Source organism: Panthera tigris, chromosome A1, assembly GCF_018350195.1.
Source record: "Panthera tigris isolate Pti1 chromosome A1, P.tigris_Pti1_mat1.1, whole genome shotgun sequence".
Lineage (NCBI taxonomy): Eukaryota > Metazoa > Chordata > Mammalia > Carnivora > Felidae > Panthera > Panthera tigris.
The window spans coordinates 2,787,702-2,859,790 of record NC_056660.1 but is presented as its reverse complement, the minus strand read 5'-3'; the positions used below and the strand labels follow the sequence as shown (position 1 = coordinate 2,859,790).

At 44.5% G+C, this 72,089-nt stretch overlaps 1 long non-coding RNA gene and 1 other non-coding gene across 2 annotated transcripts; one reads left to right on the top strand and one right to left on the bottom strand.

The window, feature by feature from the left end:
* Window positions 1–28,320: 28,320 nt before the first annotated feature.
* LOC122237287 lies at window positions 28,321–67,185 on the bottom strand. Its single transcript, XR_006215657.1, has 3 exons — window positions 66,932–67,185; window positions 65,538–65,642; window positions 28,321–29,367 (listed from the first exon to the last, which is right to left on the bottom strand). It is a non-coding gene; the product is annotated as an uncharacterized LOC122237287 (long non-coding RNA).
* LOC122232061 lies at window positions 30,794–30,900 on the top strand. Its single transcript, XR_006209391.1, has one exon. It is a non-coding gene; the product is annotated as a U6 spliceosomal RNA (small nuclear RNA).
* Window positions 67,186–72,089: the final 4,904 nt, after the last annotated feature.

Sequence of the window (72,089 nt, the reverse complement as noted above, 5' to 3'; positions counted from 1 at the left end):
CCATGACATCTTCATATTTTTCTCTTTTTTTTTACATGTTTGTTTATATTTGAGAGAGAAAGACAGAATGCAAGCGGGGGAGGAACAGAGAGAGAGGGAGACACAAAATCCGAAGCAGGCTCCAGGCTCTGAGCTGCCAGCACAGAGCCTGACACGGGGCTCGAACTCAGGAGCTGTGAGATCATGAGCTGAGCCCAAGTCGGACGCTTAACAGACTGAGCAACCCAGGCGCCCCTCATATTTTTCTTAATCCTGTTTGCACATCTCCTTAAATAATTATTTTATAAAATGTCTATAGTTGGTAAGTTTCATAAGGCTTTTATGACTTAACATCATTTTTTAAAATTTTTTTAATGTTTATTTATTTTTGAAGGAGAGAGAGACAGAGCACAAGTGAGGGAGGGGCAGAGAGAGAGGAAGACACAGAATGCGAAGCAGGCTCCAGGCTCCGAGCTGTCAGCATAGAGCCTGACGCAGGGCTCGAACCCACAAACCGTGAGATCATGACCTGAGCCGAAGTCGGAGGCTCAACCGACTGAGCCACCCGGGGGCCCCAACGTCCTTTTTATTTAGCCTTCACAGTCAGATGAACAAGTAAGTAGGCATGGGGTCATTGTGTATTCTGAGTTGTTTTAGCAAATGACTTTGAAGGTATTGCCTCACTGTTAGCTTCATTGTTTGCTGGTATCCGCGATGAGAAGCTTGATGCTCATCTGATTCTCTTTGATTTTCAGTTGTCTGACCTTCCTTGGTGGAGAATTTAAACCTTTCTCTTTGATAGTTGCGATGTCACTAAACCATGTCTAGGTGTGTTATCTTGCTTGCTCATCTTATTCTGGGTCCCCTCCAGTCTCAAGAGCCACGACCTTCTTTAGCTTCTGGAAATTTTCTACTCTTCATTCTGCTCCTTCTCTTCTGGAACCCGCAGCTGGAGGTTTCATTTCCAGATCATCTTCCATATCTTTTAGCCTTTTGCCCCTCATCCGTGGCAACTCTCCAACATCTTGTGGTAGATAATTCATCGCCTCAACTGCCCACTTTGATAATTGAACCTCAGCTGTATTACTCTGCATTCAACATAACGAGTTGTGTTCTTTGTTTCTGATGATCATATTTAGCATTTTTAAGACACCCAATGTTTTTTTCATATTGCATGTTAGTTTAATGGATGGGATGACTCCTTGATTATCCCTCTGGTTGTATTTTAACTTAGGTTCTTTTAATTGCCTCTACCAACTCTGCTTTTATGGATACTCTCGGGTGTGTGTGTGTGTGTGTGTGTGCGCACACGCTTGTGTATGTGCATATATGTGCTAAGTTATTGCGTGTCTTTTTCATAATTAAATATTGGTGATTCCTGGTGTCTATACTTGTGACTGAGAGTTTCTCCTGATTATAGCCCAAAGAAGAATTCTTGTTCACTGATCGATGGATACATCTGGTGATGGGGGATATTCCTCCAATATCTTCTTTGCTCCTCTGGACCGCATGCCCACTACGAGACTAGCTCATCTCTGAATTCCCGTTTTGCAGAAGAACACTTCAATTGTAGCTCTGAACCAATACTGGAGTCAGCTACGACGCTTGCTTTTCTTTCTTCTTTGTATTTCTCTCTGTGGATGTTAGAGAGACTCAAAGTTCCTACGACCGGGGTCTCCTCTCTTCCATTCAGTCCCCAGGTTGTTTAATTGTCAGGCTTTATCCTGAGAGAACGTGCTGTTACTGCTGCTGGATGCTCAGCACAGGGAGGGAAACAAGTCATCTGAGGCATCTGTCAGAAACGCAGAAAATTAATCAGTTGCTTAACAATTGCACCATCAAAGTCCTGCTCCGCTATTCTTTCAGTACGGGATTAAATTACCTCGAGAACTGATTTTACCCACGAAACAGGTTTGTTCTGCATTTATTTAGGGGCATATCTGATGTCTTTCTTTGTTTCTATTTCTATGTGCTTTCTTTCTGAAATCTCTCGAAACTTCGAGATTACTCTGTGACACATGTTAAGTTTTGCCGTGCTCTAATTGTATTATTTTCAAGCATATTTTTCTAAAAGTATTCAGGAAATTTTGGTGCGGGAAGGGAGCTTAATACAATACCTAGCATTTTGTCAGTATCATTTAAAAAGGCCATATCCCATGATTTTCTGTGTGTCTGTTTCTCCTAATTGAACCTTCAAAGCGATAATCATACAATTTGTAGTTATGCCTGCCTAGCACTGTGTGCATCACAGGCTCTCGGAAAACCTTTTTTTAAATAGATGCGTACTGAGTTTGTAAATACATCACCACTCAACACAAAGCACTTGAAGTGGCAAAAAAAGGATGAACTCTGAAAACTTTTAGCCCAGTCAGCCCCTCGGTTCCCTCTTATCTCCTTCCTTACTTCAATCCCAGAATGCTCCCATCTGATCATTTATTTGCTTTTGTCCTTCTGTTTTCCGGTTTGACACGGTTAGAACAGAAAAGCACGTTGGATCTGAACTCTGAAGATGTGAGTCCGAGCCCCAGTATGGACCTTTACTAATGCTGAGGTTCTGGAAAATTCATTTACCTCTTTCCGGCCCTCAGCCTCCTCCATCCCCAGATGGGGAGTCGGATGCCTGCCTTTCCCACCTGCCAAGGTTGTTGTTGGGATGCCTAGATTTGATAATGCCAACGATGTCTTGTTATCAAGTTTCTGGTAGTACAACAAGCACCTCTGAATGGTGTTTTCATTCAGAGCTACGGAAAAGAAAATCGAAAACAACTCACTACCTCATTTCTGTGTTCCAGCTCCACCGGGGCGCCGGCCAAGCAGGAACAGCATATGCTTCAGCCTTCCTGCCCGCGCACTTGGTGCTCCTCTCATGGACTCTCCGGGAAGAAGCGGAGTCATTTTCCAACAATGACCACGGTCACATTCTCATTCCATCGGCGCCTCCAGAAACCTGCCGTTCCCCGTGGAGAGGGGGAATCAAGGTCTGCTCTCTTTGGACCCAGACAGGACTCTGCGACCCTCTCGGTGCAGAACCCGGAGGAGGTCATGCCGTGTGGCTTCCAAGACTAGGGCCAAGAGGTGGTCTCGCTTCCACTCAGCCGTCTTCTTGGTCTCGGGGTCGTTGCCCTTAGAACCCGGTTGCAATGTCAGAAGGAGGCCCGAGCTCTACAAAAAGCCACGTGCAAGTGCTCTAGCCAACTGCCAGGAGTGTAAGGGAACGCGTCTTCACAGCATTTCAGCCCGGCCTTGGAACCACCCAAGCCGGTGCCAGAGTGGAACAGAAATATCGACGGCTACCGCCCAAACTGTGGGTCCCTACACAAAGCAAACGCTGCCATCGTTTTAAGCCACTCAGGTTTGAAATAATTTTTTTACGCAGACACAGCAAGTGAAACGGGCTTCTTGGATCCTCTCTCCCTAATTTCCAGACAGTGCACGCATTCAAGCTTTTCAAACATTTTCCAAATACCCATCACGCCGGCTGCTTTCCTCATGTGCCACGCGAGTAAAAAACACCCTTGCTTTAAAATCAGCATGCACACTCCCTGGGGCGCCTGGGTGGCTCCGTCGGTCGAGCGTCTGACTTCGGCTCAGGTCATGATCTCGCGGTTCGGGAGTTCGAGCCCCACGACGTCAGGCTGGCGGCTGGCAGCTCAGAGCCCGCTTCAGATTCTTCTGCCCCTCTCTCTCTCCCCCTCCCCCATTTGCGCTCTCTCAAAAATAAATAAAACATTTAAAACACACACATACACAATAAAGTCAAAACTCCCACTCCTAAAAGCTTTGGTAAAATGGGATGTCAAGATATCCTCGGGCAGACAAGCTCTGTCAGCTCCAGACCACCACCTACACCTTCCTTCCATCCTTCCTCGTCTCATCCACAAACCAGAAAGGCAAAAGCCAGAAGCTTCCCTCTCAGCCTCTGAAAAGTCGATGCCCTTGGACTTCAGCAGCCCACAGCCAATAAAAAGCCGCATCTACAAAAACCCTTCCAGGGGGAGGGCAAGTCACTGCTTTTTCTTCGCAAATTGTAAAGTGAACTGTTTCTGACGTTTCATGAAATGCCCACGGCAGGGTCGAGGAAAGAAAATGTTTTAGTGTTTTGTTTTGTTTTGTTTTTGTTTTTGTGTTTTTGTAAGAGATAAACCCCGATGAAAATGTTTCGTTTCAGTGTTTGGTAATTCACTCGTGCCAAAAATCAAGTTCCCTTTCATGACAACCACATTTTGTAGGATAAAGGGGATGGGGACACTCTTGTAATGAGATCATCGTTCTTTAGGATACCGAGATGCCTATCGGAAGGAGGCTACCACAGTCAAAGTAGCTGTCTGCGATCCTGTGAATAAAAAGAAGTGTTGGGTGGAATTCAACCGTCCTGTTTGTTCTCTGGGGCTTGTTCTCCTTTATATTTTCTGAATTCAGTCAAATGGCGTGTGTGTGTCATCACAATCTGAGAATGCATCTTCACAAGACGGAAATAAATCATGAATCACTCATGGTGGGGGGGGGGGGGGAGAAAAACAGCTGTTCATCAGCATGACACAGGAGTTACATTGACTCAATTGGATACTGAGGCAAGATCTCCCCAGGGCGGAGAAGCATAGAACTTACCGCCATAGACATCCACAAGTCACTGCCGAGTCCTTCCCCTGACAAACATTTCCCATCGTCCTTTCTGGAAGATCCCCATGATAAAACGTCTGAAGGATTGCAATATCTGGAGTCTTAGATCGAACCTGATCCAACTTTGCAACAGCCGGATTCTGCCACAGTAACAACAGCAAGAAGCTCGGAACTCAATAGATCATTATCACGTAATTATTTTGTCGAACAATAAATGGCCTGGTAAGCTATTTGGCCTAGAATGATGTGGCATTGGGGAACCTGGAAGTCTCCCCGAGTGAAGTACAACTTAACTGTAAAAGAAGCAGCAGGTTCTCCTGGAAACCACCGTGGGATTTGAAATAGAGGTCCTGGCCCTGCGGTCAACCACAGAGGCCACCACCTTCTGGGCCAGTTTTCCCAACTGTGAAATCACAGTGACAGTGTTTGCTCTACCAACCTTACAGTGATATGAGAAAAAGTGAAATCATTTCGAGTTTGTTGGAAGGAAGAGATTTTAAGATTTAAAAATGAAGCTTTTTGTCCACTGGATGCGATATACTACAAACTATAGTCATTTGTGTTTCAAAATAAGCCCGTGGGGCACCTGGGTGGCTCAGTCGGTTGAGCGTCCAACTTTGGCTCAGGTCATGATCTCACAGTTTGTGAGTTCGAGCCCTGCATCGGGCTCTGTGCTGATGGCTCAGAGCCCGGAGCCTGCTTCGGATTCTGTGTCTCCTTCTTTCTCTGACCTGCCCATGCTCACACACACTCTCTCTCTCTCTTTCTCTCTCTCTCCCAAAAATAAATAAACATTAAGATTTTTTTTTAAATAAGCCTGTGACCTGAGATCTCTCCGTGCCCGGGAAAAGCCTTGGGATTTTCAGTATTTCTGCTTATGTGTGTGTGTGGGTGGCAGAGGGGGGAGGGGGTCCTGTAAGAGTTTCAGTTTTCTTGGCTTTGCTGAGGCAGCAGCAGCAGCTGAAAACTGTCAAAATGGTTTAGGTATGTGGACCATCACCAGAATTCGAAGGAAACATCGCTTTTCCTAACAAGCAGAGGTAGCAAGAGCCTGAGATATGGGAAATGTTCTTTGATTTGGCCTATAGAGGAAGAACATTGTAAAAGCCTTTAAAGCACTGTAGAAACTATTACTCACATGAAGCGTTTGTCCTTAAACCTTGAAGGGACTTGTGGACCCTGTCACTTTGCAGAGGGCTCTGAAATAGCTCTCCGAGTTTAAAAAAAAAAACAGGCTGTCCTTTCCTGAGACCCATCTTGAGGTGGGAGCTAAGGAGTTATTGACTTGAAGAATGAAGCTTTTCCATTTCTCCCGTCTGGGGAGACCCACCATTCTCCGGAAAATTGAGCACACTTTGCTTTCCAAAATGTGAGGGTTTTGGACCTGGGACGGCTGTGATCAACACGAATGTGAAATGTTTCTTCAGAGGAACAAATGTAATAAAGCTGAGTAGGATTACCAGGATTGGAGACAAAGGGGAGTTGAGAGAGATAGAGAGAGAAAGTGAGCATAGTTTATCAGGCTGGTTCTACCATAGAAATGATGTTGACCTTGAGGGTCTCTGACCTAAAATTATTCCTCTCTTTCCTATAAACTAAAAAGATACCTCACTGAAAAGAAATAAACAAACAAGCAAATAAATAAAGGGGGCACCTGGGTGGCTCATTTGGTTAAGCGGCTGACTTTTGATTTCAGCTCGGGTCATGATCTCATGGTCATGGGATCAAGCCCTACATGGGACTCCCCATTGGGCATGGAGCCTGCTTTAAGATTCTCTCTCCCTCTACTGTTCATGCTCTCTCCCTCTCTCCAAAACAAAACAAAACAAATAAAAACTTGAAGAAAAAAAAAAAAACCTCACTGAGATGCTCAAAGTGCACTGAAGACGAAAAATGCTTTTTTGGCCATTTCTAATAACGGTCACCACCAGGAGCTATTTTATAAATGAAGGGGTGGTTTGCTATTTACCTGAAACTGACAGTTTCCATTTGTGTGCCATTTTGACTTCATCGAATATCAAATTTTACCTACTTTTCTTTGAGTAGACAAAAAGCGGGAGGCTCTGCTTCAAAGGGAAAATTCTGGGAGCATATAACATGTTGAGCCCTTTCAGAGGTTTTAAATCACAGAAATCCCATTAGAAAGCCTTCACGAAACACCATATTTTAATAGAGCCCCCTTTCCTTTCTCTCACATGTAAGAACCCTATTGGTTTCCTTTAGTCTACTTTTGAAAAAACTTGACTTACCTTCTTCGTTGTTATCTACCAATAAGTATCGGTCTTCCCTGACAAACATCGAGCTTCCTAGAAGGCTGATTGAATGATCACTTTGTTCATCATTAAAAAGTGCCTAGCACAGGCGTGGCGCATAGTAGGTGCTCATTTAACATCTGTGGAATAAATGATTGACAGACTTCCTGGTCTAATGTTTGATTTGTGACACTGATCCCTGGGATCCAAAGCAAGTACAGAGAGGTTTGTTCTTTTCTTTCTCATACCTTGAAGAACTACTTTGGCCCGGGCGGTTATTGGACCTGGTGTTGGCCTCAGCGAATGAAACAGAATTCCCAGCCCTGTCACATTTTCCCAGACACGACTGGTGAAACTCCACTGCACCCAGAACAGCCCAAAAGGACATATAAGAGATGTGAAGTCCTCTGGCCTCAAGTATTTGACCCCATGAAGTTAAGGGTTTCTAGAAATATTGAGAAAAGGCATATGCTAGACTTCTAGATGTAGGAGCTCGAGTGTTGCTCTTGGAAAACCTACAGACTGGTGATTCTTTTCACAGGAAACTATAACATCGGAACATGTGGTATAATACCAAATATGAAAAGCCGGGAGCTAAAATCGCTATTTGTTCTAAGCCTCCTCCTCTCAATTTTAGTAGAAGATTTTTCATCCTAGATTTTTTCCCCTCAACCTGTCGGTGGGCTTTTTGTAGGATCTTATTTGACGGCGATATTCCACGTGCTACTTCAAAAGGCTTGCTTTCTTCTATTTTTCCATGCCGTTCCTGCCTATTTTCAAACGCTCCGTTGTCCTTCGACCACAAAATTTTTAATTACTATTGCCCTGACAGACTACAGAGCTACCCCAGGAAGCACATTTAAGAAACCAGAATATTTTTCTCTCAGAGACCAAACTGTTTGTTATTTGTACTGATGGGTTAAATCTTGGGTGAGTAGCAATGATCTTTGTACCCAGCACATCAAGAACAATGTCTAATCGAGTAAACATACCCTTGGGGCAAATGTTGTTACAAATGTCTTCCAACAAAAATTTTTAGTAAACATTTCTTGGAACTTTTTTTTTTTTCCAACGTTTTTTATTTATTTTTGGGACAGAGAGAGACAGAGCATGAACGGGGGAGGGGCAGAGAGAGAGGGAGACACAGAATCAGAAACAGGCTCCAGGCTCCGAGCCATCAGCCCAGAGCCTGACGCGGGGCTCGAACTCACGGACCGCGAGATCGTGACCTGGCTGAAGTCGGACGCTCAACCGACTGCGCCACCCAGGCGCCCCTTCTTGGAACTTTTTGATCTTGTGGTAAGTATTTCCTTGGCCACCAGGTGTTACCTGGAATTATAAAAAAGGTACGAAAAGTCAAAAACAATAATTATACAGCCACTTAATCATATCCATCACTAAAGCTGCAAGTTCTCCCTTTTTCAAAGCGCATCTCGTGAACTAGACTCCCTTTTCACGTCCTACATGGTTGTTTAATCTTAGGTATCTGAGATGTCTATCCCTGGATATCTGGGGCAAGGATTCTGCGATCCAAATTGCCCAAATTTTAACCCCGACTCTGCTGGTTGACCTACTTTCATCAATGAGACTGTGAGGTTTGGGTATTTCATCCAAACCTTGTGGAAGCCAGTCATTTATGGCTTCCACAACTCCTGCATGGCTCTAAACTGTTTAGTTACAAAGAAAATAAAGTTACTTAGAGGAAATCAGCACAGAGAGACCCTAGAGCGTAGTGGAATATAAAATACCATGGTTCAGCTTGCAGGTCGATACTTACACACACTCCTTCACTCCTTTACCCAAGCTTTTGATGATGTTCTATATGCTGAGTGGCATGGCTTCCTAAAATATGTCAATCACTCCAAAACTAACCATCGCTTCTTCTAATCTGGTGGGAGTTGCCATATTTAGCAAAAAAAAAAAAAAAAATGAATTTGAATTTTAGATAAACAATGGATAAGTTTTTAGTAATAGAATATCTTATGCAATCTCTGTAACAACACAAATACTCGACAATTTTCTGTTATTTATCTCGGAAACCCTCAACCTGACACTACATTTGTTTATTATACGTTCAGTGCTCAAAACAAGCGAGGTACCTGTCAACCACTGAGGGCTTGACAACATAGAAATAGAAAAATTAATTGAAAAATGAAAGGATGCTGAAGCATCATAGTATCAGCTGCTATTTACTGAGCACTTCGTGGCAGGTGTTATTTTCATAATACATGTATAAGCAAATGCGTTGGTCCCTATTTTATTAATAGTGACTCGTTGGTCGATCCTGGCTCTAAAAAGACCATCGAAAACACGGAACTTTTAAGTCGGGTACTTAGGCGGTGAGCACTGCTCTGTGGGCACATCTGGGAACAGAGCCCATGGCGCCTCTAGTGGCCACTAGTGTCATTGTCCTGCTTGTGCAAAGCCAGCATCACTTTTCACCCGACCAGACTCTCATTGTTGCTCATGCCATGATGGTTAAACATGTTTAACGTCACTCCTTCGGACGTGTCTCTATGTGTAACATCCCGCACAGTTCTAAAACCATGTTTAGAAACTTCAGCAACTGAGTGAAGTTTTATTTTCTTTTTATCTGACTCTTTGAAGAAGTATCATCTTTCCTGCTCAATGTCATTCGTCGTTAAGGAAACGCGAATCGAAACCTTAATGAGCTATCACTCCGCACTCACCAGGCTTGTTACAATAAAACAAGATAGACAAAACAGACGTTGACTGTGATGGGAAGAAATCGGGAACCATAAACATTGCTGGGAGGAACGTAAAATAGTGCCAGTTTGGAAAAAATTTTGCCAGTTCCACCAAATGTTAGTTCTAAAATTACTTTATAACCTAGTAATTCCACTCCTAGGTATATACCGAAGTGGAACACAAATGTATGTCCACAAAAAACGTGTACACAAAGGCTCATAGAAATTTATCCAAAAGGTAGAAACTCAGTGACCACCAGCTGGTGAATGGATAAATGATATGTGGTATTTTCAGGGCACCTGGGTGGCTCTGTCAGTTAAGCGTCTGACTCTTGATTTTGGCTTAGGTCATGATCTCATGGTTTTTGAGATCGAGCCCTGCATTGGGCTCTGTGCTGACAGAACGGAGCCTCCTTGGGATTCTCTCGGTCTCTCTCTGCCCCTCCCCTGCTTGCACGTGTGTTTTCTCTCCCTCTCTCTGTCTCTCTCTCTCTGTCTCTCTCTCTCTCTGTCTCTCTCAAAATGGGTCAATAAACATTTTTTTAAAATATGTAGTCTTTTCATACAATGGAATATTATTTGGGCCATAAATTGGAAGAAAGTACGAATATATCTTACAACACAGATGAACATTGAAGCTGTTACGTTAAGTGAAAGAACGGTCAAAAAGAGCACATACGATTTCGTTTATATCAAATGGTGAGAATAGGTAAATCCATACAGAGAAAAAGTAGACTTTTATTTCCTGAGGACTGGGGGCAAGAGGATAAAGGCAGTCGTGTCTAATGGGTTTGGGTTTTTGTTTTTGTGTTTTTTTGCAAGTGATAGAAATATTTCAAAATCGAATGTGGATACGGTTATGTTTTATATACTAAAAACTGGTGAATTTTCTGTTACACAAATTACATCTCACTAAAACTAGAGTTTAAAAAAATAGAAGAGGAAGGCCTTGGGTATTTGCAAATATTCTCAAATAATGATTCGGATGGTATGCGTATTTTTTAAAGCCACGATGTAAAAGGGTCATGACAAGGCAATAGATATGACTATTTAATCTAAAAAAAAAAAAAAAAAGTATCATCTTTCCCCTAGGAAAGTCCAGTGTTGGATCCCAGACAGCTCGTGCTGGGACCACCAGCGGAGGAGACCCAACACAACACGACGTCACCTGTTAGCAGCTGCAATCCCCAGCTCTCCATCGGTTCTCCCTTCCAGTCTGGCATCGAGTCACCAAGGTAAGGCTCTGCCTCCTTCACCAGAGGAAGAGCCTCCCTGTGGGCCATTCGCGTGCCTCCCGCCGACTTGGGTACATTTAGAATCGAGTTGTCTCCCATGTCTCGCAGGGTTCTGTGCCACCTGAGACACAGCGGGAGGCAGATCCCCGGGGCCCCAGTTAACAGCACACCGCATGCCAGGCCCGTCTTGCCGCGACCATGGCTGTGTCAGACAGCGTGGCCTCTTTCACACAAGGGGACGTTTGTGGGATGAGGTGACATCTTTTCAAAACACCAGAAGGCTTCTGACTGACCAGCGTACCGGTCGGCTTGCCTGGCCGGCCCGGCTTCCGTGGGTGCACCGCTGTCTAAATGGAGAAGGGGAAAATTATAGGGGAGAGGCAAATGACTGGCTAAAAAAGAAAAAGAAAGAAGCCAAATCCTTTCTCCCTGTTTATAGCACTGCCACTCCATTCGGTCCCAGGTAAGAGAGAGCACAGCTTAAAAATTTGCCGTTTGCAAATGAGCAGGGCGGCATGGAAGGAAGTGCTTCTTTAACCCCCGCCACAGAAATTGTTGACGGCCAAGTGCGCTGGCGATCCATGAGGGGGGCGGCCACCAGGCTCCAGCCTGTCAATTTAACTCTTTCTTGGAACTTGCTTAATGGGGTTTTATGTTCAGCATCGTGAACTTTGGAATATTCAAGTTCAAGTTTCACCTGCAGAGCTCCCATCTGTTCTTACTTGACTCTCAGAATTTCCATCTGCTCTCCTTTAGGCCTGTCTAATGGGATGCCCAGTTGGCCTCTATGGCTTTCCCAGGTGCTGAAGTCATGGAAATTTTATGACATTAAAAAAAATAATAATAAAAACTTTGGTCCTACAAGTTACCTGTGTAAAATAATTCCGTGGTCCAACAACGCTTCTTGAACAATATTTCCCAGAATGTCTGTTAAGAGCTACTAAGGCCATGTGTAGAAATAGTTTATTGCTGTCTACACGTTGTGACGTCAGAGACCATAAGTAACGTTGGAATAAGACAGAGGGCCATGCCCCAGCTTTCTTCCCAGATGAGCAACTCAGACCTTTTCTAGTTCCAAGCCCAAACCTGTAGATCTCACCCCCGCCCTGGGTCGAGTGAGAGCAAGGTGAACTTCTCTCTAATTTCAGTTGTTCAGACCGGCCTAACCTCAAGGCTCAGAGCTGAACTTTGTGTCGGGGTCAGACAGTGACAACACAGCCACTGAAGGAACAGGATAGGAGCTCATCGGAAGGTGGCTGGAGCCATAATACCAGTGTTCGAGACATGTTCGTGTCGGTGAGTCATTCACATGCAGAGCCTCCAAAAGGAAGTCCATGCTGGAAAAGCAGGAACGTTCCATATAAAGTCTGAGATGATTACTGGTGGGGACCCAGTGAGAGAGGAACAAAGGAAGGAGGTAAATAAGGCTAAATAAGGAAAGGACATGAGGATTTGCAGAAAAACATTTAGTGTACTCAGAAAGGTCTCTGAGTTAGACCTCTGGTTTATTCAGCATATTTCTTGAGATGCTGATTCACTTAGCATACGATGTTTTACTGTCAATGGAGGCTTTAAATGGGCTACAGGGTCATAGGTCCCTTAGGTAGATGGCAAGGAAGACTGTCCTGAGGTGTGATTTGGATGAACCTAAAAGGGACTCCACCTCCTCTCTGATGATATGCCATCTGCAGACTCACTCTCTGGGAGCAGCAGATGTGACAAAGCTGTGCCATTTCACTCACTGTGCATTTAAACTCAAATGTGCCCGAAAACATAATGCATCGTTATTAGCCTGGCCTGAGAGTCAGATCACTGAAACTTTTTTTAAGTGATACCCAGCTTCTCTCGGATTAAGATGGCCCCATTCCCATTAGCTGCTCCCTTCTGCTCAACCCCCTAAGGTGGAACCCAGGCGTGAGGGGTGGGGGATGACTGGCATATCTTCATGTTGGGAGGTGTGGTCCTCTCTGACCTCGTGTTGGTCCTCAGGTGCGTTTTGGCGACATCTACTGGTCTTCAGGGCATGTCTCTTGTCCCAGCTTGACTCTACATGCCTGGTGAACTCGTGATGAGTCTTGGGTTCCGGTCCTGGTCCTGGGAGCTTGGGCCCCCATTCTCTTCCATAACTGGCTTCTGCAGCCCTCAGTCCTGGGGAGCTCCGGCCACACCCCAGCAGGACCCAGAGCTGGCCCCCGTCAGTGCACCTGAGGGGATGCGATGTCCCTCCATTTCCTCTCACACGCCTTCCTTCCACCATTGAAGATGCTACCTTCTGTTCTCCCTTCCATTAGCAGAAGAAACAGCTTCTCTTCCCAGTGGAGAGTTCTCTGAGATGAAACGTCTACACCGAATGTGGATGTGCCAGAAGAGGGAAGAAAAGAACTTAGACAATTCCTTGGGGTTGCAACAGGAATTGGAGTCGGGGAAGCTATTGAGGCAGTCAGTGTAACAAAGGAAAAACCACTTTTCGTGACTAAGGACATAAAATATATCACTTTATTCAGTTTTTGCACTTCAGTCACTTATTAAATAATTTCCTCCTACATTATTACCTGCCTAAAACTTTAACCATGTCAGATGATGTCTTTTCTGTCTCTGATAATAGATATTCTGGAGAACATGTTCTTTCTGTGGAACAAGATTCAAGGAGATCATGGCGAAGCTATGCACTGTTGTGAGAGGTCCCCATTCATTTTTGGACTTGCGGGTTCTTTTCTGCCACAACAGTCTGAGCCCTTTAGTGAAGCATACTCTTGAAGGCTTATCTGTCTTAACCGTGATGTTTGGAGGGAAAGTGATAGCACAGCAGCAACAGCAAGAAAATCAAAACTGAACGTCTGATAAGATTACAGCTGTGCGAGCGGAGTTTTTCCAGAGTTTGAAACATGGCCTCTCTTAGAGCACAGCATTACAGCTGTGGATACACGTGGATGCTAAGAGTTTCGTTGTTTTATACCTCTGATGATAGGGATAAAGTGAAGAGAAAGTTCTGGAGCGAACCTTCAGTGACTCTCAGGGCTTTAAGGGAACAGGGCTGCAAATGGACGAGACAGTGGGTGAAGAAAGAAGGTGTCGTTCTACCGAAGGTAAGATGCAAATACCGTCTCCGGAAGAATATTCTATGTTTATGTTAAGCTTCTATGGTACACATAAAAAGAAAATCGTGACATATTTGTAGAAGTATCAACCTGAAGCAACGAAATGAGAAAAGTTAATATCTTCATTCCTCACCACTCCAGGAAAGAAACACATCCTTCAAGAGAGTTCCAAGAAGCTAAACATCGATCTGGTAAAAGACGACAAAGTGTGGCTCAGGATTTACCATCACATACTAGCTTTGTGACCTGAGTTTTATCAGCCTCATCCAGTGCCCGCCTCATAGTATGACCGTAAGGGTTAAATAAGACGATAGCTGGAAAGTACTTAACATACATCATATATGTTACGTGCCTGGCAGAAAGAAAGCACTCAAAACAGAGCGTCTCTTATTTTATGAATCTATATTTTATAACTTTATCTCGTTGGTCTTCATCAGTCTAGGTGACGAAGAAGGAAGCGAGGCGGCTTTCCATGTCTAAATGACGCGAAGTTGCCAAAGTGCTGGCACTGTGACAGGTGCCACCCAGGGTGCCCCCAAGGTCCAGCAGGTTAGGCAATCTGCTGTGAGCCCCAGAGGTACCTTGCTAGGCCTCTCAAACCTGAAACTCAGATCTAGGGTTACTGATTATAAACGTAGGACCATTTCTAATTCCCTCTTCTGAAATGTAAGGTAGGAGACAGAGAATTGAAAATTTTTTTCTTCTTCCTTTCCTGAGAAAATGAATCCTTCATGGAGGCCTCTGTTTATGACACATCAGGCACATGAGGGTTTTCTGTACTAGCCCATCAGTTAATACACATAAGTGAGGAGTGAGCCCGAGCTACAGGAACCATCTGGAAGACTGGGGGTGGGAGTCGGTTCAGTCACTACATGTACATGCTCTCGGTTTTGCTTCTGTCACTTAGGATGGAACCATGCCGCCAATTACTTCCAAATACAGGGAAAATTTCGGTGCGATGCCCGTCTGCCTATTAAGAACTCAACTCAGTGACACACACTCACATCCCCAAACACACTTCGATTTTGTCACAGAGAAGCCATCCGAGCTGAAAATGTTGAGGTCCTATAGCCCAGCAGGGATGAGATTTTCAGAGAAGCCTCCACAGGCTTTATTCCCAGCAACTCATTGGCGACACTCCTTTATCTCCGGGGCTACACACCCTTGAAGAGCTGTTAAGAGAGAAGCCAGTTGGTTCAACTCTGTTCCTGAAGCACTGTTTAACCCGAATGACCACTTCTAGATACTGATTTGTAGTTTATTCTGCACAGATAAGGGACATATCAATCCTCATGTTGAAAGCAAGATAGATGAGAGATAGATAGATAGATAGATAGATAGATAACAGATAGATAATAGATAGATGATAAATAATAGATAATAGACCCTCCAATCTTTAAAAATATACATAAATTTCTTAGAACTTTGATATTAAATAATTTACTGAAACTAGAGAAATAAACTCTTACTATACTAATTCTAGAAACCTAAAAATCCCAGGAATTAGATTTCAAAGGATTTAGAAAGAATTCCTTACTCAAGACATTAACAAAGGCATTCTCTGTGAAACTGGAACTTGGGCTGCTTTTGGTATCATTTTGTCCCTGAACCGTTGAGGTGATAAACATGTGCTCCAAAACGTCCCCCATCCCACTGGAGGGAGCAGTGTAGGAAATGGTGAGAGAGGGGTGTCGTTCCTGCACCGCTGTCCCCACCCCTGCCAGCAACCCTTTTCTGCCACTAAAGAGCCCAATGGCATCCAATTTCTAACATAAGTGTACTGCCTTACAATCAGTTGGTGATTCTCTTTGTAATTGCACCCTGGAGTCTTTTCAGGAACTCCCTGCCCCTTTTCAGAATTAGCTTGTTTATAGTCCTTGTTCCCACTCCCACCCCTACCTTTCTGGAGCCCTCCAAGCCTGGTGGGCATCTGCTTCTGCTCCCCATAAGGTCCTATTTCCACTCAAATCCTCGTCCACTCTCCAGGATTAGATAGAAGCCAAATGTCTACCATTCTGAACAAATGCCTCCCATCTGAGAAGACCCAATCCAAGAGAAGACCCAATTCTCAAGAGAGCACTAATTTAATTGCTCACCCTTGCCTATGTCCCATGATCTAAGCCCTTTGTGCTATTATGCCATCAAAATGAGAATAAGGGAACTGTCTTTCTGTCTTCTTGTATGTGATCGATACGTACTGGGCCTGATATTGAAGACCTAGTTGGGAAACGTTACTCTCTGACGTACAGAAGTTAAATGTCGCCGATACCAAGATTGCCAGTGAAATCACCAGAAAGAAAATGTCAAACCCCAAAATGATGTGGGTGTTGAAAACTCATCATTGTTAACATTTTCTGGTGACCGTCTTTGTTTACCAACTTACTGACAAGTGTGGCCTGAATATTTTCAGCCACAACACGGTTGTTTCTTTGGAAGCAACGATAATTGCCGTTGCTAACGATTCACCTCTGTCAGAGGGGAAATAGCTTTTAAATCCATTTGAATAAGGATATTACAGCACACTGTCTTGTAGGCAGCCACGAATTATTGAATTTCCATGACCCAAATCATAAAGAATCTTTATTTTAAGTAGTCCATTTACAAAACACCTCAAGTATGTTAAAAATCACAGGACTCTCAGTTTACACTTTTAAAAGCAGGGAGAGCTCAGTGTCTCCCTTTTGTTCCTGGATAAAAATAGTCAAATGAGTTATAGTGGAGAGCAAAGAAAAAGGTATGCATACCACCATGGTAACAAAGTCCCCGCAGTAGCATCTACTGTTGCCAATGCTCTGACCATGAGCAGCAGAGCATTAATATGATCGCTCTGCTCACTGAATGCCCACACTCCAGCAGGTACTGTTCCAGGGGCTGGAAACACACTCGCTTCAAACCTGTGACGATCTTGCCAGTTGATATTCCCACTTCATAGATGAAGGGAACTGAGCATCAGAAAGGCTTAGCCAACCTGTCCTGTTAATGGCGAGAAAACCAGATTTGATTCCAGAATCCTTGTACTTTTCACCAACACTTTCCAAATGAGTAAATGCCTGACTCCAAAAACCTCAGGGAGAAAGTTTAATGTAGATTAAAAACATCATATCTCTCCATGATGTAGAACCAGGAATAAAAGGAAATTCGTCACAATAACACTTCCTTTGGTATTCCTCCAAGGGAACTTTTGTTTCACTGGTGAAAATAGGAAAGAAATACCACAAAAAAAATGAACGGAAAGTGCAAACAGACATTTTTCTTCATCCATTTTGGCGATGCTGGCTCACCTTTCATAGGGACAAACACTTGTAGCTCTACTCAGATAAAGAAGGGGCAACTTGAGTTTATCGCCATGAGCCCAAAATATCAATTCGTTCACTTGAGGGAAATAAATCACTTTCAAACATCCTGGATGTCCCCTCTCCCACCGGTAAGAAAACACAGCTCCAGTGGCTGAAGTAAGTTTTTCACTCTCCATCCACTGTGTGGCCATCTCACGAGAGTCAGATGACTCTTAACCTAACGAACAAACACATCAGAGTTAGCATCCTTCGTCTACAGTGGAAGCTGTTCCGGGTGTCCCGCAGAGGAGGTTTGGTGATGACACTGGGGAAGGTCACCACTCACACACCCAAAATGATGACCTACTAGAATAATAGGAAGTGAAAACAAACCCCCGGCTTCCGTGGAAAGAGTGGATTCACAAAGGGGAACCAGGGGCCTCACCCAGGCGGAGACTTTCTGTTCACCCCCCACTTGCACTGTGGTTTCCTCACCTTGCCATCTGATCCTCCTGGTCGATTCTGATTGATTCTCAGTGATGGGAAGCCTCACACTTAATTCTGATGCCTCAGGACACCCCGGTGCTAGCACTGATTTATGGGGGTTATTGTCACAAAGGCAAACGACTACTTGAAAATGGCCAGAGAGCTAGTGATTTGCACCATAGCTCTTGGTGACCTCAGCAAGTGGAAAAGGGTTTCGTTTCTTACACTCTGGGTTGAATTACCTCCCCAAAAATAGCCAGGGAGATTTCCTCCCATGATGCCAGGTGGCTGAGCAGTGTTTCTAAAGGAAGCAAATCGTTTCGGTCTTCGCTTCCCCTCCCTTTACTTAGCCAAGAAAAGAAAGAAAAGAAGAAAAGAAATCTTAGTACTGGGGCATCTTCCCCCGCGTTTCCAGAACTTACCTCCTGGTTTCTCTGTTATTTCTGCAGACTTTTCCTTTGTATAGAACAAGTCTGGCTTTGTTGAACCTGGTTCACTCAGTCCCTTCTCAAATTTAGGGAAAGTCTTATCACCTGCAACGTCTACCTTTGAATTCACCACATTTCTTACCGCCAGATACCCACCTACCTCCCCACAAAATGAAGAAAAGCAACAGAAGCCACCTCAACCAGACATTTAGGCTCATGGCCTGAATGTTAAGAATACGTATAACCACCTATCAAAATAATTTAACATTTACATAAGGGATCTAAATCTATGAACACACACTGAGAGAGCGTATTTAAAATTATGTTTACTTTCATCGGAGAGCTTCAGTTTTAAAATCCAAAAAGACAGAATGCCAAGAACCCACATTTAGACCGTGATTTCAGGAAGGTGATTGGAGTCCGCCTCCCACGTCGTCAAAACGTGGAATCAGGGGAGTTACGATGAATGAAGATGTGCGCCAATGCAAACCTAACAGAAATGCAATGAAGAAAAATATTTCTAAAGCCCAGGCAATTTTCAAACAATAAAAATTACTTTAAAAAAGCAGTTCAGTCGGTTGAGCATCCAACTCTGGATTTCGGCTCAGGTCACGATCTCACAGTTTGTGAGATCGATCCCCCAGTCGGGCTCCGCACTGACAGTGCAGAGCCTGCTTGGGATTCTCTCTCTCTCTCTCTCTCTCTCTCTCTCTCTCTCTCTCTCAAAATAAATAAATAAACATTTTAAAAAAAACACAGGAATCCACAAAATACAAATCAGCTTATCTAAGGAACGACGTTAGTTTTGTCAATCCTCTTTAGACGTGACTAACCTAGAACAACAGAAATGGTTCTGAGTGGAGTAAGAAGGAATTTTTTATTGAACGGCTCACCATTCTGGGTGAATCCCTGCCCCCTGAGCCTTTTCCCCATCATAACTGCTGGGCCCAGTGAGAACAAAGTCTTATGCTATGGGTCAAGTTCAGGGCTCCTTTGGGGCTTATCCAGGAGCAGCTGTGTCAGCTGATAGGCAGGAATTACAGACCAGAGCTTTGATAAAAATCCCTGGGGTCAGCTAGGGCATTTGGTTCTCTCAGTTTCCTCATTATCAGTACTGAAAATCTGTCACCATCATGGTCGTGCCTAACATAAAAACAATTTTTAGCACACCGCTCCAACACACACGTCTGTCCTGTGAGAGGGATACGGAAAGAGAGAGCGTCTCCTTTTTGTTATTTAGCCAGTCAGCCCATCACCGAGCCTGGTTTGTGGTTGTGGGGTGGGAGTGAGCCTGTGAGAGCTGCTGAGTCATGGCTGAGGGCCCAGTGGGAGCAGGCCGGCCCGGGGGTGCCGGGACAGGCAGGCCCAGGCCAGCACACCCAGGTCTCCGACTCAGCCCAGGTCAAGAGAGATTTCCTCATCGCCACAAATACGTCGTCACTCGTGCCAGCCGTGCCGGAAGTTTCCTCAGCCCCCTTTCCTGGCCAACCACTGCAGAACCATGATATATGCAGGCAAGACAAAGCTGAAAAGAAATCCTCAAAAACTTACACAAAAAGAGATCGAGTATTCCTATCCAAGAAACGAAGCAAATTATTTTATTTTATTGGTAAAATGAATGATGGCTGGAGAGCAAAATACCTAAGTTTTTTTTGGTGTTCTTTTCGGGGAGGGTTGTTTTCCTTTTTTTTTTTTTTTTTTTTTTTTTTTTTTTAGTAATTAGTGACTACAAACTATTGGAATATTAAAAGCCCTACCTAAGTACTTACTGTTCTTGCACTGAGTGCGAAAAAAATGATTTCTGGGAAAGACAGTCCAGGTGGGTCGGTTGAACAGAAGATCGTTCGATTGTTGATTTGTTTCGCCGAAGCTAAGTTTAGTATATATTTTAGACATGACTCAAAAGGAGAAGGCCTTCCAAGATGCTGTCTGGGTCACTGAATGTTCGCACCTACAGGATATAGAGAAACGTCCTGCCTCAATTTTAAGTAATTATTCCTGCTTTCACCTCAGGCGTCTACTATCTCAGGAAGCCCGCGTGAAATGCATAATCACCGTCAGGTGAGTGCTTTGCCCGCACTGGGCAGGGGGGTCACACAGCAGGCCCCCGTGAGCCCCTCGAGGGCAGAACGAGGGCCAGCTCCTCTCTCCCACCCCATTCCCAGCACCACACCTGCACCGTGGCGTGCGTCTCGCAAACGATCACCAGATAAGTCTCGGAGGACTGTTCCACTCACGACTTCGGTCACACTGTGAAGGAAGAGTAAGGCAGCTACCACTGCTGCTAGCCAGCGTTTCAGATCGGGTCCCCAGCATCTCTTTGGGGTTACCATGTCACCCTTCCTGATTGACACCCCCATATTCCAGTCTCAGCCCCCTCCGGGCCCCACCCCCCCTAACGTACCAGAGCAATATGCCTGTTACGCCGTCTGCTGAGGCGTAACATCATCTTCAGAATATAATCCAGATTTCCTTATACGCCGTGGAGAATCTTCTCTTTCCACAGAGGCCAGGTTTACAATAATGAGGCTCCCAGGCGAGAAAACTCATCACGGTAATGGAGGATGCGTAAAGATTCCCTCCTGCACACAAGTGTTCATAGCTCAGGAAGCGTGTGAGCGCCGAGAACACACTGAGCGGGTGCCCAATAACTGTCAGACCTGGGGTCCTGGTCACTGTGGCAGGAAAAAGGGACTGGACAGAGGAGACAGGTGACACAGTGTGGCTCTTGCCACGTTTCCATGCAAGGCCTTGAGCTTGAAGGCCACAGACAAGAGGCCATATACTATGGGCCTTCGCTGCCTTCTTCGGTTCTTCCTTCTGAAATGACTCCACACACAACCGCACTGATGTGACGCGTTACCAAAATGACTTGGCAGAAAACCTAAGCTACGGCTCCCGTCAGACTCCACAGTGCCCTGACCTCTTGGTCAATTGCTACCACACAAACCACGTGAACATGAACACGTTCTATTGTTCCTGAAGACTTTCCAAATAGCCATCCTCTTCTCAAAATATCCATTCTTCTCTCCACTGTGTCCCTTCATGACAGAGAGAAGCAGAAAAGGCAGCTCAGACACTACAGATGCTTTTCACTCAGCAAGGCCCTCACCTTCTTCTGCTTTCTTCGCCTGAGGACTCCCAGGTCGTTTGCGTGCTGTCCATTCCCAAATTTGACGAAAGCACAACACCCTTTAAATGCCCATCTGAATACCCATTTGTGCGCAGACATTGGTTTGAATGATGCTGACACAAAGCTCACAGAGCCAAGGGGGGTGAGGGCCTTTCTGTCATGGCTGCCCTGCTCACAGGTTTGCCTACTCTGAACAACACAGTGGTAGGTTGCTTGTATCCTTCTACTGACGTATGACAACACCAGGCCAGAGAGGGGAATCCATTGCCCCGTAACAAATTTCCCCCAAAAGGAGCAGCTTAAAGCAATGACATTCATTTATCGCAGTGTTGTGGGCCAGGAATCTGGAAGCAGCTTAGCCAGGTGGCTCTGGCTCAGGGTCCCTCATGAAATCACAGCCAAGATGTCGGTCGAAGCTGCGGTCACGTGAGGGCTTGGAGGCACAGGAGGAAAAGGTTGCAAGTTCAGGAAACCACGAGTCTTGCACGACTTAGACGCATGGTGTACACGGAGAGGGGTTGGAGATACGGACATGGGTCAAGAAAGGTAGGTCCTCTCCATATTGCAATGCTTCTCAGGTGGCAGATGCTGGCCTCTGGTGTCCAGTCAGCGGTCAGCAAGGCGCCCTCCTGGAAGTGAACCTCCATGCCGCATCTGTAAAAATAAGTCACTGGCACAGTAGAAACTGGAGGGGGTGTAGGTTAGGTGAGGAAGAGACCAGGAGTCTCTACCGATGGCCCAGGGAGAACTGTTGTAATTCTGAAGCAGAGCTGAAGAAGACAACACAGAACATCAGGACTCAGAGAACAATCTGACGTCGCAGGTGAAGGAAATAGGGTCATTTTAACAAAACAGACACTGTTTGACACACCCAGCGAGGCCCCGTAGTTTCTCCAGTGTTGGTCAGGGATGGTGTTTCCAGGGCCAGGACTTTGTCCGTCCGCCCAGGGAAGGTCACGAGCAGCGCGTGTCTGTTGCTCACTTCCGCAAAATTTCACGGGGTAGAAATGGCATCTTGTTGACTGCTCAAACGTTTCTTCAAAATGTCCTTAGCAAAGCCATTTGTCTATGGGCAGAATGATTTAAAATTAGCAAAGGCAATATTTAATTTGGACCTAGCTAGGAAAGTGGAATTTTCCATGCAGAATCAGAACTGTCACCAGGTTATGGTGAATTGAAACAACAGCCCTGACTCCCGCACTTTGAGAAGACAAGACTGCTGGGCCCAGGGAGTGATTCAGGGCAGGAAAAGGGATGGATTCACCAGCAAGAGCTGTGAGCCAAGAGTTTGGTGAGACAATCATTCTCTAAAGGTCATCCTACCACCACCGGTTCCTCCTGATTTTACTAAACCCAAATTCTGCCCTCCACCCTCTAGCCCAACCCCAGGCTTCCCTCTTCTACTGTAACAGTGCCTTCAATGTTTGTGATTCCCTTTTTTGTTCATAGAAGAATCACTGGGGTATAGAAAACACACTGTTTTATCTCACCTGTATCACACAACCTCCCAGGAATGATCTTGGTCTCTCCACCACCCTCCATGTCCTAAGAGAGTCCTACAAAGGCTCTCAGTTCCAGATGAGTCAAGAGACCAGCCTGGTACCATCAAACCCCCTAGAATGAAACAAGTCTCTACCACTCTTGATTGCCCCCCTCTTTTTGCTCATCGAGCTGAAGTTTCTCAACTTTGTTGATCTTCCCAAAGAACCAACTTTTCAGAGAATCCACTAATCACCGACTAACTAGGTTATTAATTTGAGATCTTTCTTCTTTTTTAATGAATGTGTGCACAACTGTAATTCCCCGGGAGACTGTCCTCACTGCCTCTCATGGGTTTTGGTATGCTGGGTTCATTTCCCTCTTTTAGCCATAGCCATAATCACAGTAAACTGGGAGAACAGAAGGCACGAGGGAATACAAGTGGTCAGGAGTGTGGCTTTTCCCTAAATTAAACCTGTCTAGAAAAGAGGATTCTAACTGTAAGTTGAGTTCTTCTTCTGCCTGAAGGAGAAGCTGTCTTTGCTAATGAAATGGTGGCCTATGGAGGCTCTTCTGGGTCTTCTCTGAGATACCAGGGGACATTTGAGCAGGTCAGTATGAAGCAGTGTTGACTCAATGATGAGTTTGCGGTAAATGTCTCGGAAGGCAGAGAACGCATTTTACAGTGACCAAGAAGAACTGGACAAAGTTTTCTGTTCTATCACCCTGGACCGTTAGCCGTTCCAAATATTGTTGCAGGGGTCAGGCCACCATGATCCTCATCCAAGGCCACCTCTCCACACTGCCCAGCCTCCTCCATCAGCCAGTGTGGAAAACTGGCCACACTTCAGAGGAACGTCCATCATTTTGTGGTCTGGGATCTGGATGAGTTAGCAGGTGACCATGAGCCAGCACTAAACAGAATGGGGCTGAATTTCCGAGGGACACATGAAACTAATGTCCCGGCCTCTTGCGGTTACAAAAGATCCTTCCCAACACAGCACAATTCAGCCCAGGAAACTTCCCAGGTGATTTTAGTTGGATGCAGACTTGCCCCTCACTTCCAGGCCTCCACTGTTTTGGAATGTTGCTATGCATTATTAAACAGCTGCCACATTTAGTCCAAGAGGTGGCCGCATTTCAATGGCTGGTGAAGTAATTCCTGTTTATATGTGCAGTCGCAAAAAGTTTTGGAACCCTCTGGCATGAGAAGCATCTTATAATACATCATTACTTATTTTTAACAATAGTCGGGGAGGGATGAGGGCTTTTTCCCACATCCACATACTTTGAAAGGTGATAGTCAACCAGGAACAACTTCTGATGGGTTCTCTGGTTTATCCAGTCGATTGGAGCACAGCTGAGAATGTTGCTTTAATGGTGAAACAAATCTTAAGGTAATTTCTTGGAATGTGTAGCTGATGAGACGAGACCAAAAAGAAAAAAAAAGGGGAGGGGGGAAGCTGAATCATCTGCATAGTTGGTTGCCCAGAACAATAAGAGAAGAATTTGTAATTCTACTGAATCACGGAGCCATTGTGGTCATCATGGGCTGGTAAGCCCAGGTGATTATGCAAATCAAACTATTTCTTTCAGAAAGCTGGCCAAAAAAATATGGCTAAACTTGTCATGTTAGTATAAATCAAAAGCTAGGTATGACCTAATCATATACCCTATTTTGATACCTCCTTTTTTCAGAGAGGGTAGAATTAGTCTGCGGGCAGCACTCCCAGGGATTATTAAAATTGTTTTACAAAGGGGAAAACTATAGCAAAGAGAAACGGAGTAATTCACTCTTTGTCTCGGCTGAGTCATGACCTAAGAAACCTAAGAAAAGAAGCCTTTTCTCCTCGCTTCCTATCTCCTTGGCCCCTTAAAGGATTGTAGTGCCAGGCAACATTTCTCCTTAGCTTCATTTTTAATAAATTCTCAGATTTAGATCGGTTCAAAATTCCAACGTGAAGTAGAAAAGAAGAGGAAAGAAAGGATGTACGCTAACAAAACAATAAGCAGACTTAAGCCTTCGAGGCAAGGCAACTCAAAAGGTCTTACAGAAATAAATAGAAAATAGTGTGATGAAAAGAGACCCTTCTTTCCATGTTCGTGTAAGTCACTTACCCTCCTGAACAATCTTAACTCTGTGCAAATACCTGGCTTCTGATTTTCCTGTATTCGGTAAATCTACAGTCCTTTCCTTCAAAGCATAAAAACATGTAGTCTTTCTTTAATAAAGAAGCACCCTTCTGAAGTTCTTGAAACCAAGAATAGACACCTATTTTAAAGACTGTCCCATCACGGGGTAGATCTCTGTACAAACGCAATGGAAGGTATTAACCAAAACACATTAGGGCAAAAACATTTTTCGATGCAATTAAAAAATGGTTAGGCCGGCATATGTCTGATATATCCCCTTCTTATCACATCTGTCTATCTCTTTGCCTCATCCACAGCTCCAAAAACTGCAACTGGAACGTTCTCCAACTGAAAACTGGGTACAGGCCAACATCCAAGCTTTGTATTTGCTTAGCAAACATCAAAGAGTGAATAATGTGTTGTCATTCCCTGACCTTATAAGAAGGTTGAATAGAAAGTAACAACCTTAGTCACCATGTAGAATGACGGTAGTGAAGCAGTATTTCCCTCAGCCTGGATTCTTTCCTTCTTTGTCCAAAAGGGAGCAGTCAGCTACCTTGCAGGGGGTAGGTGCTTCGCAGGTACATATCATTTCCTTACCTAAACAAAGCCAGGGGCAGCGTGGTCTCAAGAAGAAGGTGGGAGTTATCATGTAGAAAACCAAGTTCAAGTCTCCTAACCAGCTGTGGGGCCTTGGGTTTGGCACTCCGCCTCCCCGACCTTTTCCATCCGTAAGAAGAAGAACAGAGGACCTGCCGGGGCTACAAGTCTGGGATTCAAATGCAGCAAGCCAAGGTTTCTTTGTTCCCCGACAGGGAGACGCCAGGTCCCTGAACACAGCCCTGCTTCCTGCCTGCTGCCTTCAGTGCTTCGGGACCGGACTGTGTGCTCCACTCTGTGAACCACTCAGTTTTGGTTTGTTGCAAGGCTCATTAGAGCCGGTGTCCTCCTTCTCCCTGAACTGTGTCGCCCACACTCTTTGGGACATGGCTCAGACATCGCCTCCTTGAGTGGCACTCCCGGCCCCCACGCTCCCTGGTAGCCTGCACTCCCCTACCGACCTCCTGGCGTCTCCAGGAGGTCCTGAGTCCTCCTCCCGGCCAGCAAGGCTATTGGTTCCACCGACATTGTTTGGAAGTTCTTGATATGCCGAAGTTAAAATCTTGACTTACCCCTAATGCGTTCTTTCTCTGGTCCCGGATACACACATCCTCTGCCTCCCTCCCATGACAGCCTCGCTGAAAGGCAGAGAATGCTTTGTGGATTCTCATGGTGATGGCTTCACTGCACTAAATCATCGCTAAATAGAGTCAGTTGTTTGGAAAATATCAGTACCGTGAGTATTTGGCTTGGTAAGAAATATGCGAATACGCAAAACGGGATTGGCCCCCGGGGCACCCCGGGGGTCTCAGTAGGTTAAGGGTCGCCTCTGGATTCTTGATTTGGGCTCAGGTCATGATCTCATGGTTCGTGAGTTCGACCCCTGAGTGGGGCTCTGCGCTGACGGCGTGAAGCCCGCTTGCGATTCTCTCTCTCCCCCCCCCCACGCCCCTCCCCTGCCCCACGCTCTCTCTTCCTCTCTCTCTAAATAAATAATTAAACTTAAAAACAAACACAAAAGATTGGCCCCTTGTTCATTGACAACAAAAGCTGGGTGATGGGTCCACGGGAGTCCATTAGTCCATTCTTTCTCGTTATGTTATGCCTGATAATTTCCCAAAAGAAGCTTAAAGTGAAGTATTAAGCAACACTAACAGAAATCCGTGTTAGGAAGCAAAAGGCATAGATAGTCTCTAAACGGGTCTCACATTGGACTCAAGCGTTTCCTCTTGCAGCAGAGGTCTGATGTGGGTGCTATACTGCCCTGTCTGGCTCTACTGGGGGGATGTCCTTCAGATGTGCTGCTACAGGAGCTCAGGGAGCGTGTTGTAGGTAAACGACGAAGTGACCGTGGCCACTTTCCAAGCCAAGCAGCCAGGAGACAGACGGCAAGCCAGAAAGTCGCAGCTGCTGCTGCGGGAGAACCCTGCTCGCCTTGTAACTGCAACAAGGCTAATGAGAGAAAGTTAGCAGAGCCAGCAGGGCTGTGCTCCCCGCCACACCACCCCCTGCCACCCCCCCCCACGCCACCCCCACCGCCCGGCCCTGGGGCTGCACTGGTGGCTGACTCTGGGAAGGACCCACGATCCTGTGACCAGGCCATTCCCTTCAGGAGCCGGATCTGAGTACGGATTCATACATAAGACCCTTTCGGAAGAACTGCCTCCATTTTCAGTAAGTGTCGTTCAAAATGAACGAGGCATTTTGGTAAAATAAGTTTGCGGTTCACCCAAAAGGATTCTGGTAAGCTCCACCATGACTTTGTCTCAATAGTGAGATAACGGAGACTGGAAAGGAGGAGCAGAAAACTTGGATCTTCTTGTGAACCCAGAATCAATAGCGCATCAGTGAGACAATCGTCAGCTTGGCAGGTCAAAGATTTTCATGTTTTCTTTGCTTGTCGGTTCCTCCCACTTAAGCCTGGACACAGCTCAGGGAAACAACGGCCCTATCAGTCTGTGTCATTCGTGAGGAAACCGAAACTCTAATCCCGGAATCAGGACTGGCCTGACATACCTCCCAGCAGTGGTGTTCAGCCTTTAGAAGAGTTAGGCGTGAAAAATGCCCTTGCCTGTATTGATGCCAGAGACAAAGCCGTGACCGCAGCGGGCTTGGTCCAGACCGACGCACGCAGCCGGTAGGCGGGGGGAAGGCCGTACCAGGAATACATGCTGGAGTCATGATCCCTGCGGATCAGTAAGCAGCCCCCGAGCCTGGCCCCGAGAGCGTCCCGGTCACCCTTCCCACACGGCTGCTCCTCTGGGAAGGCCAAGTTCCAGTCTGGGGGCCTTGGGAGACTTGGCCCAGCCCTTCGACCTGCATCTACATCAAAGGTCGGAGACGGATGCCATGCTGACCTACATTTTGTCTTGTACACCTGGCCTAGACCTGAATTACCGTCCTCGCGCTCCCGTGGCTCACATTCACGGGCAGCATCAGCAGGTACACATCCGGGCACAGGTGACGTCGGGGTAAAGTTTTCAGAAGGAGAAACTGCCCAAGGGGAGCATAAGCCTAACAAAGCAGGGCTTATGTAGACGGGTCCTGATGCACTAGGAAGCAGACCTCAGGGAAGAAGATAGCATAGGTTTGATGTAAAGCTAACATATAAAGCATTGAAAATAAAACAATAAAAACAATTTTGTGTGTTCGTTTTGGCATTTATCAAGGAAGGAAGGAAGGAAGGAAGGAAGGAAGGAAGGAAGAAGAAAGAAAGAAGAAAGAAAGAAAGAAAGAAAGAAAGAAAGAAAGAAAGAAAGAGAAAAGAAAACTGGTGATAATGTCAGGTGGCTTGAAAACTTACAATGAACCAAAGTGGACTTGGGAGTTTCATTTATTGTAAACTTTTGGCAACAGAGGCATTCAAAATCATTTATTTCATCTTAGATTGGGCCAAATTTGTATAATAGAGGGATGATCGACACAAGTTATTGAAGATGATGATGATGATGGTCTTTGTTCTTTTTTCTCTTTAATTCGTGTATGTTTTTGGATGATGATCCATGTTCTAATAAGCATGGGAGTTAACCCAACAATTTCCCCTTTTATTTTTCCACTGCCTCCTGCCTATCCCCTATGATCAAAACTATACACGTTTTTGTGCATGATTGTATACAAGAATCAAAACCTGGTCCCTGAGAACATGTTTTGCCTGCTGTTTTGACTTTGTTGACAGCTCTCAGATAACCTCACACTTCATCAGAAATACAGAAAAATACACTTGATTGTTAGAAAACACTTTTTTAAGTGGATCTTGCAAAAGAGCTGGCACAGAAGTCCTAAGATAAGCTCACGGCAGTATTACTGATTGTTCGTGCTTATTTTCCTAGCAGAGATGACAGGATAAATACGCATTAGCCGTACAACCTCCCTGTGTTGGTGCCCATGTCACTGCTCATCCTTTGGGAGCTGTGAGCCAAGATGACCAGTAATGCTGGCCGGCGGGTGCCGGGAACCGTGGGGGGTCCAAGCACATTTCTAGGGTAGACGACAACAGCAGGAGTTGGAGCCACAGCGGCTGGAGCGGGAAGAGACCATGGCTAGCGGTGAGGGCATCTTAGTCGCCGTCAAGCCCGATGAAGCCCAATGGGGCTTCAGGGGAGAGATCGTCAAGCATTTTCAGCAGAAAAGATCCTGCCATGTTAGTTCGAAATTCACGCAGGCTTCTGAAGACTTACTCGAAGAACACTGCATTGACCTGAACGACCGTCTATACTCGGCTGACACAGTGAAATGCATGCACACAGGCCAGTGGCGGTCACGGTGTGAGAGGGGCTGCGTGTTGTGAAGACGGGTCAAGTGATGCTCTAGGAAACTCACCTGCAAACTCCAAAGCATCCACGGGCCTGTTTGCATCCAAGCTGGCAGGAACATTCTTCACGGCAACAATTCTGGGAGAATGCAGAGGAGATTGGCCTGTGGTCCCCGTGCAGTGCGACGTGCTATCGTCGGGGTAAAATGTTTTATCCCAAGGCAAGAGAAAAAAAATAAATAAATAGAAGGCTTAAGAAACTAATGTTGGCATGTTTCCAAGAGTTCAATGACAGGGTCACATAAAGCAGTATGATGTTCTTTTGGTGATCAGAGCAAAGGTCAAGGGTCCATTCTTTCCAGAGGTCAATTCTAGCTGGCTAAAGCGCAGAGGAAAGGGAAGATAGCAAGGAAACTGCAAACAAATGGCCCCAAATTCAGGTTTTCACCTGGAGGCAGGAGCAGCGCATAGACCTGAGACTTTCTGACGCTTCACCTCAGGGCATGGACAGACCCAGGGGCGGCAGTGGCTCTACGCCCATGAACATGACTATGCAAATGGTCGCAACTGACTTCTGCGGGCAGAGAGTATTTCTCATTTGGAGAAGTAACACAGCCAAGAAAACTGTCTCATAGAGGCACGTGGCACTCGTGGGCTCCCCTGGAAAGCCACCACCTCCTGTCCATCATCAGAGGTTGCACAGAGATACTCCCTTGAGTAAAAAGAGGGCTACAGAGTCTTGACTTCACAGCAGGGCTCTTACTACATGTCAAAGTACGTAATTGTGGTTGAACTCAAAGCAAGGATAGCCAGAACAGGCTGTGTTCATTAGTCTCTGCTACTCATGCCCCCACACAGTCTCTAGGGATAATTGGTTCAACCAAGAATTTCAACCCAAACTGTCAATACATAGTATATAGTCAGAAAAAGAAAGGGTCCAACTTATGTATCATGATCTCTTGTAGGCTGTGAAATCAAATTAGTGCCTCATAGGCGACATTTCTTCAGTGCGTTAGAATGAAATCGAAAATACAACGATACTTTGTAAGTTTCACGTACACATGGGCATTGGGTTATGATGTGAGGTACAGTCTTTGAGTCAAATCAAGAAGTCTTACTTTGCGTCACATAAGCATGGGTGTTGGGTTCTGATGTTAGATGTCATTCTTTGGTTCTCACCTTGAAAACTGCCGCTTTAGAGTTTCCTTCACAAAGCACGGATGTATTAGGGGACGCGCCCAAATTTAGAGGTAGAGTTGTCAGAACTGCAAAGGTGTAATTTGCATTCAAAATTCCAATGTGGAAAAGAGGGATGCTTAATGTTACTCCCCCAAAAGCATAATCACTTCATAACCGAGGAAATAGAGCCGGTCTCCTCTGTGATAGGAGAATGAGCATGAAAACTAACACGTATAGACCACACCTGACCCACCGATGTTAAGCCCCAGTGTCTGTAATCTTTGCATGGTCCGACACCGCCTCCAGACTTACGGGCTCCCTTCCCATATTCCCTTAGTCCACGCAGAAAGAAAAAGTGGCTGTAGTCCTTTAAACTCACAGCCTGAAAAGCATTTTTTTTTTTTTTTTTTTGCTACATTTGAAACTAAATTGGGCAAGTGCTCACTTCGGCAGCACATACACTAAAATGGGAACAATATAGAGAAGACGAACGCGGCCCCTGCACAAGGATGACACGCGAAGTGGTGAAGCGTTCCATATTTCAAAAATAAATAAACAAACAAGCAAATAAATAAATAAACAAAATTGGACAAACACCTCTTGCATTTGCAGATGCATTTTAAACGGACCCAGTGGCTGAATTCAGGTTGCTCTCTTCCCAGTTTCTGAACGTCCTTTCTAAGCCACCTGTGCCCACAGCAGCAGTTAGCATTCATTTGGAGCATAAAGGGCCACGGAGAAGCCAGAGTCCAGAGACAGTTGGGATTAGGTGGGACCCAGCCTCAAAGAGCTACCAGAACGGGGAAGGAGACTGGGCCTGAGCAGGGAGCCACCTGGAAGAGGCAGCTGATGTGGGTGCTTCTCACGAATGTTTCCAACACTCTCCCCCCAGGCGTTACACTCCTTCATATACTCTTCCTACGGAATCCCTGTAGGGTCTGAGTGCTCTGGGTCCGTGGCCCACGCTGTGCCATACTTTGGTGTAAGGAGACGTCTCTAGAATTCAAAACTAAGGATTCGATATAAGAAGCTGTATATGGGCGTCTGGAGTTTCTACTGCCCGGGTGAAAGAAAGAATTGCACTACAATTAAAGGTGCCCTGAAAACCACAAAGTTCAGCTGACCCATGGAGGAAAAGGGATCCATGATCTGAGTTTACCCCAGGAACTTAGATTAAATGCGTTTCCATTTCTAGCACCTTCCAGCGGTGTGCTGAAATGGGTCACTGCAGAACCAGAGGCCACCACCCCAACTCATGGGTGCAGACAGCAAGGTCAAGCAGGAGGTCCCCTAAAACTGAGATCCAGAAGCCATTGTACCACCTGGGGTTAGCAAAGGTCAAATTAAATTCCGTCCATTTGCATTCGTTTAAAATTATTTTCATTGCAGGTTAGACTGCACTTTATAGAGGGCTGGTCGCTCAATTTTTTTAAATTTTTTTTAATGTATATTTATTTTTGAGAGACAGAGTGTGAGTGGGGGAGGGGCAGAGAGAGAGAGAGAGAGAGAAAGAAAGACACAGAATCTGAAGAGGTTCCAGGCTCTGAGCTGTGAGCACAGAGCCCAAGGCGGGGCTCGAACTCACAAGCCGTGAGATCATGACCTGAGCCGAAGTCGGGCGCTTAACCGACTGAGCCACCCAGGCGCCCCATTTTTTTTTTATTTTTAATGATCATGACTTTACCCCTCTCCCCCCATTAAAACAGGAGAATAGAATGTAATTCAACATCAAATCGAAAGGAGTCAATAACAATCTAAGTCTTAGAAATCGGAAAGAAAGTACTGGGCATAATAATGTATGCAGAACTGTTTTATAGAATGATTTTATAAAACAACGCCACTGGATGGAATTGTCCATCCTGGGTAGAGTGACGGTAAAAATTACCACAAGAATAAAACCTTTTATCAAGAGCAGTAAGGTGGCCGGTGGTTCCACGGGCAACAAGCACGGCTTCGGAGAATGCACTAATTTGGCTACAAACTCTAGTATACTACATCCAAAATACTACATTCTGTGTCAGGGTTTATATCATCAGCTCTTTCTTCAATCCCCTGACACACTAAACATTTGCTCATGGAAGAAACCGTAACATTTGAGAGTCCTGGATAGGTCAACGCTTGCACAAATGCGGAGTAAGGAATCAATTGTTCAACGGATTTCAGAAAATGAATTGGAGGGGGCAGAAATATTTCTTACCCCCACATCTACTCTGCCTTAAATCACCTCTGCCCTGCCAACGTAACGGTCAAAGACACCATTTTAGATTTGTTTTCCCATCAACTGAATGTTTTGTTAATGGTTTTAGCAAATACGTAATTTCATGTAATTTCAAAAGAAAGCAACGTGTCATTTCAAAAGCACCTGACTGAGATTTTTCTGAAAGCAAAAATTGGTGGGAGGCAGGGAAGCCCATCAGGCTCTTCCAGAACGTGAGTGTGAGCCGCCGCGAGGAAGAGAAAAGCACATGGTCGATGTGTCAGGATTTTGCATAAACTTGACTCTAACCTCAGATACCATTGCCAGAAAGCTCCGCCACTGGCCACACAAGCAGGTGTCTGTTGAAAGACTGCTGGTGGCATACTAAATGAATTGAGTAAATTTATTGAAAGGATTCATCGTATCCACATAGTCATTTGGTTACAAAAACAGCCCAGGGACAAGACAGGCGTAAGAGTCAAGAAGAGACGTGAAGACAAATGTCGAGCCAGCATCACGTCCAACCCCAGCAGACGGAATCAGGGATGCGGTGTGTGCAGCGAACCTCTGGAAGGTCAGGCTCTGTTTGTGCTTCGCGTGCTGGTGACAGCCACCGATGTCCCTGCTCTTCGCTCTGTCTCTTCACCAGGAAGAGTGCCTCCTGTTTGTGTTGGGTGTTTGGCTCTCAGTGGCATCACAAGAGTGGTCTCCAGAGCGTTATGGTGTTGGTGCAGGTGCAGTGATGCCAAGAGGGAAAAGCAGTGAAGAGGGTTGTTTAAAAGAAGCTGATGATTTAAAAATAAAAAAAAAAGAAAGTCCCACTGTGCCTGCGCATAGCGGTCAACACTATGCATGCACGTAACGGTCAACCTAAAACCAGCACTTTCACTGGAGCATGAAGAGGGGACACCCCCTTCTTTGTTCCAAACATGCCCTGTAGAGCACATTTTAGCCCCTTGTTATTACTTTTCACTTCAACAGTTGCCTTTACTGTTCATTTTCAACGGGCTTTTATTTGATGAAAAGATTGTGGAAGGGGAAGGTGCTGTGATGTCTCCCAGTCTTTGAATCCCTCTGTCTGGCCTGGATCCTGAACACCCAGGGACGGGCAATGGCTCAACTCAACAAGCATTTATGGCTCACCTCTCATAAGTACTTTATCGGGGGACCACAGGAGACCTGTGAAGGAAGCTGACACTGTCCTTCCTGCCATCTGTCCATCACCCTGCCACTAGATAGAGAAAGGCAGGCATGGAAAGAAAAACTCAAAGCACCAAAGACCAAAAAATACCATCCTGTGGCTGGGATCAAAAAGGGCTTTGGTGAGGAAGAAGTCTATAAGCACTGTAACTGAAAGCAGAATCTTCTGGCAAAGTGAAATAATAGTTCTCGAAGACGGTGAGCCTTTCTTCCAGAGTTTCATGTCGTGTGGCACCTTGCTAACAATGCCATAGTCCACATGCCCACCAGCACCACCCTCCCTACACCGCCACTGCTGGGCGGTCACATCCCACTCCCTCATTCAACTTTCCACGTGAGAGAGGCAAGGGACACATCCACTAGTTTTTTGCACGGCCCGGGTCCCAACTTCGTATTCCCGTCACACCCATTTTTCTGAAGGCTCGCCCTAACATAGGACCTCGCTTGTACTCCGACACGAAGTTCTCAATGGCCCTGGGTAACGGTGAGGACTGCCGCGAGGACTACCTTCTCTGAATTAGCTGCCCTCTCTTTGTCTAAGCAAGCTACGTGGATATGGTTTTTCTGGTCAGTTCTTCCTTCTTATCATTCATAGCAAGAGAATTTGTCATTGCCAGAGAACCCGACACTGCAACTCGTGGAATGGTAAGTCCTAGAGAGGCTGAAGAACAAACAGCTTTAACTTGTTGCACATTGTCTAGGGCTACTGAGGACTTTGCCCAAATAATCTGATCAGAATCTTGAAGGGGCAGAAAATGAGTATTTTGAGGAATAGGCACCCAAAAGTAAGCTTCAACAAAGTTCGCTTTCAGGAGCCCTTTCAAACCTGAGGAGTCTCCGGATAGGGATGGGATGTCCAATTTTTGGCAAAATTTGTCCATTTTGGGAATGTCCAATGTTCTACTTTCGGGGAACAACGGAAACAGAGCTGTTGTGAATTCTGCAACAGAGAAAGGTCTTGTCCACCACGAGGCCGAGAAGATTGAGCCAGGTGGTGCCCACGTCGTGAGCACACGGGGCAGAGTAATCACGGCTGCTTCATCTACCCGCATATTGTTCGGTACCTACATGACCACGCACGTAAGCAGGGTTCAACACCTGTCGGTTGACCATCGGAATGGTCTAATGTAGACAAAACCTATCACTCCGAATGCCGCAACTACCCAGAGCACCATGTACATAGCTCTGGCTTAACGTTTGCCGTCCTACTAACATCATATTCCAACGTCCACCCTTCACCGGACCCCGAGCTGTCAAGGATGTGGATGGCCTTTTATCCCTTTGTGTGTCCTAGGCCTAGCTAGCACTGTGCTCGAAAAGGAACGTTGAAATGACTCAACAGATACAGCTTTTCCATCAAAACAGGCACAAGTGCCACACCTTACGAGGTGTGTGCTGCATTTCCACTCTGTGTTACAAAGACAGAAGCACAGGAAGAGCCTGGGATCATGCGTGTCCGTGAGGGACAGAGCTAAGTCGGGGCTCCAGTTCCAGGTTGGCTTAATTAAATAACTACCAAAATGACTTAAGAACCGGTCTTGGCGAAACTTATTTTTAGGTAGAAAGGATCGGTGGGTAAACTATCAGCAAGGTAATCGGTTGATTCAAACCTGTTTTGTTACAGTAGATCGCATGTGTATGGAAATATATCTCAATTAGAGAGAGCCTTGTGCTTCCTGGGAAAACTTAAAGTAAACAACAACAATAATAATAATGGAATGTGGAGACGGTTTCTCTGGCTGCACTTGAGAAACTCAGGGCCAGGCTCTGTGCCCATTAGTCAAAAAGGCATCCAAAGGCTGGGAAATCAGGAGCAAATGCCCCTGACGAAAATTCCAATCCCGGTGTTTCCTCCCACCCCACTCTTACAGACTCCACAAGTCTCCCCCAGTTGACAATGGCTTTGCCCCGAGGACATCTCTGGGGGCGTGACTTTCCAAGGTCTTTATTGAAAGCACCACCTGGAAGGAGTGATTACCTAACAATTTGCCAAAAGGGCGGGCTGCAGAACCTTTGGCATTTTTGAATTGCAACTGTTTTCTGTCATCGTAAAGAAAAAGCTAATCATTTTTTCCAGCAAACCACCCCCTCTGTCTCCTGCACAGACTATTACGAAATTGCCAAAGACCACACACTTGGCTTTCTCTGTTTTCACAGTTTTTAAAGCCATCATCAAAAGGCAAAGGGAGCTCGAGAGGAGGATTTCTTTCCAGCACAGCATCTGAAGTGGCATTCCATTGGTAGAATGCTATTCTCTTCTGGCTACCTTCCATAAGTTCCATCTTCTTATTAAGTGTTTATCATCTTGCTTAAAGGAAAAGGAGACAAAAAAAAAAAAAATCTCGAACTGTGTCCAATTGGGAAAGTGCCATACAGCCCTTACAGTCATGCTATCGAATATTCTGGAAATGGAGTCTAAAGACCAAAAAATTCAGCTCCTAATATAAAAGTTCAATTTATGATAACATTTATCTCCACGTTAATAAGGAATTTGCAAACAAAGATGATTATCCAGGTCTTTGAAGATGCACACCATGAATCAATCCAGCTACGGACTAGTGATACAAGGCAGTTGGTTTTACCAGAGTTGGCCCAATGTAAGATGTTTCTTTTTTATGTGAAATTATGTTGAGAGAATTTTGAAATGCACACCATCTGAGTCACAGGCACTGGCTTAGAAGCAGGAATTTAGCACAAACATTTTTTAGCGGCAGATCAATGATGTAAAGTTTGTTTTCAAGGGAGAATAAAATAAATGTTTCACTTCCAAAACTAACCTGACCTACGGGGTAGAGAACATAGCATTGGGCCCAGAGTTTAGGAAAGTCGTCAGAGCTCTCCTGGGTCATGTCCTCCGTGCACCATGGTGACCTAACAGAGACCTTCCCTCGACCGGCCCATCTCACCCTCTCTCTGCAGACATGGGTTCTGGCAACTGACACCCTCTTCCCCCCGAGTCTTAAAGTATGAGCCACCCTTCCTTCCTGTCATCCTGTGACAATGCTTCTCACTGCATTCCTAGGCAAACCTGGCCTGAGCCTCCAATTCAGGCCTCCCTCACGTACACACTTTTAGACTGATAATGTGCGATTCTAAGAGTTTCTGTTTATATTCCAATTGATATTTGTAATGGCTCAGGAAATGAGTATCTATTACATATAACAGCATCTTTAGCACCTCAGGCTGCTTTATGACAGGATGTGCCTTGACTTACTCTATTCCCACTACGTGGATTTTCCGTTCTACAACTGACTTTCCAAACCTAACTCGTTCCTCAAGACTTAGTTCTACCATTATCTCTATTATGAAACCTCCCCTACCTCTGTTTCCTGGAATTTTTCACTTCTGACTGTTTCTATTCTACCTCATACCTGTTGCTATAACTCAGAATTTATTATCTACTTACTTTTTACCACTCTCAAATTGTTTAATGCACTAATTTGGTCTCCCTCGTAGATACCTCAAGCAATCTGAGTGTAGGATTATTCTTCTATTCCCTAGAAGACCTTGAAAGAGCAGACCTCGGCCGGCTGACTCCATCTTGTTCTGTATCCCCCATCTTGAGTGACTATGTCCCCGACACGGCCGCAGAAAGAAGTTCCCGCTCAAACCTCAGACCACGCCTCCTCCCCTTGAGTAACTTCCCGCTCACCTGTTCAACATGAGTTGGGGCCGAGGCATAGATCTGTGGTCAGGGAGCCATCCTGAGGATGCAGAACAGGTGGAGGAAAGCCTTGAGTTTCCTTGTTTCACCTGGGGGTGGGCTGGGATGAGTCACTGGGGAAAGGAGAGCTCAGATGAAGGTGGAAAGATGGCAAGAGAACCCTACAATCCAGCAGTTACTCCCTCTGCACCCCTGAGAAAGAGGCTGGGTGACCTGAGGGCCAGACTCTTCTGATTTGGGGGAGCAGGCCCAAGACCACTGACACTCTGAGAGCAGGAGCTCAAGGGCAGGAGAGGGATGGGCTTTCCTCTTTGTAATCACTCTACTTTAAACCTTTCAAACCAGGCCCGGCAACCTGCGTGACGGACTCTGACCTTTCCTCAGCCAATCAGCTAGCAAGCCAATCGGTTGAGGCCACGACCCTTCCCCAGCCAATCGGCTGAGGCCATGACCCTTCCCCAGCCAATCGGCTAAGGCCACAATCCCTATAAAACCTTTGTGCTTTTGAAACCCGCTCTCTCTCTCCCTGGTATCTCACCGCTGCTTCAGGGCAGGTAGGGGATTGAGCTCGAGCTAGCTTGAATAAAGGCTCTTTGCTTTTGCATCGGACTCGGCTCCCCGGTGGTCTTTGGGGATCACGAATTCTGGGCATAACAACCTAGTCACAAAGCATCATGCAATAAGCAGTAATGGATGGATAGAAAGACAACCTTCAAACTTTGGTGGAGAGTCTAGCTAAAGTGGTGATGCATTCGTATAATTAATTTCCAAAGCGTTGCCTTAAAGAGTATTGAGTTTCATTTTGTTTTGAGACATATTGCTCCCATTTTGAATCATTCATTTTGTGGGGGGGGTAAGAGAGTAAGTGAGAAAATGCTAGAAAAAAGTCTGAGACCAATATGCCTGTGTGGCACAAAATAGTAGTTCCCAAATATTGCAGTATATTGGAATCGCTTGGGTAGTTTATTAAAAATACAATTCAAAGACTTAAGACTCACCCCAAAATTACTTAAAAGATACCTCCCAATGTGGGATCAGGTATTTTTTTTTTAATTTTCTTCTTAATGTTTTTTAACGTTTATTTATTTTTGAGAGTCTGAGAGAGACAGAGCATGAGCAGGGGAGGGGTAGAGAGAGAAAGAGACACAGGATCTGAAGCAGGCTCCAGGCTCTGAGCTGTCAGCACAGAACCCGACGCGGGGCTCGAACCCACGAACCATGAGACCATGACCTAAGTCAAAGTCGGATGCCCAACTGACTGAGCCACCCAGGAGCCCCAACTTCTCTCTATTTTAACAAGCTCCCTGAACCATCTGTACAGACAGTTTGCTTCAGGTCATTGGGTCGACATATGGAAACCCCTCAAATAAGCACTAGGTTCAAATCCCGGTTCTGAAACTTAAAAGCCATGTGATTTAGGATATGTGGTTTAAATTCTCTGATCCTCATTTACTCATCTGTTAAATTGGAAAGATTAAATCCAATAGCCGTGAAGGCATGATTCTGTTCTCTATTACTGTCCCATGGCATGGTTTTTGTCCCTGGGCCTGGGAATAGAGTTGTTTCTCTACGAATAACTAGAGTTAACTCTCTCGAGTTAACCACCTCCAGAGTTGGCCATCTCTGTGCTGAACCTCTTGGAAAGAGAAGATGCTGAGACCAGAAGTGAGTCTTCATCTTTATCTTAGACCGGAAGATAATCTCAGCCTCTCTCTGGAGCCTCATAGTCTAGATGTGTTCTCAGGTGGTCCCGGGTGGGAAGGTGGGAGGGGTGAGTGGGCCTCTGCCACAAATGGTAGACTTGGAGCTCTACCATGAGACTGAATGCAGGGGACCCTATGAGGTAGGTTGATGCCTGAGAGTTTGAGAAGAACCCCATCTAGCAGCAAGTTTTACATTATTCGTTGTATAAGTTATTCCTTTCTATTATCCTGGAAGTTTAGCAAAATCTTGCTGATCTGATTTCCATAGCAGGAAATGAAGAGGGAAGGACTGTCCACATGCTTGGACCAACGTGATAAAAGATAGACCAGAAGAGTGGCACCAACATCTTGAAGGGAAAGTAAACCATGGGAGAAAAGGGTTGATTGTTTTAGACTATATAAAGTCTTTTTCTTCATACCACTAAGGTTAGTGGACATTTTCTCACACACACAAAAAAACATACACTTGTTGAAAATGCCTACTGATGAAGCTTAATAATACATGAGCTCACCGGTAGCAATTAAGTACACACTAGTGAGGTTGCTATAACAAAGTCAGCCGAATCAGAATGACTTCAGCTAGGTGGTGAAAACCCACAAGTGAGCTGTCCACAGCTAACAGCACCACAGCTGTTAGTAAGAAGACAGAAAGAATCTGGATCCTTAGCATCATCACTCCTACCGTCATTCAAGTCTTTATCGGCCACCTCTTCTTTGGATTATTGCAGTAGGTAGTCTAGAAGCCCAGACCCCCAGTGCTCTGTGTGTTCTCAATACGTTTGGCTTCAGCAAAGTGACCAAAGGTGGCTGCTCCGCCACCCACCGTTGCGGCCCATGAAAAGAGGAAACTGAGGAAGAGAAAACGTGCTCCTTTTATTTGGAATTTGCCCACATGGTGTCTGTTCCCATCGGCTGGAATCTAGAGCCAGTGGGCAGACCAAGACGTAAGGGAGACTAGAAAAATGCATTTGTTAGCTGGGAAGCCACCTACCCAGCTGGAAGGCCTAATACGATAGTCAAAGAGGAGGCCGGATACTGGGGCTCGGGTAGTTGTGTTTACTGAAGGTAAACAGTAAAATGTCTTTCATTGTCCTGTGAAAAGCCTCTGTGTGATCTTGGGGGGCAATGTATACAAGTGGTGTCCACCGTACGAGCAGCTGAGTTCTTAGAGCGAGTTAAAGAACAAATCCTAGAGGTTCTACCTACATCATTGGTTCTTTCTCCAAATGTATGCACCTTGATCAGCTAAGGACATGCTTCCTTCCCAAGCATTTGTGTGTGTTTTGGCCAAAAACAACTATATCCAAGATAACAGGCCTGGAAAGAAACAGATGAATCACATTCACTCCCTATCCTTAGAGGGTTTACCTCAGTGAAAAGGATAGTCATGGGAACGAGGCAGCAAGAGCTAAAGTCACAGCATGAATGGAATGATGAGGCAGTACCATGGTGGAGATGACTCATCTGGGCTGAGGTGAGAGGGGGGGGTTGGAAAAGCCTCACAAGAGAAGACAGACTCTGCCTTCCCGTTAATGGATGAGAAGGCAGGACCTGTTCGGGAGGGCCCAGGATGGAGGAGATTCAGCGGGACGAGGGTGGAGGTTTGTGAGGGAGCGACGGGAGAGCAGAGTGAGGTACCGGGGAAGTTGGCCTGGACCAGATGGCAAAGGCCTTCTGTGCCCCACTCAGAAGTTGACCCCTTTTCTTCGGTGCAGCAGAGGGAGTGTGTGGGGTACCGGTGAAGCAAAGCATGCTTTAGGAGGGTCGCTGGGATGAATGTGCAGTTGGTGAAATTATGGGAAAACAAGAGGAAGGAGATTAGTTTGGAGGCTCTTGCAATAAATCCACCGAGGATTGATTTTATTTATTTATCCACGGAAGGACGGATCGAGGCAGAGGTGCTAATGCCAGAGAAGAAGGGGATTGGAGATACTTTCAATGTGGATCCCTTAGAATGGGTGACAGACAAAGGCAGGGAGGCAGGATTCATCACCAGATGAATCAGAGCTCTGTAGCTGAAGGTAGTGAACACATGGTGATGAACTAGTTGAATATGAAAGATGAATCAGAGTACGTTCATTGGTTTATGGCAGCAGGGGGTTCCCATCCGCAGTGTTCATAGGGAAGTGAAGTACCACCTCTAATCACCGTTACCTGATTCAGAACGTTATCCCTGGACCCTCAGATAAAAACCGTTTATTTGGAACTCATTTCATTCCTGCACCACCTTTTAGCCTTCCATATCACCATCACTGTTCAATCCCCCCATTTATCCATTAAAGTCTTCACCTGCTTCCTAGTCTCCCTCTCCACATTCCTTTCCGTGGAACTTAACTCCATCGGACAATCCAAATTAGCCTCCAGCCTTGTGTTTTCTTGACCTTTTCAAATTCATTGACCACCTCGGCTTCGCCTGAACACACACTTTTCTAGCAGAAGGAATCTTTCTGACTATAAACGTTAACCGGCCAGTTCGCATGGGGAGACAATCAGTTACGTAGTTATGAGAGGCCGGAAGATGAAAACAAACAGCGTCTGAGAAAAAATGTAACTCTTTCTGGCACTAAAGAAGGAGAAAATCCTCCTATGCACCTTCCCATGTCCTCCTAAAAAAAGGCACTAGGTAAGAAAAAATGAACTACATTTCTAACGTTTGTACCACAAACACCAATAAGGTTCATCAGTCTCTCATAAGCTTCCATTAGTGTGTGCCTAGAACACAACCCCGAAGCAGAATTCCCGAAAATCAATTCCACAGGGACCAAAACGATGCGGTTCTTCCAAACTTCCTCCCCGCAGACTTCCTTGATGAAACATTTGGAAAATGGCGGGCTACATTTTATTGCCAAAGTTTCATAATCCGGTTTGGGGAAGAAGGGTTTAGAGAATCTAGACCAAAAGCTATCTCGTGCTCTCATCCATGTTAGCCATTTTTCTCAAACAAGCTCCAAGTATGTACTCCAGATCAGAGCATTTGGAGTTTTGCCCCCTGACCAGCAAATGGATCTATGGATCCTGTGTTGCTGGTCATACTGGTATGAAACTGCTCTCTAGTGAAGGTGATATTTCATGTGCGTGTCTTCCTCTCCGGCTGTAATTTGTTGGTTTTCTTGTCATCAAGAAACCTGGTAAGAAAATGCACCTGAACGAAAGGCAGCTTCTTCCAGAATGGAGGTGGCCCAACAGCACCCGGGCCTCGAGTCTCCTGAAGATCTAGGTCGAGCCCCTTCCAAAGTATAGACAAAAGAGCAATCAAGCTTCCCCCTCTCACCCACTCAAGTTCTCCTTCCTAGAACACGGCCACGATCATTTTAGTCCAAAACCCATAAGGTGTTCTCTTCAGCTTTTAAAAACCAGAAAAAGCAAAACCTCAGTAGCTATAGCACATTTAACTTTATTATCTACTTCAAAATAAACAGATAATGAATGAAATGATAATGAAGAAACTGATTGCCAAAGAAACTTAGTTAACTTATTTTATGGAACATTGATCCTAAGTTAGTTGAATGTTGAAGGATCCTGATGAAAATGATGACGTGTTCAATGGTTGATCTATAGCCTTTCTTGGGAGTTATTAATTAATAATTTAATAATAATTGAATTTAATAATAATTTAATTTAAAATTACTTAAATTTAAAAATAACTTAATAATAATTAATAATTAATTAATAAAAGTAACAGTATCTGCTGTCCATAAAAGTAACAGTATCTGCTGTTATTCATCAGAATGAACATTCACCTGCTTTCTAGAGACATACAAACCCATCTACTGACATTCTCATAGAAACAAATAGCAAAGGCAATATTCCGTCAGACTGTAGCAATAAAGGAATAAAACCAGTAATTACAATTAACAAGCATAAGTAAGTGCACTGCCAATCTACAAGTTAAACACACACACACACACACACACACACACACACACACATCTTTAAGGATAAGTGAACACCTAGGGGCACCAGTGGTTAAGCGTCCAACTTTGGCTCAGGTCATGATCTCAGCAGTTTCTGGGTTCGAGCCCCGTGCTGGGCTCTAGGATGACAGTTCAGAGCCTGGAGCCTGCTTCAGATTCTGTGTGTGTGTCTCTCTCTCTCTCTCTCTCCCTCTCTCTCTCTCTCTCCCCCTTCTCCACTCGCACTCTGTCTCTGTCTCTCTCAAAAATAAATAAACACTAATTTTTAAAAAAAGGATAAGTAAACACCTATCCTATCTGTTTGGGACTAGAATCATATCCACTCAGGCTAGTAACCTATTCACTCTTCTTTTTTCCTCACTCTTTCCTTCCTTTCTTCCTTCTTTGTCATCCCTTTCTTCCTCCCCTTCTTCCCTCCCTCCTTCCCTTCCCTCCCTCCATAATGTTTAGTGGCATTCTATAGTGTATCAGCCACTATGCTCAGCACTAAGAACAAAAGTAAGAAAAGACATTATTATCTCTGCCCTCAAAGAGGTTACAGTCTAATAGTGAGCTCCGGATAGTCAATAACCCTGATTATTCACTGTATGTGTCTCTGCTAAAAATAGAAATTAAGGAAGTAAAATTATTATTACTTAATTCATTCTATTCAGGAAGCAAAAATCTTTCTAATTAGCATCAATAGGACAACTCTAATTAAAGTGGATTTTATTGGCAAAACTATCAGAAGGTAGTGTGATTCCTAGGAAATCAAATACATACATAGTCATTAAACATCCATTTAACAATTATTGGTTTAATTTTTTTAATGTGTACTTATTTATTTTGAAAGAAAAAGAGAGAAAGAGAGAAGGAGGGGCAGAGAGAGGGAGAAAAAATCCCAAACAGTCTCCATGCCATCAATAGAGAGCCTGATGCGGGGCTCGATCCCGCAAACCATGAGATCATGACCTGAGCCTAAATCAAGAGTCGGACGCTCAACTGACTGAGCCACCCAGGTGCCCTTGTTTAAATTTTTGTACAAATCACTTCATATTCTATTCATAAGAAAATTAGCATTCAAGTTACTTGTACTGTTAAAATACGTGCACATAAATATACATTTTTCTAAATAGACTATATTAGTGAAATATATTTTAACATATAAGTAATAACATATGTCCTTAGACATTGAAAAGATAAGAAATATTTATGAGTACCTCTTGGTTAATAAAGTTGCCTCTCCATAATCTCCAGTTCAACCAATCCTTCCAAGAGAGATTGTGTGACACCTGTCTGGCCATCCAGGAGACAAGTCGCCAAAAAGTTTCCTCAGAACCTCTTCTCTCCTCATTCGGAGGCAGGACCCAGAGAGGGTCTTCTCACTGGGTATTCTCTGTGGGGTGAGCTCACCCAGGGACAAACCATCCACGCAAGTTACAGAGAGAAAAGTCAACACCTACGTTTGGTTATATTTGAAGTCTTCGTTAGGAGAGAGACCACATCGAGATTCATGACAGAGTCATAACAAAGCACATTATAGCTCAGAAGGTTCTAGAAGTGCTTTGAAATTATCCTCACCTCATTTACAAAGGAAAATGGCACATGTCTCTAACAAGAAAACCACTTAGTGAAAACACATAGGACAGAAAGCAAGGAGAACATCCTGATTGGCCAAAATTACAAGAGTAATTTAAGAAGTCAGCAAGTCATTACCCTACTTGGAATCTGACCAGGAAACCAGGATTAACACCTCAAAGCCTTTAGGTAACGTGCCAGGAACTCTTTAATGACATAATCCCTTGGGGTGTCAGAGAACTGATTACTAGGGGAGACTGAACAGCAATAGAACATCCTTTGGGATATGAGCCCCATGTAAATTACTGTCACTACTTGTGGAAAATGTTGTTATTTAATTCCTTAACTGTATGGAGTCCACGCTGAGTAAAATATGGATATTTTTATCATCATATATTTAATAATGGAGTAAAATTTAAGCTCAAGAGAAAAACACTTACGTACAGTAAAAATCATTTCCTTCAGTCCAACTTAGCTCTGAGTTGAACCCCAACTCGGAGTTGAAAACCAAAGTATGAATGACGAAGGATGCACTGGAAACTATTGATTATCTCGCAGTGCGCAGACTCGAAATTGTTATGCCTAAAAATTCAAGAACTTGAAGACGCCGTCGGGACTCATATACACCAACACTTCTGAATCTCTGAAGCTGAATCCGCTTGCAATTTGCATAAAAGTGAGTAAGAGGCCACAGGACAACAGATGAGCAACACTGTATTATTGTTCCCGATTATAAGACTGTAAGATGACGTGCCTCCTGCCTGTTGTTCTGTGGTTCAGTGCCTGTATGTAAGCAGCACACATCTCCCCGTGCCACTGTGTGTGGCTTGGCCAGGTGGCTTTATTGAACAAATGAAGTGGGAGCAGATGTGGTTGTGTGCAGAAGTATTGCAGATTTCCCCTAGCTTTCCTGTCTTTTTCTTCATCAATGAGGATGAGTTGTCCCAAATGGATGCCAATCCTTCAGCCTAGGTCCAAGAATAAAATAAAAAGGTACTTGATACAAAGCCAAGAAGATCCAAGCAGAGCTATGGCAGCCACGGCCAACTGCAGTCACCCGTATGAAATGAAAAGAAGAAATAAACATTATTGAAGATGGTGGCGACCTGTGAACTATTTGTTACCACAGCAAGACTGCCTAATATATATCCTTTCCTGAGGCAGAATCAATAAAAATAATTTCACAGAAAACCATTGTTCAAGTAAAATTGACCATGAAGACCTGATAAGAAAATGTGTCTGGTTCTTGTACAAGGTAATATACATTCCTCACTTATAGGTGGAAAAGATACTCTCTACTCTTACATCTCTCTGATTTATACACAGCTGTATGATAAAACACTTCCCCCAGTAGCTTGTGGTCATAGAACACAGCACAGTGACATAAATCAAGTTTCTCATTAGTGCCTCTTTGCTTCTCTAGTTGTTTTCAAACTTCCTTCTAGTACATTCCTCCCCCAGAGACTCCAGGATGCTTCGGGTATCTTGGGATCCTCATTGCAAAGTTACATAGACTTCAAGCAACATCCTGACTTCCTATGTTCTGCATCCTTGGGATTCATGTGACGAATGCATAGAGTTCTAAAAGAGTGTCTAAAATACCAAGAAAACACTGAAAATTAAGACAGAGTTAAGAGAGAGTTATTGGGGGAGGCGGGATGGTAAAGATCTCTCTGGCACCCCGCAATCATACCCAGACCACAGAGATCACTGGCTACCCGTTTAAACATGTCTAAAAGACTCAAAATTCTGGGGCAATTCCAGAGAAAATAAGAAAACTGTAGAATGGATCCCGAAGTCATAGAAACCCACTAGCCAGGTGGAAAACTCCTCCAATCCTTTGAAGAGGTCAGTGAGGAAAGAAAGGGAATGAAGACGGTCTTCCCTTCCTCTGTTCATATAAACATTTGCGGTGGCTTTCTGAACAAAGAAGAGCTGTTGCTTTCCAGCCAGCAGCTCAAAGCGTGAGCAGGTGACGGGGACTGCTTTCTAAGGGAACCCCTGTCAGGCACCCAAGTGCAGAGGTGAAAATTCGAGCGCGCAGAGCGAGCGGGTGTTGAAATAGCCACACAATGTCTCCCAAAGCTCAGAGAGAAGATTACCATAGGCTACATCCCAGAGCCGGAAACGTGTTTGAATTGGGAGCGTGTTCATTTTTGCCTGAAGTGATTCTCTGACTTTAAATGTATGCCTTCCTAGCTATGACATTTCCGTAAAACAAAAGATCTCATTGTTCCACTTTTCCTCTGTGAACTCTCGTTTCATTCCCATAGCACACTGGCCTTCTTTCATGCGTCTCTGGTTTCTTCTTCATTGACAGCCAAATGTTCATAAGCCCACCTTTGCAGGACAGGTACTTTTTATTTGAAATGCCATTGATAGATTTAATTATGTTCAACTTTCTCAAAAAAAAAAAAAAAAAAAAACCCACCGATCCCGTTGGCGCAGTAAAATATATTGAGTTTGATGTGTTTGGCTGCAAAAACTTTCATTTGGCCAAGGCCACATAGTCTGAAGTCTCCAAGTGTAAATTATAATGTTACTCGAGAGGAAGTATAGAGTCATGTGTGGTGCTCAGGACGACACATGATGTAATCTTACACTCTATCTGCAGGTGTGATATTGGGTTCTGCTAGGACAGGCACCTGGAACCGATGTTCAGTCTGGCATTGTTTCAACACAGTCAACCATGGCTGAAGAGGACTTAAATCAAATAGCGCCCAGCTATGCAAGATTTTTTTTTTCCAAGCGGAGGAGTGATAAGCAACAATTACAATGAGCTGGGTGGTGTCTGATGACTCTTTCCCTGAACGGCACAAAATTCTTGCTCTTTACAGGAAGGCTCTCAGTGCTATGTGAATATAGAAACAAAGCCATGTCTTACGAGTCATAAAAACAATTATTATACTCTGTGGAGCCTTACGTACGAAAACGACATAGATATTGATGTCTTATTTTTTTCCTTTTTTTGTACGTTTATTTATTTTATTTTTGATAGAGAGAGACAGAGCACAAGTTGGGGAGGGGCAGAGAGAGAAGGAGACACAGAACCCGAAGCAGGTTCCAGGCTCTGAGCTGTCAGCACGGAGCCCGACGCGGGGCTCGAACTCACAAACCGTGAGATCGTGACCTGAGCCGAAGTCGGACGCCCAACCGACTGAGCCACCCAGGCGCCCTGTGATGTCTTATTTTTTTCAAATACCGTGACGGTTCTGTCCTAGGCCATGCGTTTTGCCTTTATAACATGACCTCATCACAGCACTATCTACTTCAGGAATGCCTGTCTCTGCCTCCAGTCTGTAAGCCAAAGAAGGGAAGGGTCTAGAAGAGTCCACAGCACTCTATTGTGGTTCACGCGTATTTGCTGAAGGAATGACCAAATTCACATGTTCCTCTTTCTCATGGACTGATCTTTTGCAGAGGCATTTCACTTACACACTAGACAGGTAGCATGGTTGTTGTTCGGGGTATAGACCCTGATCATGGCATAGAGGAAACAACTATCGTATGTGACAACTGAACCTCACTGAGGTCTTAGCCTCACTGAGATGTCTGCTCTGACGGACAAGCCCCCTCAAAATGCATAGTCATGACCAGATGTACCAGCAGACAGAAGATGATCCTTTGAGCGTTTGCAGGGACTTGCAAATTTGAGATTTTTAGATATTAGGAAAGTTTCTTACATTGGCCCTTTGGAACCGATTGGGAGTTTGAATTACAAAGCTTGATTGACATTAAACCAGGGACATGATTGGCTGACATGGCAAATGTGAGGGGCGATTATGTAACGGATCAGTTGGAGTGTGGGACCAGATGGAAGAAAGAGGTGAAATCTCAAAACATATTTTGAATGGTTCTAGGAATATGAAAACCTTTATTTATTTATGTATTTATGTATGTATTTATTTATTTCCCTCCCTAAAGGAGAGGGGAAAAGTGATTTCAGTTGTTTAAAATTCAGAGATCTCAAAGCGAGTCTAGAGTCATTATCTCATTTGATCCTCATAACATCCCCAAAAGGCGGTGAGGATTCTGAGTCACCAGGTATCGATTAGGAAACAGACCCAGCCTGGGTGGTGCCATGGAGGGGGACCCTGCGTCCTGTGTTTCTTCCCCCGCATCAGGCTGCCTCTCCTGGATGTTCAAAGTCACTCAATTTGTCACCAAGTCATATTTAATCAGGGTGTATACCTTTAGAAGTAAAGTAGTTTCGAATCTGACATTTCTTACCCCCGCACCCGGCCCTTCTCATCTCCCTCACTGCTCTGTGCGTTCGATGGCTCAATCTTGTGAAACATGTGAACTCAAAGTAACTTAATTTTTTCCATAAGCTCTACACTTTTGAAGATCAAAGCTGGCATCTCATCCACTCTAGTTTATGTGCCCGTGGCAAACAGAAGAAATTCCAAGGTCTTCCCTTTGAGGAGACAGCTTTGGCACACAGGAACCTCCTCACAGCAGCTCTCACTCGGCCGATCCGACGGTCATGGGTAGACTAAAGCCACTGCATCTGATCAGACGTCCTCAGTGAGGTTTCTCTGAAGTGATGCTATCATGTAACAGCTCAAAGCACTTTTTTTTTTTTTTTAATCAGGGAAGTGTTGTCCTTTCCCCTGTTTGAATTCACACCCTATTTCTTAGCTAATCCAGCTCTAGGAAAGCATTCATCAGCTCTTGAGAAATAACCTCAAAGCCATTTTACACGGGTTTATCGAGGTTTTTGGTTTTGGTTTTTTATTTCCCTTTGTAACCTCTCTGGAGGAATAAAAATGGCAGGAATCATTGAAACAATACTGATTTATTCATTCACCGGTCAAAACCCTGTCATTTCATAGAATGGAAAACAGCTATTGAAAGTTAGAGGAAGGACAGACAGTCCAGGAGACGTAGAGAAATTTCCATTTCCCTCTACGAAGGTCCTTAACAGAAAGCCAGGCAGGCCCAAGATGGACACATGCTTGGGGTTGCATGAGCTTGTTGGTGTCCATGAGAGTAAGCTGGGTCACTGCACTAAAATCCGTTAGAGGAGAGAAAACGGTTAAGGACCTTGTGAAGAAATAGTAGGGGGCTGCTTCATGGGTTTAGTCAAGTCTCCAGAGAAGGCCAACCATTTCCCAAAAGATTCAAGAGACATGAGTGAAGTAAAAGGCAGGTGACACACAAATGGACCCGAAAGATTTCAGACAACCTACAGGTATCCAATATTTCAAACAAGGGAGTGATGTTATCAATCCTCTTGATCACTGAAACAAAATAAGGAGTTGATGAGTGAACAGGTAATTGGTGAAAACCTAGGGGGAAAAAGGGCTTATAAGGAGGATGTAATAGTTGACCAAGGAGGAGGTATAGATGGCATTTTACCAGTGGGAGTTTAAAGGTGGGAAAAAATGGATGAACTGGTTTTGGCTTTTTTTTTTTAATTTTAAATAAATTGAATAATTTATGATAAAATAAATGGTATTGACTTTTATAAATGTTCATCTTAGGTTAAGGAAATATTGTGAACACATTTATCTAAGTTTGAGAAAGATAACTGAGGGGCGCCTGGGTGGCTCAGTCACTTAAGCATCCAACTCTGGATTTCGGCTCAGGTCATGACCTTATGATTCATGAGATTGAGCCCCGCGTCAGGCTCTGCTCTGACAGGGCAGAGCCTGCTGAGGATTCTCTCTCTCCCTCTCTGTCTGTCCCTCCCCTGCTCATTTTCTCTCTCTCTTATCTCTCTCTCTCTCTCCCTCTCTCAAAATAAGTAAACATTTAAAAAAGAAAAAGATAATCTGACAAGTTTCATATGATATTCTTGTACACAAGACAGATAAAAAACTGGTTTGATTATGGTATTAGGAGAGTCTACATGCCTAACAACCTTCAAATTGCTGGATATAATGCATGTTTATCTCTCCCTCACACCACATCCAATGTGGGTTAGCAGACACACTTTGACTGATGCCATAATTTCTGGATCAAGGCTCCCTCCGTCTTATAGCTGTGCCTCCTGTAGGTCTCCAGAGTCTTCTCCATTAAGTCAGTAGACAAGAAGAGATAGGCGGGATTGAACATGAGAGGTTTTTGTGCACCATGCCTGGAAGTGACATCAATGGCTAGAAAACTTGTCCTACAAGAGACCATAGTGTAAATATTTTAGGCTCTGGGGGCCACACGGTCTCTGTCCTGATTAATCAACTCCACCCTTGCAGTGAAAACCAGTCATAGATAATGTGTAAACAAAGTGGGTGTTGGTCTGTTCCAAAAAAATTTTCCTATTTGCAAAAAAAGGCGGTCCACAGGTTGTATTTTGGTAACCCCTGGACTAGAAGACAGAGTCAGAATTCATAATAAGTAGTATGATGGATCTGAAAGGAAGATTACATTTAGCCTAGTCACATTTAAAGAAGATGTAAAGATTAAAAAGAAAAACCCTTCATATACAAGGTAATAATGTGTTCTTGGGTAAAATATCTTCATACAAACCCTGCTTTACCAAAAACACAGTACTGTGTGGTTACGTAAAGGTCATGCCGAGGAGTGTGGTAATTGGGGCAGTTATACAAAGAAGCATTAATCTCACTGTGTAATATGGCCCGTTGTTGTGTCCCCTAAGGTACACCAGCAAACAGCCTCCCAAGAGGCCATTAACTTGGTGAGTTTGCCAAGGTCTCAGGTTGGATCGTTGGCCCAGAAACCTGATTTATCCCCCAGGGATAAGAAAGCTCAGGTCTTTTCACTCAACCTATTAAAGAGTTAGCAGGAAGTTAGAGTTGTACGACAGCATCATGACCAACCTTGTTAAGTAAGAAGTGAGTTCCCCGACCCTAGAAGGACCAAATGGCCTCGGTAACCACTTTTCACAGTGGTGCTAAGAAATTCTGGAAGTGGATGGAAGGTCGGAAATGATAACTTTTGTGGACTTTACCAACTTACAGAACGTGTGAATCTAAACTGAAAATAAATGGATCTCAGCTACTACTTTCTTTCTTCCATATTCACCAGAACAGAGTATTTGGGAAGAGAAAAAAATGTAAGAAATCTTTTCTGACATTGGACTCAGAGGTCTTCCCACCCTTCCAATCCACACTACCACATACGGATAAGTCATAGAATCTTAGAGTCAGAAAAACCATTTTACGATTATCCATCCATATTCCTACCCAGAGAAAATCGTAGCATCAGAGCTGATCCGTGACCATTTGGCTGCTTGGACACATTCAGACCAGCAGCCTAGGGCCTCATGAGTCCATCTCACTCACCCTACAATGTATCTATTCAATGGAAAAACCATCCATAAGTCCAGCTGAAATGTATCTTCCTATATGTTTCATCTACTGGTCCCAGATTTTGCTTCCTTTCATTTCAGTAGCTCCCCATCTTCTATTTTTGCTTAGCTTGAAGTCCTTGGGCAATACGTCGCTTCCATTCTTGTATTAATCCACTTTCTGGAGGCGATAGCTCTGATGAGGAAGATATTTGGGTATATGTGATGTTTATTATTATTACTATAAAATATAACAGGTGCTCCTGGCTTGCTCAGTCGGTTAAGCGTCGACTTGATTTCGGCTCAGGTCATGATCTCACGGTTCAAATCTCAACCAAGGTGTGAAAGGTACTCTGGTTTCAATCAAAGAAAACACAAACTTGAAAAGGGAATGTGGACCACAGTATCTACTCAGGGAGTTCCTGTTTTGGGGGACAGAGCATTAAATGAGATAAACATTTAAACACTACAAATCTCACTAGTATGTGTGGATCCAAAGAATTAAGAAAGACACCTGTGGGCAATGTCATCCCAGATACATATTCATCAGCAACGCTTTAAGACTGAAAACTCAAGCCCAGGGACCCAAGGCTGATGGTGTGCAAAGGAGTGGAATCAAATGACTGATGATGTTCAAAGTGTTGAAAGAAGCATTATTTTCTGAACTGTTCTACAGTGCCACCCACACAGGAAATTCAACAGACATATTAATTACACCTAGCATGTAATCCAAAAGATCCCGAGAATGTGCTTTATTTATTTTTTCTTTAGGGATGGGAGGAGAGTAGAATAAGATGATATCTGTACATGATGCTAAGATCTGGGTGTGCTGTTTTCATCTACAAGATCTTAAGTCACACTGACTCTTCCCCAAATTGTTATCTTCCTCTGTAAATAAACCCAAACCTTCGTTTCAAACAACTGGCCCAACGCAAACAATGACTACCCTCAGCTCTGACAGCAGTCCTTTTGCTCAACCACGGAAAAGACATCCAAAATGACCCTGCTGATCTGAGTTGTTTTTACATGTTTTTCACAAGTTCATGCCTACACACTGATGTCCACTTTCCTTTATCATCTTTTCCCCCTCCTGAAAGAAGACGTGCCCCTTTCCTGGACCCTTGCCCATCCCACCTACGAAAGCTTGAGCAATCTCAAAACGCCTGGTTTGCGAAAAGAACCGAAGAGGGGCCAAAATATGACTAAAATTTAAACTACTGTAAAAAGTCTGGAAACACCGTAACCTCGAGCCAGGAATGGGAGGCTGGCACTTTCCTGCCATCGATGTGACTTCGGTACATGGTTGTAAAGCTAACGAAAAGGTCCCTGGCGGTGATGAGTTCAGGCGGACACACACCGGAGACTTAGCGTGGGCCTGTTGGTTTGTGTGCCTCGGGAGTACTTGCCCCGACAACTGATGGTGAGGCTGATTTGCACACTCACTGCCGTGGGAGCAGGCACGCAGCACCGTGGCAACTGGAGGCCTTTCCATCGACCCCGCCGTCAGCCAACCCTTCCGTCCCCCCACCCTCAGCGGCCACACCAGGCTCCTCGTGTTACCTGGGTTGACCTTCTCTCCCACCTCACCTCCTTGGCCTGGCCCCAGCTGTTTCCTCTGCCGGGAACACTCTCTCCCTCTGGAACTCTCACTTCAAAAATCAGGTTAAACAATTCTCCCTTGATAAACCCCCAGACAAGTCAAGTTTCCCTACGATCGAGCCTCTCGAGGCTGTGTCCTCGTCCTACCTGGTGCCCGGCATCCTGAACATGGGTTTAATGATGGCTGCTGGGCTCTGAGCTTTGGTAGAGCAGAGGCTTGCCTGGCTTTCTCACGGCAGAGACAGCACACGTGTTGGGTGCCCAGTACGTAGTAACTGATGACCCCAGAGTCCATTCACCTCTTTTAGTCCAGAGCAGGGACTATGTCCCGTCCTGTTTGCATTTCCCAAACACCACACGGCCTCCACCAGGCAGTAAGTGTCTCACAAATACTTGCTTTGGGCATATACTTCTAATTTATTTCATGATATGGAGACAGATAAATCAAGTAATGAACTAGGTCTTGTGCCTTAAAAAATCTTGTGCTTTTAAACGAAATGCCCACAACAAAAAAAATATTCATCGAAGAGCAAATTCGTTGTCCAGCTCCCTCCTTCTTTTCTTTAAGACCACCTGCCCCAAACAGAACAGTTGTAACATGGAAAGTTTTAATCAGCCAGTTGTTTGGTTTGGCACATTTTTGATGATCAGATCTGAAGAGTTTTTTGTTTTGTTTCGTTTTTCACTGAATCCCAACTTTTAAAAATCTGATTTGAATGTGGAAGGCCTTCAAAAAATTAATGTGCCATTGTATTTTTCCCTAAAATGAACTACATCGGAGGATTGGGTTCTGATGATCAATCCAGAAGCATTTGAATAGTACAAACCATTAAAGCAAGGAAATCTGGATGTAAAGAAAAGAGTCCACATGGACTAAATCTGAAAGCAGCCGTTAGGCCTTCGATTTCTTACTCTAGAATGAGAGCAACGAATCAGGGGTGAGATTGGGCAGTGGGGGTGGGGAGGGGAGGAAAGTCTCTGCCACTCTGTGTTTTTAAATGAATGAAATGCTGACAACTTGATCATAACCAGGTTGCTCTCTCACTGTTACCACCATGAGTAAAATTTACTTAGCCAGTACTTAGGAGTGAGAGTTTAAAAAAAAAATGTATTTAAGCCGTTTGTTAAAACATATGATCTATACTGAAATGTTTAGATGTTAATGATACTAGAAATCAGAGTATTCTGGGAAGGATAAAGAACATTTCCCCAAGCTGTTTGCAATTGTTTCTGTTCACTTTTTTGCATTTAATCACCCTGTAAATCAGCAAATTAATGGCAACCTGAGTTCACGTTGGATAAATGTACATATTTTCCCTGGTTAGAAACTCCACCAGGTTTTAACGTGTTAAATACATACCATGGCCCATCTATAAGGAAGTCCAGTAAGACAATCACTTCTGCTTATGGGTGGAAATTTTATAATACCTGGAGAAAACAGTGACACAACTAAGAATTCTAATTGTATTTTCCTGTGTCCAACAAAAGCTCTGGCAGCAATGATGTCAAATCCTTCCATGTGCTTAAACTACATACCTGCCTAGAGTTCATCAGCTAGAATAAAAAAGGACCATTCAAACATTTTAAAAATTCATTGTGTGCTCTCTAGCCAATAAAAATGCCAAATTCTCAGTATGTTTGTGGGAACAGCAATGCATCCTGCTACTACTCGGGGATCCCAGGCTGTTCTGGGGAGCACCTCAGGTGGGCAGGGAGACAGAACCTGCCAAGTGAACGTTCCTGTCACGCTGAGTTGCCTTTTCTGCAAGAAACAAAACAAGAAGGTGGGGGGAGGGGAATGAAAAGGGAAAAAGAAAAAAATACTGTGCACGTTACAGCACAGCTAATGTGATCCTGCGAGTTTGCTCAGGTGTTCCCACCTCCACTTATGTAATAAGAAGTTTGAGTTGATCTTCGAATTCATGATATTTCACCAAGACGTCATAATTCTAAACTTTTGAGACACAGCTTTGTTGTCAGAAGCTGGAATCCTAAAGTCATCAACCTTGGGTTGTTGTTTTTTTGTTTTGGTTTTGGTTTTGGTTTTGGTTGAACCCATCAGTGGACTCAGTCTCCACGTTTTGTCAGTGGTCTTATTCCACTACTTTTACAACACTTTACTGAACACCTTCGAACTTCACTTTGGTATCATTCCGATGGTCATATTTCAACTGTAGCAGGGATAGGAGGGGGAAAAAGTGAATCTGAAAAATTTCTTCTTGGCGGTTTGAGGAATAACCCAGTCTCAATTGCAGTATTGTCTTTATCATCCCAGGATATTGGCCAATATAGTGATCAAATATGTCCACTTAGTGAAATCGGGTCAATACTTAGGACAAAAAGTCAAAATATATTTAAGAAAGAAAGTGAACGCCTTGCCATCCTCCATACCTCATTTCCATGGATCTCAATCTCAGAGGGACAGTTTTCACACCCAATTACAGAAAACATCCCAATTTCCCCTAGGATGGCCAAGACAGGTCTTTGGGCTTTGCTGTAAAATTATGGTAGAAATTCCTGCAACTTCACTTATCCACTCAAAAAATATTATTGAAGGCTTGCTATATTTCAAGACATTCATATTTACTAGAAATATCGAGAGACCAAAAACCTGCATTCTCTAAATTGCGTGCCCTCCTATAAACCAGGTGGAAAACAGAGACATGTGATCGTATGTTTGCTACTTTCTACTTGTGTGAACTTAAATTCTGACACTTCATTTTCTTATTGATGAATGAGCATAAAATAGCTATTTCCTAGAATTGTGTAGAGACTGAAGTGAGGCAAATAGTATACAATCCAATGTCCAGTGACTGAGGTGTAGAAAGTATGCAGTAAGTAATATCAAGGAGTATATTATCATCATCACCACAATCAATACTGATATATGCAACGGTTGGTTTCATTTAAAAAGAACAACAGCAGAGCACAATCCATGGTATTTGGTTTCTCACAAAGAATGGAGCCATGGCCGTGCATGAAGTCAAAGCTTGACCTACCAACGAAAATAGTCTGATGCGTTCTCTGAAGAAGTCAGTTGCTGGTTTCTCGGTTGACCACGTTCAGTATTTTCCAGAGAAAAAGATGTTAGGAAAGCTCACTGAAAGTCTCCACGCTGAGAGTTAGGTAAGCAACCGCATACCTTTCCTCTCTAGCCACCATCCCCAGGAATGACCTCACCACACAGTCAGGGACCAGCTAGAATAATGTAGACAAGACCTATAGCTGCCAGACAGAAACATTTCATTGAAAGCTCTACGAGGCTGTTACCTCTGCGGATTCTCAAGTTCCAGAAAATGGCAACATGGCGGCGCAAGCCAGAGTAAGGGGACTTGGGGGGGGAGGGGGTGCTGAGGTCGGGTTGTGTGTGTCCTAAAGCTTCCAACAAACCCACTTCCCCTCCTATAACCAAGACACTGAGGGAAGCAGAACCAAAGGGTACGGGTTGACGCTGTGTGAGGAGGTAGAGGGGGGAGACAAAACTTCTTCCTAAGATGTCCACATAGATGGGAAATCGAATTGCTTTCACTCTAAAATAACCTATTCGAAAAGGCCAACCTCCATAAGTAAACGTAAGACAAAAGCTAGTGCAAGGTGAACTGCTGTGTTCAGAGAATAAAAAGCATAGCGTCCACTGGTTGCAATCCCCAGCTTGGTTTTTCTTTCCTTTTCCAAAGCAAGGATTCTTTTCATTAAAATGGGGATATCCTGCCCCCATATTGTGACCACCTGTCCTTGTCAGCATCTGTCTGTTAGAGCCTCTCTTTTCTTTACAAATGTATTCACTTTTTTTATAAAACTGGGAATATTATATGAATCTATTGTGAACATCTTTCCTTGTCAATATCCAGCTGCAACACGATTTTAATGGCCTGGCTGAGGTCTGAACAGGCTGAGGTCTGAACAAAACCCACTGTCTCATCTCTGGCCTGCTGATTTTCACAGAAGTTCTTTCACGGAGTGATCTGTGCTGTGACCAAAGTAATTTCTCTCACCAAAATCACGGAGCGCATTAATCCTGTGAGAGCTTCCCTCTGTGAAGCCCTTTACTGTCTACTGAGTCTTGTCGGCTATCCCCAGTGCCCCTGGGATGCTGCACGCTTTCTTGACCCCATCGCTTGTCCTCCGTGGGTCCCCTCGGTAAGAACACATGTCGCCACGGGCAGCCTCCCCTACCTGCAACGTTCCCACCACTCGCCTGCATTGAACTCTTCCCTCCCTGAGGACCCCTGGAATCCCACCTTCTAGGGAATTCTCTCTTAACTAAAAGACTCAGCAAGTATAATGAATGCATCCTGATTTTTCTTTGAGCCCCTCTACACACGGTTTTCCAGTCTAAGTATTTCACCGACTGTGTTTATCTGCCGATTGCTGCCAACTATTCTTTGTGAGCTCCTTAGAAATTCAGGCCATTTTATTTGTTTTAAATTATTTTTTTACTGTTTATTTATCTTTGAGAAAGAGAGAGACAGAGTGTGAGCAGGGAGGGGCAGAGAGAGAGAGGGAGACACAGGACCTGAAGCAGGCTGCAGGCCCTGAGCTGTCAACACAGAGCCTGATGTGGGGCTCGAACTCTCGAACTGCAAGATCATGACCTGAGCCCAAGTCAGCCGCTTAACCGACTGAGCCGCACACGTGCCCCCAGAGGATTTTATTAACAAACTCACGGTAGAGCTCTCTGGCTCCAGTAAATGCTACTGAGGAAATAAAAAGAAGCAATCAGCTAACCAAAAGTTGCCTTTTATTGCCACAGATGCATTTCTTTTTATTTTCAGTTTAGAGCGACCCATGAAATAAATCATGCTTTTGCCGTGATGAGAAGTACTCTGCAGATTATTTTGCTGAGAGGTCCACAGTCCCCCTGAAACGCCTATCATATTAGCAGAAATTTGTTTTTATCTGATTTTAACTCAAGATAAACAAACCAGGACTCTGAAGGTAGGGATGTCCATGATTCTTTATGGAGTAACCCAAGCTTATAGGAATTTGAGAGGTGTGGTAAAAAAAAAAAAAATCACACACATACAAAATCCCATCCCTGATACGTTTCTTTTGCTGCAAGGCAAAATTGTTTGTAAAAACTTCTTTTGATTTTTGTTATCCAAATAATTCCAGCTTAAATTGGAACTCAAATATTAATCTGATAATGACACCGTTGAGACACATTCTCTGACGATTGATCTCAAATGACTTACGAGGCTTTACTTTACCCTATTTTCTGCATTCCTTTCCAGCCAGGGTTTGCCCGTCTTTAACACCAACCACCCCCCCCTCCTACCCACCACACCACCATCATCTGGGAGGAAAAAGGCCCTGAAGTGTATGTCTTAAGATGATTACTATGTGCTTGGGAATATCCTTTAATTTAAATTTTGTTTTATTTTATTTTTAGCTTCAAAGCCTTTGCAGGAATGAACACCTGTCTTGCAGGGCATTATAAGAAATTGTCAGGTACCTGACGTACTTTGTTTTGTCAAGTCCTCCCACGGTGACACTGAGGATAGAAGTCACATTTTAATTAATGATCAAAGCAAAGGACACCTGTAAGCCTGGGTTAGACTTCTAAATTCTTTGATATTAGGCTTACAAATCTGAAAGAGTCCTTTGATTCTCCCCTGTGTCTGTCCTTTCTTGGAGATCAGCTTAAATCTTTTTTCAAAAGCAACATATTTAGCTAATCTGAGTACTAAAGCTATGGGTGACAATGTCCATTCGCACGGCAACCCTTAACACCTTACAAAAGTCATACTCTATTACGAAGGATGCCAGGGCACCGTCCAAAAAACCCCGTTGCGCTGGGCATTTGTTGTGGCAGAGAAGCTGCTTAGGGTATAAGGAGCCCTCAAAGGGTCTCAGAAATCCTTGGAGTTGACATGAGGGTAAGGAAGCTGTAATGTGGCCCCTGTCTATATATACAGGGAAGGAGAATGTGGGATCGGCTGTCATTTTATGTGAACTAAAATACATACATAGTTATACATGTGTATGTTATATAACATAACAACATCAACCTATTGCTGTATTAATATAATACTATGCAAATTAACAAGCACTAGATTAACACTAATATACTAACATGTTTATATTTTATAGTATGCATTTATTACTACATAGCATAAATGCTGCAGATGCTGATGATACATACAGTAATTTTATTCACATATACACTAACAATTTCCAAGGTGAAAATGGGACAGCTCCCCAGCTTTGCAGGGACATGTAAAAGTAGCTTGGGAACTCTAACTGACCACTAGAAATGCCACTTAAAAAATTTTACGGGGCGCCAGGGTGGCTCAGTTGGTTAGGCGTCCGACTTCGGCTCAGGTCATGATTTCGCGGCTCGTGAGCTCAAGCCCCGCATTGGGCTCTGTACTGATGGCTCGGAGCCTGGAGCCTGCTTCGGATTCTGTGTCTCCCTCTCTCTCTGCCCCTCCCCTGCTCGTGCTCTCTCTCAAAAATAAAAAAACATTAAAAATTTACAGGGCACCTGGGTGGCTCAGTCGGTTAAGCATCCGACTTCAGCTCAGGTCATGATCTCACAGTTCGTGAGTTTAAGCCCCACGTCAGGCTCTGTGCTGACGGCTCAGAGCCCGGAGCCTGCTTTGGATTCTGTGTCTCCCTCTCTCTCTGCCCCTCCCCTGCTCACAGTCTGTCTCTCTGTCTGTCAAAAATGAATAAACATTAAAAAAAATTAAAAATCGCTTTAAATAGTGGAAATACAGGAAAGTACAGAGAATAAAATCCAGAAATAATCCCCTTCATATTTTGGAGCTCCTTGATGCAATTCTGTAATATGACCACAATTTTATAATGTGGGCATACTGAACATATAACTTTGTATTCTTCCTTTTTTTTACAATTAACACACGTGTTTTCCTTTGTGACTAAAACTGCCAATGACTGGCTGGTTATATATTCCATAACTCACAGACATTTACTTGATCATGTAATTATTTCTGATTTTCTGCTAGCATGCAAATATCACAATGAAATTAAATGAATAAAACTATTTGGAATGTTCCAAATGCATGGTGCTGAAATGTCTTCCAAATAGGCCATATCAGTTTACAATTCTACCAGTGATATATTTTCCTGGAAAATGCCTAATTGCCAGTATTTCGTGTTTCTTTTACTTTTTGGACACAAGTTTAGTTTTAAAAATTTTTGCATTTCTTTTGATAACTGACATGATTGAATATTATTTCTGCTTTATCAGGCATTTCAATTTCCTCTTCTTTGTTTGTATAGTTTTATTGACTATGCCAACTATTGATTTATATGAGCTCTTTATATATTAAGAAGAATAACCCTTCAGCATCAGATTTGTGGCAAATATCTTTTTTTTTTTTTTGATTGGTAAAAATGTTATCAGTGGCAACACCTGGGTGACTCAGGTCAGGATCTCACCGTCTGTGTTTTCAAGCCCCACATCAGGCTCTGTGCTGACAGCTCAGAGCCTGGAACCTGCTTCCTATTCGGTTCCCTCTTTCTCTCTCTGCCCCTCCCCCTGCTCAACAGTAAACATTAAAACATTTTTTAAAAAATGTTATCTATGGAGTTTTCAATGCACAAAGGTCTTATTCAAGAAATCTACCAGTCTTTCCATCTATAATTCCTTTCATGGCTTATTATTTTAGAGGGTTTTTTCCATAGAGAAATTAGATAAATATCTGCCTGTTTTCTTATTGTTTATTTTATTTTACATTAGCTCTATCTAAGCTCATACTTCTTTAAATTAGTTATTTGGAACAAAGCTAAGCTTTTTTCTTCGTCACAGCATACTTTGCAAATATTCCCATTATTTCTCAAAAACCTACCAGGAAAAACCTAGGTCATTTCCCAGCTAAGAAATCATTGTGGACACGTCAAGCTACCCTCAATGGGGTTTTAAGGAGTTCCTAATTCCTTTCTACCCTGAGTTCATTAAAAACAAACAAACAAACAAACCAAAAACAATGTAATGGCTCAAGTCACAGTCTGCCTCAATTGTAATTTCTCACGGCACAATAATCTGAGTACAATTTTTAACTTTATAAGGGAGATGGTAATTGCGATGGGCTCTGTTTTTCTAATGGGATGATCATCTGGTTTGGTGTGACAATTTGAATAAAGGAAAGTTTTGAAGAGTTACATATGCTCCTTGAAGAGGAAATTTGATGAAAAGTAGCAGCTTAGTATTTGCTATGAGGTCACTCAACTTAAAGCAGCTTTCAACATCTTTTGAAGAAACCATCCTTTAAAGTTTAACTGATCAAAGTGGCATAATGCACAGAAGTCAGAATTCCTCACCGGCCTATCCATTACTGAGGAGCGAGAGGCAAAGATTTCAGACCTGCAAGTCAGTGGAGAACCCAAAAGTGAGGCTGTGTGCCCAGTGCTGGCCCATCAGAAAGAGAGGGATGCCAGCCGAGGCTTCAAACTGAATGCAAGAGCCCATGGAAATGAGCCCGTGCCTAAGTAATCGAAATCAAATTATCAGAAAACTATTATCCCTCCAACACCAATCACATCAGAAATGGTTACAAAGTAGTCTTCCTCCTCCTTGTTCATAATTTCTGATTCCAAGGAGAAAAAGACTCATGAAAATAATATCCATTCAAGCTTTTCGCTTACAATTGAGAGCCAACCTTAGGGTCCAATCTGGTTTTTAGAAAAATGGAGAAAAAAAAAACCAGACAACCTGTTGATCAGAGAAAGCGAATATGGCTATAATAATTAGAATCAGAAGAGCTTAAAATCTAAAGGTGGAGTGATGGTTAAGAGAAATGTGATTATGAGAATAAATGAGCTTCACTTGGGAAAAAGTGTAGGGCACAAGGAGGCAGATGAGAAAGAAGTGGAGAGGCAGGAAAATTCCTAGAGCGCCTTGCTCTCCCCATCGGCACAAGAATCTCATGCCAGGGACGCCTGGGTGGCTCAGTCAGTTGGGTGGCCAACTCGTGAGTTTGGCTCTGGTCATGATCCCAGGGTTGTGGGACTGAGCCCCATGTCAGGCTCCGTTCTGAGTGTGAAGCCTATCTAAGATTCTCCCTCTCTCTCTTTGTCTCTCTCTCTCCTCCTCTCTCCCCAAGAACAAACAAACAAACGAACAAACTCAATCCAATTTTCTGTAAATGTGGAAAGAACAAAACTTTGATGCGTTATGGGTCACTCTATTGCAAAACGTTTGCCTAAGAGGATGCCGGAGCAAATTAAAATATATCAGACCCCATGCAAGGCATCTATTATGCTAAAGAAAAGTCCAACTATCCAAAACATTCCTAAGTAGGATCATGAAATCTAGGTATATTGGAGAATGAATGCTTCACCGTCTAGTCTATGTAGACTCGGATCATTCGCTTTGTATTATCTCAGAAATAATACATTCGTTTCACTAAAAATCTGGAGCGTTGCATAAAATCGTCTCACAGTTCTAGAATATGACCCTGAGTAAGGCCACTGAGGATTGGTGAGAATCTCTGTTCTTAGGGGAACTGAGGAAGCGAGCCCTAAATCACGAGGGGAACACTTTTCCTGGGTCTACAACCAGATTAAATTGGTCCTTCTCTTCCCTCCAGCTTCCACTCCCAACCTGTCACCCCTCAGGCGCACAAGCCGTAATTTTGCCGTGATTTCAGCAGAGCTGGTTGTTGTTTTGTTTTTGTTTTTATGGAAAGTTAAGTGAAAGCGCACGTGTAGGCATGACCATCTCGCTCAGCTTCTGAGCCAAAAACCCGGCAGAAATATTTCACCTACACAAAAGGGGATTGTGGACGCAGATGGGACTGGCAGAGACAATGCACTGAAGTCAAGTCTTTTAAAGCCCTGTCACCCAGCATCAGCTCCTGAAGGAGAGCTCGCACCTCGGGTTCCATCTCTATTCTTCACAGATCTTCAAAGAAAGAAGATCAAATCTGGCACTGTCCAAAGATGCATGCCTATTTTTCTCTTGATCTTCCCCCTCAAAATCTCCCTTTGAACAAGATTTGCACATGCAGAATGAATGGAGATTAAGGGCAATTATGGTTTTTGTTTTGCTCTTAATGGCCCGTGCAACCCTGAAATTTGCTCGTGAAATCTACGGCGAGCACCGCCGTGTTGCCTGTCTCATCTGTCAAGTGCCATATTTCATTGCTTCCCAATGCCATTTCTGGCATTCTTTTTCAACTGCAGTCTGAAAGCTTTATTTCTCATGTGCCTTAAGTGCTGGGCACCAAGGATAAGGCGTAAAATATCCCAGGGCTTTGGGGAAGGGAATGCTAAGAGATCCCCCAGTAAGATCCCTCGCCCACCCAAGATCCTGCTCGTCTGAAAAACCAACGGCAAGCAGCAGAGAGAGGAGGAGTTAGGAGCACATTCCTGGGACTTAGTAGTGACGCCTCCACAGCGAACGCAGTCCTGGAAGGCTGTTATCTTTGTCTGCCTTGTCAGACTCGGGAGGGGAAAGGTCCCCAAAGAATCCATCTCACTGACATGGAAACGGCAGCTGGTACTGTTTCCCTTTAAATACATGTGTGGTGCTAGAGCTGTGTATGTAATCTTCCTTGCAGCTAAAGCCTCGCCAGAACAAAAGGCACGACGGAAAAATTAGGTGCGTGCCAAAGTGTTCTGAAGTGGAAAGGTGTGAGACATTTCCTGGTTCAGGCCTTCAGCCCCCACCGCCCCACCCCGGCTCACACCGCTCATTTCCCACAGGGGCCCGTGGTCGGGGCAATCACCCGCCTCGTTTCTCAACGAACAAATGAGGATTGTTCCTTCTGCTCACAGCCAGCGTGGGAGATCGGGTTCTGAGCCTCCTTTGACAGGCAGATTTTGTGACACGGGAACAAATGAGCGGTCGGAGAGTGAGCAATAAATAATCTCTGTCGGGGTACATTGGTGTGACTGCAGACATGCCTGCACTCAGCTCGCAGTGCCAGGGGCCCACAGGAAGGAGCCCCGACCCGGCACTGGGAGCCCTGGTTTTCTCTCTCAATTTACGTGAAGATCTGAGTCCACCTTTCCCGCCACGGAACCACAAAACCATGGCAACGTTGGTCCTCGAATTATCAAGTGGCTGGGGACAAGCGCCTGATAAAAATACAGGCGAAATGGGAATTCCACGTGGTAGATATTCTACTTTGGGGTTCCACATATCTGAATTCCATGGTTGAGCAATATATGAAATATACACGTAATATATGTACCTGGTTTTAATGCTCGTACATATTATATACGTGTGTGTGTATACGTGTGTGTGATATGTGTATATGTATGTGTGTTTGTGTATATATGTGTGTGTGATGTGTGTATATATGTGTGCATGTGTGTGAATATATATTTACGTGGATATATGTGCGTGTATATATGTGTGTGTATGTGTATATGCGTGTGTATATGTATGTATATATGTGTGTGTATATATGTGTGTATATGTGTGTATGTGTGTATATGTGTGTGTATGTGTGTGAATATATGTGTGTGTATATATTTATGTGGATATGTGTGCGTGTATATATGTGTGTGTATGTGTATATGCGTGTGTATATGTATGTATATATGTGTGTGTCTATGTGTGTGTATGTGTGTATATGTGTGTGTATGTGTGTGAATATATGTGTATGTGTATATTTATGTGGATATATGTGCGTGTATATGTGTGTGTATATATGTGTGTATATGTGTGTGTATGTGTGTATGTGTGTGTGTATGTGTGTGAATATATGCGTGTGTATATATTTATGTGGATATATGTGCGTGTATATATGTGTGTGTATGTGTATATGCGTGTGTATATGTATGTATATGTGTGTGTATATGTGTGTATATGTGTGTGTATGTGTGTATATGTGTGTGTATGTGTGTGAATATATGTGTGTGTGTATTTATGTGGATATATGTGCATGTATATATGTGTGTGTGTATGTGTGTGTATATGTATGTATATATATGTGTGTGTATGTGTGTGTGTACAATGTGTGCATACACACATATATATTAGTATTTCTAATTTTAGGAACAGTTATCAAATGTCTTTAATGTGTATGAAAGTATCACAATGTAAGATAAATGGCCTCTGTTCTCTAGACACATGTAACCCATAGGTACATTTACTTAATATGTTTAAATATACCCACTAGTGATTATGGACCGTCTCTTCTGTCAGACATCATGGCAGTACGTAACAGGTTTCATATCCATTCTTCATTCCAACTCTCCAAGCAGTATTTTACTTCCATTATCTGTGAAAGGGAAGTAATGAAAGCAAGTTAGTTACATGAGCTAAATCAGCCCCTCAAGGCCACACAGCTCGCGAGTGTTGAAGCCAGTCGGCCTGCATGTGAAGCCTGCGTTCCTTCTGAGCAAGTCGCCGCAGGGCAATGGCTATGACACCAACAGGGCACGACGAGGTCTGTGAGAGCACGACAAGCAGGAGCCACTGTGCTAGCTCTATGGAGGCACAACCTTCCACCACGAGAGAACTGGTGAGGCGTCCTCAGAGAAGCAGGTGGTATTTGCGTTGGACTTCAGTCGTATCGTTGACAATCTGCCATGATTACATCTGAAAGGTAGAATTCTGCCAAAACTAACCCAGGGGCGCCCGGGGGGCTCAGTCGGTTGAGCGTCCGACTTCGGCTCAGGTCACGATCTCGCGGTTCGTGGGTTCGAGCCCCCACACAGGGTTCTGCGCCGACAGCTCAGAGCCTGGAGCCTGCTTCAGATTCTGGGTCTCCCTCTCTCTCTGCCCCTCCTCCACTCACGCTCCCTTTCTCTCTTCCTCTTTGAAAAATAAGGAAACATTAAAAAAATTTTTTTAAGAAAAAGTAAGCCCAGATGTTGGTCATTAATTAAAAGATCACACGTGGAATAAGCTATTTCATCAAAGCATTTGTTTCCACCCCGGGCCTTCCGGCTTTAGCAAACAGACCATTCCGAGGCACAGCGCTGCATCAAGGCACGGCACTCCTACCTCGAGGCCTGTTGGCTGGCCAAATGACACCTGGAATGATACACGACGAACAAATGCCCTCCAACAAATCCCACAGCCCCTTCCTGCGTCTTCGGTAAATGCTTACTTCACTGAAGCAAGAAGTACACAAAAGGTTCCAGCTGATCTTTTGGTACCCTGCAGTCTGAGCATTGCCACGAAACCTTGGAAGTTAAGGCCTCTTAATGACTGAATCAAAGACGAGGGCAAACAACGTGGGTTGTCAGAATCTCCGGGTTAAAATTAAAACGCTGGTGAGGCGCTCGGGTGGCTCGGTCGGTTGAGTGCCCAGCTCTTGATATCAGCTCGGGGCATAATCCCAAGGTCATGGGATTGAGCCCAACGTTGGGCTCCATTCTGAGCATGGCACCTGCTTGAGATTCTCTCCCTCTCTCTCTCCTTCTCTCTCATAAATAAATAAATTAATTAATTAATTAATGAAATGCTGGTGACGTCACCAACTGTATGGCCTTGGGCAAATGAGTTAACATGCTTACACCTTAGTTTTCTCAAATATGAAACACGGCTAATAACAGTACCTACCTCAAAGACGTGTCATGAGGACTAAGGAGATGCCACGTAAAATCCTGGCCCACTGTAAGCACAGAGCAAATAACATTAATACCACAAATGGTTAGTGAGGTTCCTGCACCCAATCACTGGAAGCTACTTTCCTACATATTCTGAGACTCTCGGCTTTCCTTAATTTAGACATGTTAGAGTGTGTGGTGAGAAGAATATTCTGAGGAAAAAATAAGGTTCTATGATGAGAACATTTGTTCCTTTATGATTTTTAAGTCACCATCAAGACTTCAAATTCTCATATATCTTCACGGGCAAACGTCTCCTCAATGAGGCTCTGCCATTTCTGGGTCAGTCTGTATCTGCCACGAAAATGTGCCTGGTCTCAACAGGCCAAAGGGGATCATGACAGCAAGGCTGACAGACTCAGGTTACAGAAGGCTCAAGACATTATGCCTCGGCTGTGTCTCTCGTGAAGGCCCTAATCAAACACACACAGCTCCCTGGGCCCGAAGTTCACCATTTGTAAACGATGCTGAGTTCGAAGGTGTCGATGGGTCTTTCAAAGTCAAAATACCTACATCCACGTGATGTGACTACAGAACTTAAGAAAAAGATTCTGAGTTCTTCTTCCAACAGAGAATGAATAAAGTGAGTACATGAAATGACAGTAGACCATTGTGGCTATTCTAGAGGGAATGAGAGAGAAACTGAGGCACCATGAGACGATGTCAACTGTTTGTGGTCACTTGCGGTTGCTGGACAGTCCAGGAATTAAAGTAACCACTGGTTAGTGTCCCCATCCTGTCCTCTCTCCACTTCTCACAAATGAGGAAGGTCTTATTTCAAAGCACAGTTTGGTTCCACGCTGGCCGATTCTTCTCGAACCATTGAGGTAATGTTTATTCAACCTCACACTTTAGTGACTATTTACGAGCAGTGTTTACAAGTTCCAGAGATTGCCCCAGTGGTTATTAATGCTATGCAAACCAAAAGCCGTCTAAATTTGTTAATCTAGACAAAACACAGGGGCAACTCCAAACCCATGTGCGTTACTCTGTCTCTGGGTTTATTCAAGTGTAATGCACCTTGAATGTCAACTTAGATTTCTCAGCCCTTGTCACAAGCCTCACAGTAATTATAGGCAACAGTAACGCTGAACTCAGCCAAAGAAGCAGCACAACAGGAAACCGTGGGGAAATTTTAAAAACAAAACCAAAACAGAGACCAAAACCCTTGTCAATTTTAAGAAAGATTTAGAAAAAATAAAACCTGCCCCAACGTAATAAAACGCAGAGACCATGAGGCCGTGGGTGGGGCGCACCTGCCACTGGAAAGCGCTGGTCCCCTCCTGGGCTGAGCCCAGCGCTCACAGGCCATGGGGGGTCCCCCTCTCTCCTCCCCTCAGCGCATGCGGTCCAATCATCAGCCTATTTCTGGCTCCACAGTTACGGATCTGTTGGTGCCCACACTTTGTACTTTGTCACAACAACTGGGGCCTGCAGCTGAAGCACAGCTGGCCCGTCCCTTCTCCCGGCCCCTATAATTTAGTTTAACAGCCTTGGGGACAAGAGGAAATGGCAGAGTGCCCTGGAGCCCCCACACTTGCTTCACAAATTGGTTCCGTACCACGCTGTATATATACTCACAAGTATTTTGGGCAAACAGTGTAGGCAGGTCAGGCCCAGATGGGCCCGTAGCACCCTGTGCATCTGGGGGCGCAGACTGGTTTGGGGGCGGGGGGGGGGAGTGTGGTGAAAGTGCGTGCATGTGTGTGTGTGTGTGTGTGTGTGTGTGCATATGTGTGCATGTCTAAGAGGAAGAAGAGAGAAAAGCGTGTCCCCGTGGGTGGGTGGATTTTTATGAGTGGGTGGATGTGTGGTACCTCGAAAAATATGTGAAGCTTTTTCTTTTTGCCCTCCAAACCTAATGGGGGGGGGGAGGAAGAGCATTATCCCACGTTTCAACAGAGGCCTTGACAACAATTGCGGTTGCCTAGCAAAGGAGCCCCAGCCTTGCAGGCGCGTGATTCATCTCTCCGGCCTCACCTTGGAGTTCCGGGAACCCCCCCCCCACCCTGGGCTTGTGGGAAACGGTGCTGCATTTCCCAGAGCCTGGGATTCAGTCCCAGGAAACAAGGCCCTCGCTGGGAAAAGCATCGCAACTGAAGCCCCATCCCTGCCTTCTGCCTGTGAGATTTTTCAGCGCCCCGGGCACTTTCCAGGCTTCCTACAGCGCAGGGGGACGGATGAGGCCCATTCTCGCTCTCCCGGAGGTCTGGAAGCACAGGGCCGGAAGAAGAGACTGACGGTCTGGGTGGAAGGCGGAGCAGGGGGTCAGAGCCCTGCAGTTGGAAAGACAGAGGTTCGGGAGGCAGAGGAAAGGGGTGGAAAGCAGGTGCCCTAGGGAGAGATTTTCAAAGGCTTTGGGCGAAGCGTGCCGGGGTCAAATGCCACCTTGCTTCTCTCTCCATTAACCCTTCAGTGATGTCTGGGGGTTTTGGAGTTGGACCTCGAGTGGAAGCAGCGGGCAGAGGGTCGGGTCTGCAGGCGGGTGGCCACGGAGCAGAGACCTTCCTGGGGTCCAGTCACAGCGGCTCGGGGAAGATGGGCAGCGTGGGGGCACCGGGGGCTCCACTTACACCTTGTGAACGGCATCATTCGTTCATCACCGGGCAATGAGGTGCGGGCATGGGCTCCAGAAGAATAAGACTCCCTCACCTGGCACTTCATGCTTCAGCCGGGAACACAGAAATTAAGCAACTACATAAACAATCATCCGGTCACAAACGTAGAATTAAAATCCTCCCCTCTCTCTGACAACATCCTTTTTTTTCCCTTGTCTCCCCGTTCATCCCTCCAGCCTACATGTGCGCCCTAATTTCTCCTGCTAAGAGAAATAAATTCCTCTTTGACCCCACACCTCCCTGTGGCCATCCTGATGTTTCTCACCCCCCTTGAGGGCCAAGGTATTCCCAAGCATCGTTTGTTCCATCTCTGCTGTGTCTCCTCTGTTCCCATCGACCCCCTCCATCATTCTATCTCCTCCCCAGCTCACTCGAAGCTGCCCTTGCAAGATCCCCGAGCAAATTCACATCGCTTAACCCACTGGGTCATTCTTGGTCCTGGGCTCGCACACATGCAGCATTTGGGGGAGCATGACGTTGTGTTAAAGGTCAAAAAGTCTGCGGCCAGATGGTCTGGGTTCAAATCCCACCTCCGGTGCTCGCGTGCTTTGTGACTGGGTAAGTCTGTTCACTTCTGGGCCCTCTTCCCCCAGGTAGCGTGGGCTTTTCCTTCACCCCTTTCATATCTTTGCTTACGTGTCACCTTTGCAATAAGGCTTCCTCTGATCATTCCATTTCAACTTAAAACTCCCCCTACTCTGGGCACACCCCGTTGGCCTCTGCTTTATTTTTTTTTCCCTGCGGTATTTATGAGCTCTAGATACACTTAACGTGTTCACTGCTCTCTCTCCAGCACCTCGAACACGCACCTAGTACATAATTAAGTGATGAATAAATGTCATCGAATTACTGACAAGAAAAAAAAGAAAAAAGTAATGCACACATTAATGGAAAAAAATTGGGAGAATGGACCCCAAAGGGAGCACGGGGAGCCGTAGGAATCTGTATGAAGGGTTGTCCCTCGGCAAACAAGTCTTCCCACAGTGGTGACGTTCGAGCAAAACAAAAATGGAAAGAGGTCAGTCAGACAGATGCTTGTCAAAACCACCAAGGTCATCAAAACCCAGGAAACTGAGAAGTCCCAGCCAGGAGGGGCCTCAGGAGAAATGACAACCAGATGTAATGCAGGATCATGGAATAGAAAAAGGCCACTGGGGAAAAACTAATGAAGTCCATACAAGGTATGGACTTCAGTAACAGTAATGTCTGGGTTTGTTAGTTGTGACAAATGTGCCCTAGTAACGTAAGACGTGAGCAATAAGGGAGTCCCTGGGTCCGACGGGAGCTCTCTGCACTATCTGTGCAAATTTTCTGTACAACTGTCCTAAAATTAAAAGTTTATTTTAAAAAGAAACCTGGCTTACATCTCATCTCCTCCGGAAAGCTCCCGCTCAGAGAGTTACACATCTCCAGTCAATCCTCTGCCCTCTCTTAGCTTCCGAGACAGCATTCAGCCTGTGTAGCCTCTTCTCACTTGCATTGGGCTGTATTTGAAGTGCCCTCCACTGTTTTCATACCTATGGGTTCTATCTTTCCTACTAACAGATGCAATTCTTAAAAGCAATGGTGATGCTCGTTCCTGAGTTGGCTTTTGTGAGAGCAGCTCAGGTTGCCATATGCACTTAATAGTCAGACTTGAACAAAGCATGGCACCTGTTTTCTTCCTCTTCCTCCAGAGGAGGAGAATGGACATGGTGACACTTATTTAGATTAAGAAAGAGTTTTCTAAGAAGACCTTAACCATAGGATAGTTGCAAGAATTAAACATATTATGGCACATAAACCACTAAACGCCATACTGAGAACATGAGAAATCCTAAGATCCCTCTGTGCCTGTGGCACCAGGTTGGCTTTTCATCTCCTCTTTTTCCCCTTAAACACACATAATTCTGTGATCCAACCAGCTCTCATCCTTACATTCAATTACCAAATTTTGCCAATTCTGCATCTTAAATGTTCCTTGATTGTGTCCACTTCCGTGGCCAATGTCACCATGGTCACCTAAGGCAATGTCATCTCTCACCAAAACATGGGCATTGTGGGCTATAGATTGTCTTCTGTCAAACACTCTCATTCCGTCTACACGGACACCTAAGTGATCTTTGCAATGCAATCATCTTCTCAGATCATTCCCCTGCTTAAAACCCTTCTGTGTCGGACCCAGGTTCAAAAGCCTTATCAGGACTATGGATCTCCATCTCCAGTCCCATCACCACCCACTCACCCCCTTAATTCACCGTAATCCAACCTCATTGGACTTTTCTGCACTTCTGCCTTTTTCCTTCAGTCTCAAGACCTTTGTAAATGCTGGGGATTGTGCCTGGAAATTCTTTCTCTCTCTCTCTCTTTTTTTCTTCCTCCCTGCTTTTGCCTGAGCAATTTCAACTCCTCCTCCAGATATTAGAATATAAATTTCATCCTCAGGGAGGCATTTCTTGAGGAAGCAATATGCATTCACCCAAACTTGGGTTATGTTCAATAGCACCCTGCGGA